Source organism: Megalops cyprinoides, chromosome 16 (assembly GCF_013368585.1).
Source record: "Megalops cyprinoides isolate fMegCyp1 chromosome 16, fMegCyp1.pri, whole genome shotgun sequence".
Classification (NCBI taxonomy): Eukaryota; Metazoa; Chordata; class Actinopteri; order Elopiformes; family Megalopidae; genus Megalops; species Megalops cyprinoides.
Window position 1 is genome coordinate 2,412,773 of NC_050598.1, and position 72,089 is coordinate 2,484,861.

Below are 72,089 nucleotides of genomic sequence, written 5' to 3' on the forward strand. Positions count from 1 at the left end.
ACAGTAGTACTGTAACATAAATTACGTATCCAGTTCAGTACTGAAAAAAAAGAAAACTAAACATCATCTCTCTGCCTAGCTGGATCTGGCCACAGGGCCTCGTCAACATCACAGGCTATATTTTCATTTGCAAGGCAACGTGGGAAGAATCTTCTGGAGTGACGAATCCACCCTTGTATTGATGCTGCATCAATTTGATCGCATGCTTCCTCCATAGCTTGAATGAGGGGCGTCTGGACATAGGGCCAGAGATCATAAACTTTCCACCACCATGCTGAGAAGAACTCCTCGATGGGGTTTAGGAAGGGGCAGTATGGTGGAAGGTATTGAACTGTAAATTGTGAGTGTTGATGAAACCAGTTTCAGACCAGAGCAAAACGATGGAAAGATACATTGACCCAGATGACAATGTATTGCATCTGGTCCCTTTGGTTTGCTGCTGTGATAATATTGTGTAATCTGTCTAAAAATGTAAGAATGAGGTCAGTGTTGTAAGGACCCAAGTTGGCATGGTGGTGGAAGACCCCATTCTGTGTAATGGCAGCACAAAGGGTAATGTTACTCCCACATTGCCCTGGTACATTGACAATAGCCCTGTGGCCAATGATGTTTCTTCCCCTTCTTCTCACTGTTGTCAGGTTAAATCCAGCCTCATCAATGTATATGAACTCATGTGGGACTTCCTCTGCATCCATTTGCAAAACTCTCTGAAACACAGCAAAAGATCACATTGTGTAGATCAATATACTGTAGGTCTGCTATACAGTAAAATTACATGTACAGTAAAAAGGTTATGTGTGCAGTACACAATACTACAGTCAGTGAACAAAACTTACCTCCACATATTCACGCCGCAGGACTTTCACCCTGTCTGAATTTCTTTCAAATGGCACTCTATACAGTTGTTTCATCAGAACTTGATGTTTTTTAAGGATACGGGCTATTGTTGACAGAGAGACCTGTTGGACATTATTGAAAATTGTGTGATCATTGACAATATGGGTTTGAATTTCTCTACGTCTGATTGCATTATTGGCCAAAACGAGGTTTATGATCTCTCTCTCTCTTGCGAGAGATTAATCTCGCAAGAGATTTCGCGATTAATCTCGAACGAGCGTTAACGCATTAACGTTGACAGCCCTACCCAAAATATATGTGGAAGGCTTTGTACTTGGCACCAATGGCATTTATACAAGTCCTTTATGCCAAAGTAACCTGCAGGTGCTGTGGGTGTGCCAACTTTCCGTGTGAGGAGATTAGAGGGGTCACGGGGCCTGTAGGATCTGTGGACACAGGAGTCAAGGGCCTTGCATTTATGATGACTGTTACTTCGGCCATGAGAGTGGTGAGTGTCTCATGAGTAAACTTTGTGGATCCTAGCTGCAGGAACATGGAGCTTAAGCTACGCCTTGCGATTCCAGTCATCCTCTCCCAGGCACCACCCATATGAGATGCGTGAGGGGGGCTGAAGGATCATGAGCAGTCCTTTTCAGAGAGGAACCTCTGCACCTGGTTTGATGTTTGAAGGAATGTTAAGTTCCTTGCATTCTCCAACAAAGTTGGTGCCTCGGTCAGAACGAATATATTTAACGGGTCCCTATGACTCTATGACTTCAATGTGGATGGCCCTGATACTCATACAGGTAAACACGACAGCCCATCTTTTCTTCCTCTGGTACAGCGTGTGAAGACAGACCAGGGACTGAACACAAGACTAACATTTGTAAAGGGAGGTTCGGTGCTAAGCCTGTCTGCTGGTAGGTTGGCCAATTTTTTATGGCTGAGGTGAGCCGGGGAGATTGCGGCAGATGACACACTCTCTTCACGTCTCACGGTGAAGAGACGTGCCTAGTGGTAGATACACTGAAGCTTACTGGGATATGTCTCCTGTTGCATGGTTCTGATAATGGACTCTTTTGCTTGGGAGAGCTCTTGGACAGAGTGTGGATTCTGGCAATAATGCCAGCCTTTACAGTTGCCTCCACCAGAGGACTGCAGTTTCCTGAAGTGCTGTGCCACATGGATCAGATGAGCAATGGCATGGATAAGGGATTTCCAACCAGAAAATCTCTCAAAGTGTTGTGACCCAAGGTGAGATGGCAAGAATATAGTTTTGAATGCAGCCACTTCAGGAAGAATTTCTGCATCCAGGGTTCTACAAGTTGGAAATCTTTCTGAGGGCTGCCATCAGCCTTGGACAGGAATGCTGACCCAGTAAGCCATGTTGTGTCACTTAGGTGAGCTGCAGGAACAGATCTTGTAGCATGGTACACTGGGTTGAGGTGAGCAGCAACGTAATGCCACTGTTCTGGCTGAGCTGATCTATGTATCTGCTAGACCCTGTTATGGACGTAGACATAGAACCTTATAGTCTCATTGTAGATGTAGCCCAGGACATTGCTGTCTGTGTAGAAATGAGTTGCATCAAGCTTGATGTCGATTTCTAAGTTGATCAAATCAGCTAACTCCACTGCAAGCACGGCAGCACATAGCTCCAGCCTAGGGATAACGTGATCAAGATGTGGTGCCAGTTTTGCCTTGCCCAGTATGAATCCTGTGTGGCATCCTCCATATTCACCTAAGATCCTTAGGTGTGCAACTGCAGCAATGGCTTTGGTGGATGCGTCACAGCTCTTTGTGCCTAGCTTGAGAGAGGGAGACAGGAATATACATCCTTGGGATGTGGAGATCTTAAAGAGGTTTAATGGAGTCTCTCCATGTCGACCACAGTTCTTCCTTTTCTGGGGGTAGTGGAATTGTCCCAGTCTCGGCAGCGAGCCCTCGTAGTAAGGCCTTGCCTTGGATAGTCACTGGTGCAACAAAGCCCAGGGGGTCATATCAGCTATTGGCCGTAGACAGAACACCTTGAGTGAAGGGCTTGTCATCATCTGTGACCCGGAGGGTAAAGGTGTCTGTCTCTATGGTCCCAGTTTAGGCCAAGACTCCGCTGCATGGGAAGTGTGTCAGTGCCGAGGTCAAGGTCGTTCAGTTCATTAGCATGGTTCTTGGAGGGGAATGCTTTCATGACTTCTTTGCTGTTTGATGCCATCTTGTGTAGCCTGAGGTTTGAATCAGCAAGCAGGTTCTCTTAAGGAGGCTGACAGCTGCTGTAGCAGTGGTAAGTGACTTCAGGCCATCATCTATGTAAAAGTCCCTCTCGACAAATTGGCAGACATGAGAGCTGAATTTTTCTTCACCTTCTTGAGCAGACCTATGGAGGCCATATATAGCTACTGCAGGAGATGGACTATTTCCAAAGACGTGGCCCTCATGCGATACTCCATAATATCCTTGGTGATGTCCTCCCTGCCTGGAGGACATCAAAGAGACTCTGTCACGCTGGGCACTGGATTCAAATACTACCTGAATCTGGTTTGGCTTGGGTGGTATACACCAAATGGGGGGAGATACTAATGCTCTTCAACTTCTTTGAGAGGGGGGCAATTTCAGCATGATTGTTCAAGAAGATGTTTTTCCATCAATGACAGGAAATGATCTCTCATTTCTGGCTTCCAATTTAAGTTGTGTCTGAGTGAGGAAAGAAGTTGGAGAGCCCGTGCTCTGTTGTTCAGTGGGCAACGCCTCTCAAGCCATTTTCGCACATGGACTCCAGACAAAGGACTGGAGAATCAGGTCCGGAAATTGGCCGGAATTGTCCTTTCACACATGTAGCACACAACAGGAGATTGTCCGTGACAGAAGTGTTCTCACATATTGGAAATATTCCGGTTGGTTTAGGCGAGGGGCAGTGCCTGAGTGGAGAGTGCAGGAGACAGAACATGACGCAAAAAGTATGCTGCAGAAATTACAGTGACTGTTTTCGAAACCGCCTACTGCATACTGTGTACTGCGTACTGCCTACTACACAAGTATATACTGTATACTGCATGCTATTTTTCAGTGTAGTACCCAGTATGCAACCATTAATGATGACATTTGTAGTATGTTACATTGTCGTGTGAAATAATTGCGAGTTTAGAAACGTCCAGATTTAGATTTCCTCGTGGTATTTTCCAGTTAGATGCCACTTGCATTCTCACGAGTGAAAAGTAATGAAGTTTTATCAGTCAGTAGTGGCAAGTGTCCTCTTTTATGTTGCGGTCTGCTGGGGAGGCAGCATGAAAAACAAGGACACTAGGTGGCTGGACACTAAGCTGGTGAATAAGGCTGAGGTTGGACTCACTGGGGACTGTGGTGGAGAGATGCACACGGAGTAAGGTGCAGGCCATCGTGGACAATAACAATCACCCCCTCCACAACATCCTGCCAAGCCGGAGAAGCAGCTGCAGTGGACGGCTCACCTTGCTGCCCTGCAGGACTGAACAGTTCAGGAGATCCTTTGTCCCCACTGCCATCAGGATGTACAACACCTTAGCCAATGGCGAATAGCCAATGTCTGTCTCTCTCTCCCTCCCTCCATACCCACCACTCTCACCTACTGGACTCTGTGCAATAATGTTTGTAATGTTTGTGCAACAATGGTTGTATTGTCTCTAATCTACCTCACGTGAGCTAATGGACACCTGAATTTCCCCAAGGGGATGAATAAAGTATCTATCTATCTATCTACAGTATCTAACTTCTGCAGTATGGGGTTGGTGCCATGAGATCATGCACATCTCCTTTGGTCTTGTGTAATGATCAGCTTATGATGACGTCATATTGGGGGGTCAGGGGGGTTGTCGTGCCCTTTCTTCTCTCTCTGCTCCCTGCACATCATGTGTTGACATGCTCTCGTGGTTATGTGCTAATGCACGAGGTTCTGACGGTTTACCCTCTTCTAATGATGGTCCCGCTAACCATGTGTAAGCCTATGGTATCCTACAGTGTAATAAACAAAGAACAGCACTATACCTTTGTGTCCGTCTGAATTATATCAACTTTCCTATGAAACTTGTGAGGATCAATAGCCAGATCCTTACAAATGGTGCCCAAACTGTGAATGAACATCCTCGGAGTGAAAAGTTTGGACACTGGACAGTGAGTAAATTTGATGTTGGAATTCCTAATGGAGTTTTAGTTAACTTGCACACAAGCTAACGGAATACTCTAGCACAATGGTTCTCAAACTGGGGGGCGTGACATGGACCTCTCAGCGGCGCAATGCAAGGGGTTGGATTACAGTTGTCCCAACAAATCACAGACATTTTCATCTTTAGTCCAACCAATGACAAATGAAAGTTAGCACTTGAAATTTCAAGAACGAACTTTAGTAGGCACCCCAAGTACATAAGAACTCGCAGATATCAAAAGAAATACCACTGTGCAATAGTATTGAGTTCGTAGTAACGTGCTTTAATCTTGTAGCTTTGCCATAGCTTTTAAAATACCTTTCAATAACAGCCTTTTTAAAGGCTATCTCCTTGCTTTGCCCTTGCTTGCAGCTCTCTAGCTCTGCAACGGCAGTTTATCTTAGAACAGTCTTTTAAAAGACTATTTCAGCTTTATTTTCTATCTTTCCATTTCTCCTAGCTAATCTTAACCATTTTTCTCTTCTTACTACCCATTACCTTTGTCTTCTTGATAGGCTACTTCTTTCTTTCGCTTCACAATCACAACCTTAACATCATTCTCTTCACAGTCATTACAATCAACACTATATCACAATAAACATAAAAATTTATTTAACGACTAGTTTGTGAACCGCTTATTTTAGCCGAGCTCCCTGCATTGTAAGGTGACCTTTGATAACCATGGAATAGCCTCTGTGGTTCGTTCAGGTAAGTTTACTGGAGATCAAACACCATGGACAAATTTGTAATTCGAGATAGGATGCCCCTACTGAAGAGCCAGTTGCAAAAAAGACGAAAGTCCGCAAATATGACAAGAGTTATTTGCAATTCGGGTTTTCTGTGACTGGCACTTTGGAATAACATAATCAATGTGTGGTTTGTGCGGAGGTGCTTGCTAATGACAGCATGAAACCGTGCAAGTTAAAAAGACACCTAGACACCAAGCATCCCGAATTAAAAGATAAGCCTGTGGATTTTTTTAAAAGAAAGCGCGATGCCCTTCATGCCCAGAAGTCCACAATGAGCAGACATACCACCGTGTCTAGTCAGTGTCTCGAGGCTTCCTATGTGGTCTCCCATAGGATTGCAAAACTCGGGAAGCCACATACGGTTGCTGAGACACTGATTTTGCCAGCAGCACAGGATATGTGCCGGATTATGCTGGGGGAAAGCGCTGCCTCTAAACCTAGTGCCATTCCACTTTCCAATGACACTGTAGCTTGCAGAATTTCTGATATGGCTAATGATGTGAAGGAGCAACTCATACACCATGTTAAGCAGAGTCCTTACTTCGCATTACAGGTAGATGAGTCTACTGATGTTGCTGGGCAGGCGCAGATGCTGACTTATGTCAGATTCCTAAAAGACCAGGCAATTGAAGAGGATGTTCTGTTTTGTCGTCCTCCTCAAACCTGCACAACTGGGGAGACAATTTTTGAACTTCTTGACACGTTTGTCAAAGAGGCTGACCTGTGCTGGTCCAAGTGTGTGGGCATCTGTACAGATGGTGTGCGATCCATGACATGCCATGAGAGTGGCTTAGTGACACGCAGGTAACTCCGCTTGCAAGATGGACTCATTGCATGATCCATCGTGAGGCACTTGCAGAAAAAAAATGCTGAAGCCCTTTGAGACAGTTCTCCATCAAGCAGTACAGACCATAATTCACATAAAATCACGTCCATTGAACTCTCGCTTATTCGGTGTTCTCTGTCAGGACATGGGTTCTGGCCACGAATAGCTGCTCTTACACACAGAGGTGCGCTGGCTTTCCAGAGGGAGAGTGTTACAGCACTTGAATGAGCTGCGAAACTCTTTTTAAATGAAAACAAATCCGAATCGGCCAAGCACCTTGATGACTCTCTGTGGCTAGCCTCCTTGTCGTATTTGGTCGACATATTTGATCGCCTGAATAGTTTAAACTTGTCTTTGCCGAGATTCGAGCGTCTTGCTCCTTGCAGACAAAGTGAATGCTTTTGTCCAAAAACCTGTCCTCTGGCATGGCTGCATCACAGATGGAAACTGTGACATGTTTCCCAGTCTGGCAGATTTCATCACGGAAGCAGGTGGAAGTGAGTTCTCCTCTCTCTTCCAATCAGCTGCAGATCACCTGTCTGCGCTAAAGCAGCAGTTCGAATCATATTTCAAAGAGGACTACCACTCATTTTCATGGGTTCGGGACCCATTTGTTTGCACTGGACACAATCTGTCACTTCAAATGCAGGAACAGCTTATTGAACTGAAGAGTGACACCAGACTGAAACACCTCTTTACCACCTGCCCTCTTGCGTCTTTCTGGGTAACACTGATGCAGGAATACCACCAGCTTTCCGATGTAGCATTACAAGTCTTCCTACCTTTCGCATCAACATATCTGTGTGAGACAGGCTTTTCAAAACTCACCACGCTCAAAACCAAATACTGCAATCACGCACAGATTTAGGATGACCTGAGGCTGTGTTTATCTAAAATTGAGCCGAGAATTCAAGAACTCTGCAAAACAAAGCAGGCTCACATCTCACACTTAAAACAGACTTGCAAGCTTTGATGATGATAACAGAAGCCACTAATAACCTAATAATAATAATAATAATAATAATAATAATAATAAGCCCTGGTACTACCACTACTAATGAATAGCCTGATGATAATCGCATAATAATAGGGCCTAATAATCATATGGCATAATAATAATAATAAACAAAAAATAGCCTACCACTAGTATTAACAAATAGCCTGATGATTGTAGGCCTAATAATAGCATACCTACCTAATAATGATGATAATTAATAATGATAGGCTTACTACTACTACTACTTACTACTACTTACTACTACTACTACTTACTACTACCACTACTTACTACTACCACTACTTACTACTACTTACTACTAGCACTACTTACTACTTACCACTACTTACTACTACCACTACTTACTACTTACCACTACTTACTACTTACCACTACTTACTACTTACCACTACTTACTACTACCACTACTTACCACTACTTACTACTACCTACTACTTACTACTACTTACCACTACCTACTACTTACTACTACTTACCACTACCTACTACTACCACTACTTACCACTACTTACTACTACCACTACTTACTACTACTTACTACTACTTACTACTACCACTACTTACTACTACTTACTACTACCACTACTTACTACTTACCACTACTTACTACTACCACTACTTACTACTTACCACTACTTACTACTACCACTACTTACTACTTACCACTACTTACTACTACCACTACTTACCACTACCTACTACTACCTACTACTTACCACTACTTACTACTACCACTACTTACTACTACTTACCACTACCTACTACTACCACTACGGCGGGGGGCTGGGGGGGGCCCTGAGTACAGTTGATCAGCGTGGAGGGGGGCTCAGCTTTCAAAAGTTTGAAAACCCCTGCTATAGCAGCCTCAAGTCTCACTCACTGTTGCAATGGCAATTATAACTTTTGATAAAAGCCCACCGTGGGATATTTTCCCCTTTTTTCGCCACAGAGTTTTTTTTATGTTTTACCAGCTACATTTTTAGAAGGGAGGTTTTCCTTCGCTGTTTTTTCTGTGTGTGACCCAAGTTCGTGTTTTTGAGCAACAAGACTGTGTTTATGACCGGATTTGCTTTGGGAAATTGTGTGCAGTGGCAACAGAGACTTGTGCATGCAAGGATAGGACTTTGGAAGGGAAAGACACACTTCTGATTGGTCAACACACCTCTGCGAGCTCTGGCTACTACAGCCCTGCATAGGAGAGGAGATGAGCTACAGGACTTTGAGACTTTTTGTGCAACTGGATTCTGCGGACAACTGAGCTAGGTCCAGCTTCGCAAGCAGAGAGAAAGGCACCTCGTGTTTGAGTGGGTGAATGGAATACTCTGAAGTATACTGTCTTACGGATGTTAATGTAACACTGTGGTAGCATTTTTTTCTCCTTTTCTTATTGATGAGGTGTTCTGAAATCAGTTGTGTAACCACATTTTCTTCTTGATTCTCACACAGCTTTTGCAGTGTGATAATCAAGAAGAAATATGCATATTGATACATTTACATATGGGGGCTGTAACCTATTTCTTCTAGTAGAGCCTAGAGAGATACCCCCACGCCAAGACTTGCACTGTTACAAATGCTTGTCTCCTGGTGTCACCACACCAGGAATTGTAGGATTGTAGAATTATAGGAACTGTAGGAAAAATAGGCAGGGTGCTAATGCTGAACCTAGTGGGGGGTAGCTGTAATTCCTAAATTGGATCAGGAGACCCTAAGCTCTTCTGGGGGCCCTTAAGGTGACTCTGGTGCTCGGCCATGTAGGTTTCGAAGAACTTGTGATGTTAAGCAGAAAACAGTCAGAGACCAGTGCACAACAGGCAGAGGGCTCTCACACAGTTAATTTTGTGCAGACCAGCACAAGGAGGTCAAAGAATACTCCACTGACATCAATGATGGTAGTCAATCAGGTTTCACTGAAGGCAACCCTTGATACAGGTGCATCCATTTCAGCAGTCCGTCTGTCCACGCTTGTTAAATGTGGGATAGAAGGTGACGTTCTCCCTTGGAATTTTTCCCCACTTGGCTGATTCAAAGCAGTGCACCCCATCTGGCATTGTGTGGCAGTCTGTTCTGCTACTGGGGCACCCATTTACTTATCGCTTTGCTATAATCCTAGACCTGTCTTGTCCCATTCTTTTGGGGATGGACATCATGGTTCAGGCCAACGTTCATATTCACCCGGCCAAAGGGAGTGTTAAATTGGGAGATAATGCCACCTCAGCACTGAACCAATGCCTGTTGGAGGGGGAGTTTGAGGATTTGGAAGGCCATGTAGCTTGCCTGACCTTTAAGGATTCCCAAACCAACCTTGGCCCAGTGGTGGGACAAGCAGCCCTGCCTCTCGCAGAAAAAAAAACTGGCATACCTGTTGGGAGACTTTGTTCATCTTCTCAGGGGAAAGCTGGGAGGTACCTCATTAGTGGAGCACACAATAGATACTGGGACTGCAAAACCAGTGTGTCTTCGTTCCTACTGTACTTTGCCTGGAAAAAGAAAGATTATTGAGGAGCAGATTTCCAAAATGTTGGAGGATGGCATTATTGAGCCTGCCTCAGGGCCCTGGACCTCCCCAATTGTTATAGTCAAAAAGCCAGGCGCAGATCCAAGATTTTGTGTAGATTTTAGGAAAGTGAACAAATCTACAGTGAGGGACTCCTACCCACTACCAAGAGTGGGTGACTCTCTGGATTTTTTATTTCCACTCTAGACCTTGCACAGGGTTACTGGCAGGTGCCAGTGGTCCCAGACTCAAGACCGAAGACAGCTTTCGTGTCACACAAAGGGCTCTATCAGTTTAACGTAATGCCTTTTACATTGTCAAATGCACCTCCGACATTTCAAAGGTTGATGAATACCATCTTGGCAGGACTCACCCACAACTGTTGCATGGTGTGTACCAATGACATTGTAGTCGCCTCACCGACCTTCGACCAGCACCCGACAGACCTCACCAGTGTGTTAGGGTGGTTGGCGGATGCTGGTCTTTCCTTGAAGCTAGCTAAATGCCATTTTTGTACGCCAAAGTTGCGCTACTTAGGTTACCTGGTGACTCGGGAAGGCATTGGCCCTGATGAGGGTAAGGTGGCTGCAATCAAACAATTTCCCACAACAAAGACTGTTAAAAACGGCTGTACGGCAGTTCCTAGGAATGACAAATTGCTACTGTAGGTTCATCTCAGGGTATGCCCGTAGAGCCAAGCCGATGATTTGCCCTCAAGAGGGAGATGCCCCATTTGAGTGGTCTACTGACTGCCAGGAGTCTTTTGATCATGTGGTTGATGACAAGGCCCTCCCCCTCAGGGCAGCTAGCTCGATGGTGCTTACGACTGCAGGACTTTGACTTTGAGGTTGTCCACAGACCTGGCTTTGCCAATTTAGTGCAGGATTCCCTCTCGCGAAACCCTGCTAACAATCCCTCTGAGCCTGTGGACCTGTTACCACCTTATGCCACAGTTGGCTTGTTGAACCTCAGACATCAGCCACTATTGGTATTGGAAGACAAGAAACAGCTTTAGTTGCTCCAGTGGGCTGACCAGATCATCTGCCAGCTGTCCAAGCCAACAAACCTGAACCCTGGAAGCTACCTAAAACCAGTGGTTGCTACTTACCTGTGAGAGTTTGCTGGCATTGATTTCATGGATCCCCTCCCCAGATCTTGCCGTGGGAATGAGTATATTTTAGTCTTCATTGACTATTTCACCAAATGGGTGGAAATCTGTCCTCTTCACAAGGCCACAGCAGTGGTTGCAGCACGCAAGTTCGTCTCTGAGGTGTTCGCAAGACACGGGGCTCCCACACACCTGGTTTTGGACAGGGGTGTCCAGTTCATGAGTGACTTCTTTGAGGCAGTAGTTGCTGCTCTCAGCTCAGACCACAGGCTGACTACAGCATATCACCCACAGTCTAATGAGACAGAACAAGTAAACTGTACAATCACGACTGAAATTTGCGCTTACGTGGGACAAAAACATAGGGACTGGCACCTCCACTTATCTTTGATCTCCTTTGTCTTGAGAACAGCTCCATTTGCCAGCGCCACAGGCGCCACAGGGTTTTGTTCCATGTTGGTGACTTGGTTAGGCTGAAGGCTCACCCTTGGTTGAATGTCTCAGCTGGGTTTTCCGCCAAGCTAGCTCCAGTCTACAAAGGCCTGTACAGGATTGCTGAAGTGATGTCAGACCTGAATTACAAGCTGACCAGAGTGGTGGATGGTGCCAAGGGTGGTGTTCACTATGTTTGTCACCTGCTTCCCTTTTTCACTTGGGACGAAGATGAGGATCTGGAGCGTGCACCCCAACATTTGGCTGAAACTGATGTACAGGACAGAGTAGTGGATATCCCAGATGAACAGAAGGAGTATGGATTTGACTTCATGTTTGGGAACCAGGACCCCATGACCAGTTCACGGCTGCTCTAGCCACGGTGGCACAGGCCCCCTCAGCTGATACGCCTGTGATCACGCCCCCTGTGAACTTTTTCTTGCCTCACACTGATGCTCAACGCACTCACCCACAGTCTGTGCACATGCAAACTCACTCATACTCCCTTCGCCCTAGACACGCAGGTGTTTCTCACCTCACTCATACACAGCCCACTCACACAGAAGCACACTCATACTTCCTCCACCCTAGGAACACACCAAGGGTTACCTGTAACTGGGGTGTGAATATGGCAGGTGCTAGACTCCGAACTACGCCACTTTGGGAATTTCACCCAAAAAAATAGTTAACACCCTTTTTAACAAGGTGTTTGTTCCATGCACAAGTCCCTCCAACTAAATGAAGCAACAGACATGTGAGTTCCGCAATAAAACAGCAAGTTTATTAAAAAAAAGTTGATAAAAAGGAGCAAATAAAAATATACAAACCACAAGTTATAAAAACAGCAGTAAAAATTACAAAATAAAACCCTGCCCGTTCGTCCTCCCGACCATCGGGGGCGTTACTGCTGTGCATGCAAGTAAGGACGCTGCGGGGAGAGAGAGGGCAACTTACCGGAACAGGAACGGGAAATAGTAGTGATGGTGCCACACACACTGCAAAAGGGTGAAGTAAGAGCAAGTGAGTACGTGTAATTTAAGATCTCCACACATTCGTGTACACACACATAGCAAGCCGTGAGGAAAAGGATCCACCTTCCGATGCCCGCAATCGCCCCCTCCTACACCAGCACGGAGTCCCAAAAACCACTGCACGGTTAAAAACAATATACCCCCAAGTAACACACAGGGATTAGCCAGTGCTAGCCGGAGGTTAGCTCACCACCAAAGCGCTAGCTACCGGCACAGCTATACGGGAATGGCACTACTTGAACAAATTTGTGTTCTTTTCGCAGTCAGCGTTAAAAGAGCTAGTGTGGTAATAGAATCGTAACCAGGCAAAACAGCAGCCAGTACTATCCTATAAAAAAGAAATAGGAAAACAGTTAAAAACCATAGCACTCTTAATACCATATTCCTTTTGAACAATCTCGCATTTGAGACACTTTCTTTCCTGATATGATCAGAAACAGAGTTACCATAAATACACAGAGTTGCAATAAATACACAAACGCCAAAACAATCCAAATGGCCTCCTTGTAATAGGTTGGGTGCATTCTGCATGCTAATACTATTTAAAATTTCTGCTTTACCTCAGAGCTCTAGATGCCGGGAGTTTCAAGTGCCACCAGTCCATCTATGGAAACCTAGCATAGACAACGTTCATCAGTTTTGCCCGAGTCCATTCAACTCAAATAGAAAACACCAGCCTACCTTCACACAACAGGAACTCAGAATGCCCAAGGGAGAACCAGAACCACAATAGGTAAGGTGTTTTCTCTTTACCTGGCTACTGGTGCCTATTTATAGGTCACCGTAATAATCGCGTTTCTTGCCAGCCAACCGGGTGGCTCCATCACATTAACATGGTGTTCATTCTGACGGTTTATTTTGCTTCTCAATTTGAGTATTTTTAAGTGATGTAGTTTTTTTTCATTCTCAGGCATTATACAGCTTTGATTTTGAAAGACTATGTCTGTGGGCCTCATGGTTTTGTTTTGGCAGTCTATTGACTTACAAGGGTTAAAATGTCTGAATGGATTAATATAACAATATGTACTGCTTTGTTCTTGAAATACTGTTAATGCCTGTGTGCCTCAAGGTTTTATTTTTGCAGTCTTCTTTAATGCGAGAATAACGGGTTCTCTAGGTGTTAATTCAGTGCAAATTGAAAAAAATGCTGTTCTGGTTGCAAAATGTTGGGCTATAGTTGCATGGAACAGGCGAATGTGAGTTGTGCAGCTGTCTTTATTTTGCTTTATGTAGCCCTACTTATCACTGCTGTTCCACAGAAACCTGTGTACTGTGAAGTTTCCTTTCTATTACGGTCTGAGGATGGCCCTTATTTTAAGTGGGGGGGATCTGTAATGATCAGCTTATGATGACGTCATATTGGGGGGTCAGGGGGGTTGTTGCGCCCTTTCTTCTCTCTCTGCTCCCTGCGCATCATGTGTTGACATGCTCTCGCAGTTATGTGCTAATTTGTGAGGTTCTGACGGTTTACCCTCTTCTAATGACGGTCCTGTTAACTATGGCATCCTACAGTGTAATAAATGAAGGACAGCACTATTCCTTTGTGTCTGGCTGAATTATATCAACTTTCCTGAAAAGCTCCATAAGCAGGTCAACTAGTTCTCTCAGTTTGGGAAAATCTGCTTGATATTTTGGGAAGAGAGTCAATTCTAGTAAAAGAGTGCACCCTCAATGACCTCAGAAGAGCCATAGCACTCCTCAAGCCTTTTCCACACCATCCTTTCTCTGGATGGTTCATGTTAACAGCTCCGATTCGCCTTACATGCTCAGAAGACTCAGTCCCAAGCCACTTTAGAAGGAGGTCCATTTGCTCCAAAGGTGACAGATCTAGCCCTTTAATGGCATGTAAGAATGAAGATCGCTAGGCCCTGAAACTCTCAGGGCAATCATTGAAGGTGAGGAGGCCTGTTGACTAGTTCACGTCATGCAAAGAACTGTCAAGCCTTGGTTGTCATGAGAATAATCTGGCCGTGCATTATTGTAACAGATGTTTGGCAAATGGCTGTTGGATGTGCTCCTAGCACTATCACCCTTGTGTCTCTCTTCTGCATACGTGGGTGCCTTGGGATAAGGGACTGACATGTTTGCAGGTTCGCATACATGACATGGGAAAGGATTATTTTGATAAGTGATGTGGAACTACTGCATCACTTGTTAGAAGTGACCCAGAGGCTATGTCCTTTACCCATTAATCAATTAAACAAAAGAGCCAGTCAAAATCCTTAAAATGACTCAGCGGAAATATTTGCAACTCATTTAGCATGGAAGGAAGTTCAGTTTACTGTTGATCAACAACTCTTATTCTTTAGAACTTGTGGTTATTGAGTAAAAGAAAAACGTTATTACTCAAGAGGTAAGAATATTCTGTTTGCTCTTTAAGAATTATACCAATATGACATCTTCAAAATTTATGTTGAGAGACATTGAAAACACAACATGCATTCTGGGCTTAATATTTTTCTAGTAGAAACTGGTGGCAATTAGTGAAGTTAAACCTTGGAAAACTCATCTTGATCACTAGCATATATGAAGGATATACAACATCATACAAAAGATTTGTTCAACAGATGGGCAGGTAATCATGATTGTGGTAGTTTTCCTTTTTCCCCTTCATCTGTGACCTTGGACATAAAAAGGCAGCAAAACTGCATTAATTAGGGGCTCCCGAGTAGTTCAGGCTTTCATTTTGAACACAAACTGAGATCTACAATTTGGGTTCAATTCTGGCTGTGCCATCAGCCGATGATGACCGCAAGCAAAATGGCCTTGTTACACTGGGGAGAGGGGAGAGTAGGTCAACCAGGGCTCTTCCTCGTTATCACACACATCACAGAATAGACTGAGGAAGAGGCCACTGTTATAGAGGTTACAATTATCAATGAGGCTTTGTAGGCACTTTAGTCTGTGTAGAATGGTACACTCTGATAGTAACTCTGAAGTGTTTAAAATGTAACTACAGACCCATTTGGATGGTAAGATGACATGGTATTGGAATGTACATAAATGCAGCTCTTGGGCCTCACCTTCTGTCAGGGCTCAGGCACAGACTCCGTCGTGGACCACGAGTGCTCAGATTCCAAGCATTTATTAACAGAATCAGACAAGGCAATAGTAAAACAGGCAGGGTCTAAACCAGGCAGGCAGTCCAAGGGCAAAACAGGGATCAAAACAGGAACAGGCAAGGTCTAACCGGGAAGGCAGACAGAGACGAAGTCAAAGAACAGGCAAGGCAACAACCAGAAAATCCAAACAGGAAAACACAGGTGGGACCGAGACAGGCAAAAACACTGTAAAGAACTGGCAAACAAGACAGAGCCAAGCAGGGCAGATATAGGGCCGGGCTGATGAGGTGATGGGAAGCAGGTGCGCAGGCAGGCAGGTGGAGACGATCAAGGTAATCAGGTGGGCGGAGAGCGGGGCAGGGCTGGAACACAAGGAAAAACAATAAACAAAAGCACATGGACCACAAAGACAGATGGGGAGAACACAAAAAAACAACAGCTAGGGGGCCGGAGTACTGACACCTTCAGTCAAGTATGTGGATTTGGTGTTCATAGTGTAGTGTAGGGAAACAACACTTGCATGCATACTATTCCTAAAACCATGTTCCGTTGGCAACAGAGGACACGTTAACATTGTGGTGACTCTTTCAATTATGAACTTTAATACACATTAGTCTGATATTGTGATGAAATGATTCCCTCAAAGCCTTTACAAAGTGAGCACTGGCCAATTGAAATGTGATGTAATGCAGCCTTCCATGTAAAGTTACACACCAGGAATAATGAAGACAATTCTTCACAGGCACTTGAAAAGACATTCATCTCAAATGGCAATGCCTACACTGAGCAATAACCTACATAACTGTTCGGAAGCCAGCAGAAAACCCCTTTAGAAGGGCATTTAAAAACCACTATAGGTGTCCCCCAGGGCTCTGTATTGGGACCCCTCCTCTTCTCCATCTACACCAACTCACTTGGTTCAGTCATTAACTCACATGGTTTCTCCTATCACTGCAATGCCGATGACACTCAACTGATCTTTTCTTTTCTTCCCTCCACCCCCCAGGTCAACGAAAAGATCTCTGCATGCCTGGCTGACATCTCCAGATGGATGGCCTCCAACCATCTCAAGCTTAACCTGGACAAGACCAATCTACTGTTCATCCCGGCCAAGCCCTCTCCTCTTCAAGAGCTCTCAGTTACTGTTGACGGCACCACAGTAACTTCCTCCACACCTGTGAAGAGCCTGGGTGTCGCCCTCGACAACAGGCTGGACTTCAAAGACTACATCTCGCAGACAACACATTCCTGCCGATTCCTCCTCTTCAACATCAGGAGGATTCGCTCTTTTTTGACCACCTACTCTACCCAGCTGCTTGTCCAGGCCACTGTGCTCTCCCGTCTGGACTACTGCAATGCCCTCCTTGCAGGCCTCTCAGCCTGCACCATTCAGCCGCTGCAGCTCATCCAAAACGCAAGCTACTCGGCTGATCTACAATCTCCCAAAGTTCTCCCACGCCACCCCTTTACTGAGATCCCTCCACTGGCTCCCAGTCGCAGCCAAGATCCACTTCAAAACCTTGACTCTCACCTTTTCTGCTGCAAAAGACTGCCCTGACCTACCTCCAGGACCTCATCCTACTCTACACACCCGCTCGACAACTTCGCTCTGCCACCTCGCTCCTCCCACCAACAGAACGAAAGGCCCACGCTCCTTGCAATGTCGCTTTTCCATCATCGCCCTCCAATGGTGGAATGAACTCCCCACTGCACTGAGACCAACTCCTTCACTCCAACCCTTCAGATGTGGGCCTACAACCCTTGGCTTGTACTTGTAGCTCTATATCTTACCTTGTATTTGTAACACGGTTTTGCCTACGTAGTATAGCGGCACTTTATTGTCCCAGTGACTGTATTCCATATATGTAACCTTAGATCAGATTAGTTCTGTCCCGCTACACCAATCTTCTGCTCAGCTTCAGCACTATCTGCATTGTATGACCTGTACACATCTTGCCCTTGTGCCTGTTTGCCCACTATATGCACTTTTGTATGTCGCTTTGGATAAAAGTGTCTGCTAAATGAATAAATGTAAATGTCTTGGTGTTTTAGGTCTCCCTGAACCATGAGTAGAAGCCAATGACATCTATGGTCACCAGAACAAATGGCTATATCATGAGTTGCCCACAGCAGTGGTGTAAAAATTCAAAACTGAATGCGCTGTGATAGAGCCATTTTCACAACCACAACCAGTCTGCTCTGCCACTGAAGCGATAACCACATGACTGGAAGTGTCTAGTTTTATATTAACATAAATATACATATTTTCAATCATAACAAAATATGAATAGTTTGTAGGTAAACATAGAGCTCCGCAGCCCTGTGTCAGTACACAGTGCCTCCTTGAGATCCTGGAAGGCACGGTTGTAGTCCAACATCCAAACCACTCTGGGAAAGAGCTCTTGGTGAGACATATAAGCACAGCTACTGTGGTGAAAGACTTAAGAATAAATTTACTATTCCACCCAATTAAATCAAGGAAAGATCTCACCTTTCTCATAGAGGTCATTGGACTACAGGACCATATCACCTCCACCTTCTCCAAGTGTGGACAGATAGCCCCATCACCAATGATGAACCCTAGGTCCCGGACCTCTCAGCAAATGTGTGTTTCTGGGAGTCGATGGTTTGGAGCATCTTTAGCTTGACGTGCTGCAGTACCTGATGTAGGTGGTGTAGATGGTCCTCCCATGTCTCACTGAAAATAAACACATTGCCCAAGTACAAATCTAAAAAGTCATTTGTGTCTTCTAACAGTGTATCTGTAAACATTTGAGATCCCAAATATGACTCTTGAACTCAGCAACTTTCTCCTCCAATTTCCAAGGGAGAGGGAGAGAGACTGGAGAAGCAATGAAAATGTAGAGACAACAAGAAGTTTAAGGATAGCTGTTCCTAGAAAACTAGGAGAATAGGCATTAACACAGTCTGTTAGTGATAACGTCTGCACTAGGGGTGGCAGTATAGCATAATGGCTAAGGTTGTCGGTTCGACTCCTCACTGGGGCACTGCTGCTGTACCCTTGGGCAAGGTACTTAATCCACAATTGCCTCAGGAAATGTCCAGCTGTATAAATGGATACCATTGTAAAAAAATGGTAATTGTAACCAATGTAAGTGGCTCTGGATAAGAACGTCTGCTAAATGCCAATAATGTAAGGTAATGTACTTGTATGGAGCAAATCAGCAGCTATTTATTTTATGACTACAGTCTGTGGAAGGTCCAGGTTCATGAGCTTGTGTTATCTTACTAAAGTGACTGTATTGTATTTCAGTACGAAGCCACCGAATTATGGAATGAAGCTACATGATGATAAAATGTCTGGTTAATTACATTATCTTTTACATTCCAAGGCATTTTTGTCTGTTCAAAGGCAAGTGCCTTTCTTGTTTAAAATATAAAGTTCCCTATATACATCATTGAAGGCATAGGATGCACTCACTTAAATGTAATGCAAAGCTGATTCTAAATAATTGCAACAAAGGAGATTATTTTGTGAACTGAACTGAGCTCATGGAGAGGATCAACAACATCACTCCTCTTGTAACTGATCTTTGCAAGTGTCTTTCATAGATCCCTGGTCAGTATCAGGTTTCATAAGCAGTCAATGACTGCCAACAAAGATAACCATTAAAGATAACCAAAAGTTGCATCATAACTGTTATGTTGCAACTACTGTTGCACCATAATAGAACACCAGTAGCCATCCCAGGAAGGAGACTGATACAGTGGCAAGAGCAGCATAGAACCAAAAATTCACACCAGACAGAAGCAGAATATGCAGAGTTTACTGAGTTGTGGTGAGAGCATGAGAGACTATTAAAAAAAACATCCAAAGACAGCTACCCCCATCACCATTACATCATTTAGCAGATCCCCTTATCCAAGGCGAATTACAATGATATCCGTTTATACAGCTGGACATTTACTGAGGCAATTGTGAGCTAAGTAACTGACAGCAGTGGCCCAACAGGGAATTGAACCAGCAACCTTTGGGTTACAACCCCAGTTCCTTAACACTACACCACACTGCAAACAAAAAAGGCCCAATATGCGAGAAGAAACAGGTAAGCAGCTTTACAGACACAGTTGGTGACTTAATGTGACTTAGTGTAGAGCAGCATCATCAACACAATGAATAATGAGGCGGAGACGAAACAGACAAAACTAAGACAAACTGGCAAGCCAGAGACAAGCAGGGTAAATATATGGCTGGGCTGACGAGGAGATGGGATGCAGGTGGGCAGGCAAGCAGGTGGAGGCGATCAGGAAATCAGCTGGGTGGGGACAGAGCAGAGAGTGGGGCAGGGCTGGAACACATAGGAACAGTAAACAAAAGCACATGGACCACATAGACAGACAGGGAGAACACCAAAACAGCTAGGGAGTCGGAGTACTGACACAGTCAATGTTTAAAAGATCAGGTTTATTGGGAAATCATCTTCTCAAGGAGAGACAATTGTAAACATGACACCACAATGCAAATGAAATACCTTCTTGTCATGATTCCAGAGATTGTGGGAATCAGTGATCTGGTGTGTGCTGGCACCTCTTATGAGAGCATTTTCACAGATTTTCACACAAAACCTTTTTGCATTCCAGTTAGTTTACTTAACAGTTGATACTTATCAGCAAGTATTTTAATTTTTCAAAAGAATTCCATTCACGTGTAGTCAGTGTTCTTGAATGGAAATCAATTGTAAAAGTATTGTAAAAAAGGCTGCATTGATCACTAAGTTATTCAGTATTGCTAGCTTGGTATTTTATATTATGGTAGCATGTTTTGAATATACCTACAGACCTGGACTGGATATATTACAATTTCTGCTTGTGTCATGATGTCCCTGCCATATCGGCCACCCAGGATGGCCAGGACACTTGTGCATCTTGTCCTGGGCATGCTCAGTGTGCAGGGCCTCTGAGAAATTCCATAAACTGCACAAATGGCTTACTGCATGAACTACTTTCTCTGCACAAACCTGGGAGCTCTGTTCTGGTGCTCTGTTCAGAGAGATGCTCAGCTGCCCCACTGCTCGCACTCAAGCCCACACGGTTCGCTTGCAATCCAAAGCGCAGGGACAGGTGTCTGGTTGAGCGATGGCCACGCTCTGGGCTACCCGGTACTGGCTCTGCGATCTGGGTCATACATAACCACTCAAGCCTCCACCTGCCATCCCTGAAGCTCTGGACATTCTGACGTTGAGCTAGGGAAATTCACTACTTTAGATTGGAAGGAACCCAATGGCTGCATCTGGGTCAGGACGACGTCAGGGCAGGTGCAGTGTTCACACACAGCCCTGTGCTCAGCCTCCAGGGTTAGGAGCCAGACCCAACCCAAAACCAGATCACAGAGCCTGGCAGGCCTAGCACCCAAAGAAAAAGTCATAAATATGTAGGACAGCCAGTCACAACCAATGAGGGAAGTGGTGGCTGTTGAAGGCAGATGCGTGCGTTTGCGTCTTTGGAAGTAGTGATGTTAAAATCTGCCTATCAAATATCTCAAATCTGACTCCATTTTATTCCAACCTGCATTTTAGTTCCCCAATTCTACTTAGCATCCCAGGAATTCTTAGTTCGCTTTGGCTTGTAGGTGATCAGGCTACATAGTCCACGACGTAGGATACCGTACCAGCACATTTAATATAACTCGCTGCCGTATTATACTCTAAGTTATAGAATATACATTAGGCGGCCCACCTAGGGACTGCAGACTCGTCAGAATAGTGCAATACTTAAGACTGACTATGAGCGTAAGTATCAGTGGGTTTCGAGCGGTACGGCAAGAACATACGGAAAAACTTCGAATCCTGCTACGTGCGTCGTTAGAAATGGCCAAATGAGAAATCACAAACAAAGGTTAAGGCTAATATTTTATTAATCCAAACTGTTCCAATTAAAAGTATTCCAATCAAGTAGAAATTCCCGCATTACAGTAAACAGTATGGCAGAGTGCAAATGATGGCAAATATACACAGCTTACCAATGCGGAGGCACGTGGCTATACGCTTGATGCGCAGGAGTCCGTGCTAACGGTGCTCCCATACGGAGTCACATAGCTATACGCTTAATGCGCAGGAGGCCGTTCTGACGGGCTCCCTGAGTGAAGAAATCTTTCCCTTTATATACCCAAACCATAAGGAGTTGGTCAGCACATGAGGTGGGGTCATGGACAGAGCCCCACTAGGTTTTGTCCTTATCCGGCTATTGATTGGTGCCGGTGTTTATTCTTGTCCCGTTATTTGGGGCATGTGCATTGGTGTTCATTCTTTCATCTTGCTGAGCAGATTTTTAGACTAAGGGTTAGGAGACCCTCTACTGTTATAGAACTATCACCCCTTTGCTACTCGCATTGTATGGATCAAAATGAGACCTTGAACCAAACAGAATATACAGTAATAATAGTTGATAGTTGCAGGTTGGGATTTCACCACTGGTCAGGAGGAAGGGTCCCTGAGAGTTTTGGGATCATCAAGATCCTGTGCCCTCTGACTCTCCCTACCCCCTGGTGACCCATCCTGTTGTATAGTTCCTTGGTGTGGAGGAGCAGGGACACATTCCTTGTCTTTTATGGCCCAAGAATGCTTACTTGAGCAACAGTCCCTTATTTTAGTGTGCCACAGTCCGTATGTTTTCAGGCGTCTCCCATTCCCACCTTACAAATACTATGTAGACTATGCACCCCCATAGAGCCAGCTTGGAGCCCGGCATGGCAGATTTAGATCTAGGAGAGTAGGTGTTGGAACTGGGCCAAAAATAACCAGCCTACTGACCATATACTGCAACATATTTCCATATTTTCATCTAGTGTATAGAGATGCTTTGCCTTTGAGGGCAATGCGTTCAACTTTTCCATTTATCTTTAAGCTTGTCATGGCCTGAGTCTCATTCCAACTAAAACGGCTGAGGTCCACCATGACCTGGAAAGATGGCTAACATGCACGCATTCCAAGGCAGCATGTTGCCAGGATCGGACTTACTTTGTGAAGGATCTGCACTGCCTTGGGCTCCAACTCAACACAAAGCAAAGCAATTTTCTTCCAAATCAGTGAGTGTATTCTCCTCTCTGCCCATCTCTGTGTCTGACTCCAGCAAAGCATAACTCTGAAGATCCTACTTTCCCCACTTACAGGAGTGTCACCAAGATGTCCCTCTGCCTCTTTGGTTTTAAAGCCATTAGGACTCCTATTCATATATCTATTCCAGCATTATGGGGTGCCTTTAGTGTCACCTAATTGTCGCCTAAGCCTGACCATGTCCCTGTTCATCCAGACTAATGACTGAAGCTGTAGGATGCCCAAACTTTTGCACTGCACAAGACAGACATGACAGTTACACCCAAGGCAGCCAAATATGCTGCTGTTGTGAAATGCTGAGCACATGGTGAAGTCAGCTTTCCAATACTGAGCGCTCCTGGACAGCTGCCCATTATTTTTGATATTGTTTGTTGACATCTAAAAAAACACACACCTACACTTGATTTGTCACGTCCAGCATTTGATATAAAAAGGGGCTGCAAAAGTATACCTCTCATTCCCTTCTTGCTACTGACCTCCTGGGGTCCATCAGAACACATCATCTCCTCTTGCAGTGCGGTAAAATCATTTTTAATTTTACCTCTGTTTTATTACTTTTCTGGTTTAATGTTGCTTTTCTATACACTCAAAACTATACAGTATTCTTGAAAATTGTTTCTTTTCTAATGTCAGTATGGTTGATTTCAAAATTGGATTTTTTTTTTAAATTAAACTGTTCTTGCGTTTGGAGATCATAACTATATGTCATCATGAATTGTAATGAATAATATAAATTTGTTAAAAATTGTTGGTATCATGCATATGGTGCTTTTTATTTCTGTTTTTCATTAGCTAGTGCTCAGTGACCTAATCTTAATTAGCGATTTTAAAATATATCCTAGCACATTTTGCTGTACCACACAGAGAGAATGTACAGAAGCAATACAAATTGCATACCTCCTTTGTCAGAACTTACACTCAAAAATTACAAAAATCAACAAAGAAGATACACATTGAATTGCTCTGAATAACTGGCCTGAACAGACAGCAGGGAAAGTTGATGGGTCATTAGTCCTGGTTCTAGTTCAGGCTTCAACAGTGCATATAAAGGGCTGTAGTTCCCAAGGCCTGGTGGACAACAAAGCTCTATTTAGAGAGCCAGTTGTCATCCAAGTTTCACCTTTGTCTTTGTTGTCTTTTTACTTGCACAGGAAGAAATTCAAAGTTTGTTTTATTCAAAGTGTGTTTTGTGTGTTGTGTTACCCTTGTTACTGTTCAAAAATAAGATGTACCCTTCTTTTCTTCTCTCTAAGTTATAATGTGTGCATAATAACTGAAATATTTGCCAGGTGTCCTAATTTGTGTTTTAGTCAAGTACTAAAATCATTTTAACTAAAAATAAAAGGTAACTCAGATTTTTCTTAATCACAGTTCAAAATATCATCTTGACACTCACTCCTCTGCTACACATTATTTAATATGTACTTTAATAATATCTTAGTGAAATTAGCTCAGATTGCACACCTGCTTCATTATACAACACCTAGGTTACACAAAATGTAGTTTTTGTCAAAAATCAACAACGTACAAACAACTTATAACTAAAGCAGCCAAAACATTTCCTGTTTGGCTGGCTTTGAACATGAGAGTAAAGGGAAAAAATGTGATACCTTCATTTAATTAGATTAGATCGCCAAAATGAGCATGTAGTCTTACTGTTCACACTCTTGTATTTCTGTCATACCATACAATTACCTTGGTACTCTAACCCCCTGATTTACCTATTTACTGTACTTCATTGTTTATACTTCATAGTGGAAATAATTCCAACTTAATTAGCACACAATTCACTAAAACGAAGTCCTTGTGGTCTTTTGCTGCTGACAAAATGATGGTTATTGAATAAGAGAAGGTCTTTTACTCAGCAAGCTTTTTTTCAATACTATAACTGAGTCATTTGATAGAAAGTAAAATTATTCTATCACAAAATTCATCATGTGTAACTACCATATATAAAAAAGGTATTGAAAATAGAATAAATTCCAATTCAATATTTCCTGAAATGAATATGCCAAACATGAAAAAGTCATCTTGATTATGATGATTAAGAGTATAATCTTGATTGTTACACAATATATATGAAAGATTTATGGGGAAGAGGCAGCTGTGATGCTGAGGCTATATGTATTATATATACTATATAAACTGTATGCTGTATTGGCTTCAGTCTCAAGCAGCCCTTTAGCAAAGTGAAAATCAGCAAGCAGTTGAGCATTTGTTTGGAAATCTTTTGTTAACAGTGTTGTAACTGGCAAGGGAAGAAAAAGAATGGACCTCTTTGTCTTGCAGAATCGCCATGGTGATATATAAAGTAGAAGTGACTACAGGAAACATCATGCATGCCACCACAATGAACAACGTCTTCATAAAGCTGGTCGGCACTGAGGGAGAGAGCGATCGCACTATGCTCAGAAACTTCAGGGGAGGCTTCTATCAGGGCTCGGTACGTGAGTGAAATATCAGTTATCTTGCCACCCAACATCTAGGCACCACTAGCTAGTGCACTGCATCCATGCAAAGTTTCTGTTCATGAGCGTGAACCTCCAATACACCTTCTGCTCACCACAACACACTCCATCAGTCTGTCAAACAATCACTGCAAACAGAAAATTCCCAGATTTGTAGAGGTGTTTAAGAACTAGGGAAAATAACATACAGGCAAAAGGCACACAGCCATTGCAAAATGAGAAGGATCAAACTGGCATCCTTTGAAGTTTCAAGGACAAACTTTGAGTTGGCTTGAAAAAAATCTAGCATGGCAACTAGTTGTTACCAAGGTTGCCAACTTTGGTCAGCTGGTTGGAGTGAGATTTGAGACCATCTCGCACTGACAAGCACATGACTTTTGTGGATAGGTCCACAAGTTTGTTCATTTTGAGCCAGTTAGCTTGTTAGCTAGTGTGGCATCCCCTAGAGCAGTGTTTCTCAGTCCTACTCCTGGAGGCCCACTGTCCTGCATATCTTCTGTCTACTTAACCATTAATCAAATCCTCTTTACAAATCAGAAATTTTAGGTAGGCCTATTTTATCTTGAATGCAGTAACTTACGGGCCAGTACTATATTTACCCAGTGCAATGCAGTTATCGTTATATTACAAGTTAAATGAGCTGTCAAAAAGTCGTTCATCTCAATGTTTTCTGAAATTACACATTTACGCCTATTTGTTCTCTTGGTTATAACTCGTGTACAATAATTTTCCTCAAAATACGATAATTTTAAGCCTCTGGTACGATACTTTAACATTTCCGGCATCTGGCATCTGGCAACACTGTTGCATGGCCATGAGTTAGTAACGGGCATGCTTCATGTGTGATAATAGCCCTACGGAGCTCGCCTGGTGTTGTCAGTAAACAACAGATTCTGTATCTTGTGGCCACGCATTATTAAGACGTGTTATTGATCTTGTGGCCACGCATTGCTAACTCATGGCCACGCAATAATATTTTTCCCGCCAATGTCACCAGGGGGGCTCCGTAGTAGTAAACAGATCTGTCGTGAGATTTTGTAAAGGAACATGGGAGCATGCGACTGAGGCTGAAAGCGTGAATGTCAGACACCTTTGAGACAGGTGAGGGAGACACATAGATGCACTCTCTCTTACACTATTTTTAATTAAACTTCTCCACATTTAAGCAATGGAAGGATGAAGAAAAAATACAAATTGTTCTGGGAGAGGGAAACACTGCACCTTTAGCAGCACAGCCTGAGGCACAACGGGCAGGAAGCATCTGCGTAGTAGCCCAACTGTAAATAAATACATGTATGTGTGTGCACATATTTTTTGTTTAATTATCGTTTAACATTCTATCCATGTTAGTCAATGGGAAATTTTAAATATGGAATAAATATTTCATGCATTGACACAAAAGGCACAAGCTACACATTAAAACTATATTGTTCATCTACTTACTAGATGAAGGTATAAGCCAAGCAGGAGAGCAAGAGCAGTCACCCCACCCGGCCTCAAACTCGGGTCCACAGGATACCAAACATGCGACTTTGACCACAACACCAAAGAGCCAGGCTCATCAGTATGGCAGTCAGAGTGCATACTCAACTGTAGTGACAGCACTCTGTCACACTGCCCTCCCCTGTTACGGACAGAAAATGGAATAAGAACTAAATAAGCTTTTTCAAGCCAACTTAATGAAATTGCTGTTTTATTCACACATCTCCTGGAATTTGGTGGAAGATTAAGTCAGTTTAACAGCACTATGTTGTAAAATCGTAAATGTGAAAGGTATTCTTGCTGCTCAGCTGGGTGGAGGCATACTGAGGAGTCTTTGAAAACAGCTTCAGATGGAGTTTTTGGACTCTGTAACAGACAATTGTAATCAAAGAAATGAAAAAGATACAGCAACAAACCAAACCAAAGACCCTGACAGTAAAGGATGAGCCTTTGCATACATTTTCCTTGCTACTTTCAATCACAAACTCTTTCCTCTCTCTTTCTCTTGTCCTCAATCAAGATGCTGTATCAAAACTACCAACTTCTTACCAAGTGCATTCTGGGAGATGAACATTGAGTTTTACATCTTATTCATACTCTAAACTGGCACAGCCAATTTAATAACTGTATCTATTAGGGGAAGACAATCAGTTGGGAATGAATACGAACTGTGTGCCACAGTGATGACCTTATCAGAACAATCATGAACATGCATTTGCTGCCATTCTATGCTGCAGTGTAAACTGATTCTCTGTGTTCCTACAGGCACACAGATTCAACGTGAGCTGCCCCACCTCTCTGGGCTCCCTCGTGCTAATTCATCTGGACAAGCAGCCACTCCTACTATTCCCACAAGATGATTGGTTCTGCGCCAAGGTTGTTGTGACAACACCGGAGGGAGAAACGGCCCACTTCCCGTGGTACTGCTGGCTGTCGGACAGAGAGGTGGTGGCCGTCAGGGAGGGCACAGGTCAGCGCTCTCACATTGTATGAGGGCTCAGAGGGCTAAGATTCGTGATAGCCAGGTCACTGAATTTACTTGGTGTGAAATATCCAGTTGAGCCACAACTCTTGAGCTCAATCACAATACTGCAGTGCATACATACTTCTGTTTTGAAAACAGTTGGGCTAGAAGCTAAATTTTCCTCAATGAAAGCCCTGCCTTTAAACTCAGAGCATTAGCCATTGTGAAGGTGGCAGTTATTACAATTTGATGTGCTAAAAATGCATCCAAAGTAGGTCTGTGGTTAAGGTACTCACCTTGACGGCAAGATGTGCTCTACATCCCAGGATCAATCCCAACTGTGTCATCAGTCAATGACCAGGAACCCACACCAGTGGAACAAACTTGTAAGGGTTGACAGGGAAAGGACCTAGGCGCAGACAAAACAGGCAGTAAAAGGAGATCCTTTAATTACAGATTCAAACGCACAGGGAAAGTCGTAATGAAAAACCAGTCCAAAGTCAGTAACCAAAAAATCCACAGGAAAAAACACAGTATCAAAAACAGCAGGCAAAAAGGGAGAATCAGGAACAGGCAGAGTCAAAAACCAAACAGATCAGAGCTCCACAGCACAGCAGATTGGATCATTGGATCATTTTGGTTCCCTGCCATTTTCACAATCCAATGCAGTGTTAATCTGGATTTACTGTTATTCTTTCCTTTAGGTAAGAAGGTGTATGATGAAGTGCACCCCCTGGCCGTGCACCACCGGAAGAAGGAGCTGCAGCTTCGGAAACAGGAGTACAGGTAGGTTTAGATTGCTGCATCTCTCCATCCTGCAGTAGTCTGGCCAGTGCAGATACTAAAGGCCGCTGATTAGCCACCATCACTGTTTACAGCCTCTGGCGTTGAGCTCCTCTGTGTCTACTAATGGTCCATACTGGAGCTGGACATGGTCATGAACCAGTAGAGAAGGTCCATGCTAATGTGGGTTGGGGACTGTCAGACAGGCAATTTAGTATTGATGGTTTTGTACAGATCATTGTTCAGGTTTTGAGTTGACTGGCTGTTGGTATCTGACCAGGACTTTAAATAGCATATACATGGAATTATATTCAAATAGTGACATGACACTGTGTGTGTGTGTGTGTGTGTGTGTGTGTGTGTGTGTGGGCGAGAGCATGCTCACCTGCTCACGTGGGTGTATGTCCATACGTGTATGTACAGAGTGACCTTACTAGTGTCATGCAAGGCTGCTGTCTTTTCCTGTGTCCCCCTGCAGATGGAAGACTTACCTGGAGGGTATCCCACACTGCATGGAGGCGGACAGTCCTCAGTGTCTGCCTGCTGAGGTCTGCTTCTCCTTCACCAAGAATGCCGAGTTCCTCATGACTGGCGCGTGTGGGTGAGGTCATTTGTTTCTAAATGTGTAACGTGTCCTTAGAACCCTGGCCCACAGACTGGATATCTGGGTTGTCTTTCCCGTGGCAATGCAGTCTATCAGTAGTATTGTGTTTAAGAGTGAAACCAAAGATGACACATTTATATAACCTGATAGCACTAGATGAAGGGAGCAAATCAGAGCTGCTGGCTCCCTGACACATTTACTCTTAATTGTTTCACAGTTATTCTGTAGGTGTCCCAGTTGTTCATCCGTGTTGATATGGATCCAAAGAAATCAGGGGCAAAAAGAATATCTAATAATAAGAAGAATGTATTGGGCCAAATATATGGCAGACATCCCCCCCCCCCCCCCCCCCCCAAATATACAGATCAGAATGGCTAATGATAATGCTTGGAACCATTGTCCACGTAATGCCTGTGTAGAGTGTGCAGGTAGCAGAAACTATGTTTAGCCATCTTAACATTATGAATGAAATAACCCACAGAGAAATTCTGTTCTTTTTACAGAACAATAAAACAAGCTAACTGGAAACTTACATGGTTCTGTGAACTCCAAAGCAATCAAAGTCTCATTCAAATCTTTAGATGCATTTTGCGTTTTTTCTTTACCCAGTACAATGCAGGCCAATATCTACAAATACAAAGGCTTCTTCTCTAAAAACATACTTGGTTTAATTTGGATTAACCACTTTGTTTCATCTCACTGAGATTTGAAATTTGATTATCTGTAACTGTTAACCATCTACCCACCTCATGCTTGGCAGTATTAGCAGCATTTGTAAGAAACAGAAGAACAAAATTCTCCTGTGTAACTGAATATTACATGAAAAATAATATATAATATATAAACAAAGTAGTTAGCCAGCTAGGTGCCTTGAAGTTCCACCTGCTCAAAGAATACCACTGATCTCCATTTGTTTCAGGTATGACACAGACATACAGACACAGACATGACACAACACATAATGAATTATGTGTTGTGAAACCTGGTTAACCTTTACAACATCATTGTCCTTGATATTTTTTGTACCATTTCAAAGTCATTCAAAATCTGCATTGCACACCACAAACCTCTTACTATTCCCCCGGCCTCCCTAGGGGGGAGTTGACCCCACAGGTGGACCACTCTTTTAGAGTATTTATCCACTTCCTTTCACACAGACTGGCAGAGCTGAAACTCAAGGGCCTATCTGACTGCAAGGAGTCCTGGAGCAACCTGGAGGACATAGATCGTGTCTTTTCCAACAAAAGGACTGATATATCAGGTATGGTGGAGAATTCATAATTTAACTAAAATGTTCATATTGGATCAAGTCAGACTCAAATTATTGATAAGGTGTTTGTGTCTGGCCTAATCCAGCCTCAGCATTTAGAGGCAAAATATATGCATGTCAAACAAGCATGCATATAGAACATTTACATTTACCATTGATTCATTTAGCAGACACTTTTATCCAAAATGACTTACTTACAAGTGAGGTACAATACACCACAAGGGAAAAACCATACGGAGTCAACAATATTAGAAGCACTGCATGACCAGGTTTCAGTGGTTGGCCAGGCAAGGTACAAACTAGCAGGTAAAGCTAACATGCATAGACTTTATAACTATTTTTTGGGACACTTTGGTAACTCCCTAACAATACAGAAGCATTTACATTCACTATTTACTATAATAATCAAAATGTTATGATAAATTATGAAAAAGAGCTAGCCAAGGAGAATTATACTTTCCTGGCTTTATAGACAAAAAACCCTTAGGAGCATTAGGTTTTAGAGGCTTTAAGGCTGTAAAGCCTTGAGAAACACAGAAAAGTCCCCAGAAAAGGTAAAAGCAGGTACAAACAACAGATTTGACCAGCCTGAAACAGAACTATACACAGAACACTGGCATCTACAGGGTGCACTCTACACTGTAGAATGAAGCCTCCATACCACATAACTGACCTGAATTCAGCGGCTCAGTGGACAGTATGGCCGGTGTCTCTCTACAGAGTATGTGCAGGATCACTGGAAGGAGGATGATTTTTTCGGATACCAGCTCCTGAATGGTGCCAACCCCATGATGATCCGCCGCTGCTCCAAGCTGCCACAAAACTTCCCTGTCACCGATGACATGGTGCAGCCATTCCTGGAGAGAGGGAGCAGCCTGGCAACAGAAATGCAGGCATGGTAACACAGGGTGGCAAAAGCCTGAAAAGGGCTGCCTGCTGTCTCTTGCTATCTGTCTTTGGATTCTTATCAAACAATACATACTGTAACTGCTGATATGCAGTTGGTAATTCCACCATAAAAAGAGTATATTTTAATGTGATTCAAAAGAAAAACATGAGAACAGCACAGCTGCATGCCATATGGCCAACAGGATCAGCTGCCATTCCACCTTCTGCACAAAGCTAAGCACAGTCTGGCCTGCTCATCTCTTGGATGGGTTTTCCTCTGCCGCTCTCTCATAAAGAGCAGTGGTATGATGTAGGGATCCTATTGTCATTTTGCCTTCTGTCCATATAGCCTCATTGGCTTTACAATAATTGTGTTTTAATTTAACTGTGTGAGAAACTAAAGTGAAGATTATGTATGACAGTAACCACTCTACCCTTTTCTTGTTTGTCCCTCATAACAGAAAGGTAACATCTTCCTGTGTGACTATAAGATCTTGGAGGGTGTACCCACTAATGTCGTCAATGGCAAACAACAGTACCAGGCAGTTCCACTCTGTCTGCTGTACAAGAACTTTGAGGACAAAATGCTGCCCATCGCCATCCAGGTACACATCACCCCGAGCAACGCAGCAGATCAGTGGAAAAGGATGAAATGAAAGGATACAAGAGGAATTAACTATAGCTGACATTGACCTATTTCTGAGGGGATGCATACAAGCACATGTGCACAAATGTACACACAGGCACATGCACACACATGCATGCATGCACACACAATTTGCTTGTAAATTTTATTATTATGATTCACCACAGCTGAAGCAGCAGCCTGGAAAGCAGAACCCCATCTTCCTGCCCAGCGACTCAGAGCACGACTGGCTGCTTGCCAAGATCTTTGTGCGGAACGCCGAGTTCAGTGAGCACCAGCTCAACTCCCACCTGCTCCGAACACACATACTGGCTGAGGTCTTTACCATGGCAACACTGCGTAACCTACCCATGGTGCATCCTCTGTACAAGGTAGATAACCAGCTACCTATTGCTATTGCAACAAAACTGGATATGTAAATACTACGGTAATTGCAGCTTTTACACTAGAAGTTGATTCTCTTATCTTGTCATTACAATGTTGGCAAGAGTGTAACTACAACACTGATGCAGCAGTTTAATTAATCTTCACTGTGCTCAGAAAGTTAAAGAATTCCTTCCCAAGGCATCATTCAGACAGTTGATGATGTCATCACTGACACCACATGAAATGGGGTTAAAACTCACCTTTGTTCAGATCATTTGGAGTCACACTCATATTTGCTGCTCTGTCATCACAGTTGCTGATCCCTCACACCCGCTACACCCTGCAGATTAACAGCATGGCTCGGCTCTCTCTCATTGGGGAATCTGGGTTAATTACTCAGGTATGGGCTTGCTGATTAAGAGTTAGCTCAAAACTCTGTGTAAGTGGCTTATGCTCTCTTATCTCTAAATATTTTAAAATTCCAAATATTGTTCTGACAATGATCAAATAGTATGAGGTCAAGCTACTTTCCATTTCATGTGTTTTTAAAACAGCCATGCCTTTGGTTTTTCTTAGTTTTCTGCCACTGGAGGAGAAGCTGTAGAAATGATCCTGAAGAGGGCCACCTCTTCACTTACCTACAGCTCCCTCTGTCTGCCGGATGACATCGCTGCACGTGGCCTGGAGTCAGTGCCCAACTTCTATTACAGAGATGATGGGATCACGCTGTGGGACATCATCAACAGGTGGCACTGTTGTTCAGCAGATCTGTGTGTTTAAAACAGGACCACTGGAATGTAGACTGGTAGAGAGCTCAGGGCTGATGTTGAGGTGTGCTCTGTGGCTGTGTGCAGGTTTGTCCAGGGGATTTTGAGGTACTATTACCACAGTGATGCTGAGGTGCAGCAGGACTCAGAGCTGCAGAGCTGGATCGGGGAAATCTTCACTCACGGCTTCCTGGAGCAGAGCAGCTCAGGTCGGACATGGGTGATGGGATCAGCCTCTCGGCCCCAAAGCACAGAATAGTGTGGACTGGTTCTAACACACAGCTTTGGATTCAGCTCCACAGACCTTTCCCCCACAGCTTTATTAGAAATCTACCTGTGTAAAGGGGTTTTAATACTGAAATTCATATATATGACATCTGTCAAATACATTTGTCATTAACAGCATAGATTGAGTCTTTTGTGCAGTGGGGTTTCATTACCAGCTAATGGATAGGAAGTGAACTGCATTTCCTTCAAATCAAAAGTACTGCAGCAGGGGTCAGGATCCTGTCAGGTTGAATGCTGCTCCATAGCAGTGTCACAAATCTCAGGCCATCACATGGAATTTTTTGCATGGAAAGTGTTAGGCTCAAAGCTCCCCAGCAGAGATGAGTGAAGATTATGAGTCACAGCAGAGCTTACAGAACACAAATGTGTCTTCCTCTCTTTCCCCAGGCATCCCTCACCATTTCAGTACAGTGGAGGAGGTCATCAAATTCATCACCATGGTGATCTTCACAGTGTCAGCCCAGCACTCTGCTGTCAACAGTGGACAGGTACATCCAAACGCAATACATTCCATGTCAGAAACATCAGAACACACAACTGGTTTGAACAGCGTTTACATTCTCCACCAATCGAAATATGGTCCAATACTCAAAATATTGCATTCAATTGTGTATTTAAAAGACTTTATTATTTACAGTACATTTTCATTATTCATATATTTCCTCCCTCCCAGTATGACTTTGGTGGCTGGATGCCAAACAACCCCTTCTCCCTGCAACAGCCTCCTCCCACCACTAAGGGGAGCTCTGATGAGAGTACCATCCTGCAGACGCTGCCTGATGTCAACATCACAGTCCAGGGCATGTCCACTTCCTGGTTGCTCAGCAGGAGGTCCACAGACTATGTAAGCTTTTGGCAGAGAATCCATATTGACAACATGCTGAGAATGTAACACACATAGCCTTGTGTTAAGTATAAAATTGCATTAAATCACACCGTATGTGCATAAATGAGGTCTTTATCTCCTATTTGATGAAGAGTCATCACATACTCTCTCTACCCTGGCCCCCTAGGGGTGGAATGAGCTTTCAGTAATTGCAAGGATAGCAGTGTCACTGTCCATCTTCTAGCACTGATCAGACCCACCGAATTCAAACTACATCCTTGTTTCCTGAACTTTGACCCCTCCCCCGCAGCATTGTGGTGATAGCTTATTCGTAAAAAGTGATGGTGATTTATGCATTCAAGGCAAGAGTCCAGTGGCAGTTGGGGCCAGGTGGAACTTTTACAGTAGTATACAAATTTTCCAATAAGCTTGGTACATGGAGGTAGTAGTATTATGTTTGTGCATCTTATGACAGCCCTTAGGCCCCGTATGGCAATGTTTCCCACAATGGCGCCATGAGGATGGCACTCTGATTCAGTATCTGTGGAGCTACTTGACCTACCTTAATGTGTGCCCTTTTTGTAAGATGTTCTGGATAGGTGCATCTGCCAAATGAATATATATTCATGTAAATGAATCTCTCCCTCTACCTTAAGGTCGCTCTCGGAGTTTACCCAGAGGAGCGCTTCAGTGAGGCTGTCCCCTGCGGACTGATCCAGAAATACCAAGCAGAGCTGAAAGATCTGAGTGAGAGCATCAAGATGAGGAACAAACAGCTGAAGCTGCCGTACCCTTACCTGTGCCCTGAGGACGTGGAGAACAGTGTGGCCATCTGAACATGTCCCATTGCTTACGTTTTTTCATGTAACACGGCCCTGTAGTTTTCCACCTCATCAGATGAAGTGCATATGCTACCTGTCCTAAAATAGTAATAAAGACCAACCCTTTTATTACAGCGACAACCAGACATATGTGTGCCACTTTTTTATATTTTGAAGTTTGAAGTATGTCAAATGCTACACCTTCTACACACCTGTGTCATGTACCAGAAATAACCACTGTCATAAACACAACACACCTAACATACCCAGGTCTGCAGGGCCACAGTCCCTGCCAAATAATAACAATTATCCAAGTGAATAAATAGAATCACCTACATACATCATTTGTTATAAAGTTGGAAGTCTTTGTAATCCAAGTGTTCCCGTTCTCTTTGACTTGTAATTGACTGAGATGTTGCTCTTGGTTGAGTATGACACAGTTTAGCCTGTCTATATGTGGGAGAACAAAGATGAAATGTATTCCTAGACAGGCTGAAGGATTTTATGATGATGGGGAGGAAAATTAAGATGAAGAAGGAGGTGAGTGCCACCTGGGTCAGCAGTTCCAGCTCTCCAGTTGGAACTCTAGGAAATGAGATCATCAGTCCCCTTCAGGATTTCTTCCAATACTCAAAAGTCATCATTGTAAACTGAAAGTGATGAAAGGCATAAAACAAGCAGTAACATTGGTTCTCTACAATGCCCATTTCCAGTACCCCTAGCAGAGATCAAGGACACTGAAAACATTTCCTTTCTTGTTCATCTACACAAGGAATCAGATGGGCGTCAAATAGAACTTTCACCCAGATCCACCTTTCATGGTAAAGCATAGGCAGGTATGGTCCATGCACAGTGGTTTACTGGATAGCATTTTTCTCATTATATTCAGATCTATTGGTCTTGTATTTAATAGGTACAGCCTCCCTTAAGAAAGTCTGAGTCCCTGCTGTTGTTTAGGCTTGTTTATACAAAAGCATCCCGTGTCTTACCAATCAATAATGAAATCAAATGCTTACAATCAAGCAGACCAACTGGAAAATATCCAGTATCGTCAGAGTTCTCTAGTCTCATATACCCCTCTGCTCTGTGATGTGAGTGTTGAAGATAACAATGGGTTAAACACAGAGATGAATTCCATGACTGAATTGTTTACACAGATCAGGAGTCTGAAGCCACTGAGGTTCCCTTTGGGACTGAGGGAGAAGCGTCCTGATACCAGAGCAATTATAAGTGGAGTCAATGCTCAGGCTTTAAAAATTACATAACATTACTGTCATTTAGCAGACACTGTTATCCACAGCAATTTATATGGATTACAATTGCATCCATTTATACAGCTGGATATTTACTGAGGCAATTGTGGGTTAAGTAACTTGCCCAAGGGTACAACAGCAGAGAATCAAACTCGCAACCTTACACACCCTGCTCCTTACCACTACACCACACTGATGCACAGTTTTGTTTCTTTTTTTTTTTCAAAATAAATTCTGAATATGACAATATTGACAATACAATGAGGACAATATATGAGGACATTTTAGTTGGATTAAAAACTTGGAGGTTTACACTAAAATGGGTGTGATTCTGTTTGATAATACAGTACACTTGAGAGTGACAATTCAATGAGAGGGACATTCATCCAGGATAAGCAGTGTATTCCTAAAAGCAGGTTTCCAAACAAATGGGTAAAACTGGTGTTTTAAACAACATTTTTTGTCTTAACTATCTGAGAAATGTCCTTAGCTAGGTTTCTTAAACACGGAACAAAGTCTGGTTGAATTGCTCAATATTTTTTATACAATCTTTTAGTAAATAAAATGAAAATATAACATCAATCAATCAATCAATGTCATCAATTTGTCACTATGCAAAACTGACTACTGTTTAAGCTACAATATTTTAATGCAGTCAATGTGTAAATTAAAACATACAAGTCGACTTGATACTCTATAATATTTATTGTATTTGATTTGTTCTTTGTGTATGCACTTTTGTAAGTGGCACTGGATAAGTATGTCTGCTAAGTGTCTAAATGTAATGTTTTATAAATTATGCAATGGGATACTTGGGATTGTTGCTGTGTGTTTCTTTTCATGTTACGATGTCTCATTAGTTCTTTATAGCATCTTAAACAGTCCAGGTAATGGAATCCCCAGTCTCCCTGCTGTATCTGACAGCAGTTTTCTACCATTAAAATTACTTTGGAGGACTTTTCTCCCTTTATACACCCCTCTTTTGGAATCACCAGTTGGACACTCTCCCACTGTAACTTCCACTGGACTCATGCAGAATTGCGGGGTGTTGTAAATGAAATCTTCCAATACACCCACATGCCAGTACAACTATTTCTAACACCCAACACACTGTAATACAGTGAACTGAATCTAAATTATCACCAAAGTGACCTTTGACAAATTCCAGATCTGGTAAGGACAATTTGCGCTGCCATAAGAGAAGAAAAGAGCACCTACACTCCCCTTGGTTTTTGAGGCAGCTGCTTTAGCATTTGAAATAGCTGAGTTTGAATGCGGCAGAATGGAGCTCAGTGCTTCTATGGGTTCAAGTGTCTTCTGACAAACAGGAGTCCAAAAGGAACTGAAAGGTTGATATAACCTCAGTGAAACCACTTGCCTTGGCTCCATTTTCACTCCTATCGTGAGCCATATTGGCTGCCAATGCAATTTTCCAAGGCATGTAGTGGCACAGGAGAGCACTCACAGACTGCACATCAACAGCCCATCCTGTAGGACAGAGCTTTATGAAGTTCACTTGATGTGGTACTATGCTTTCTGATCTGTGGCTACATTGCTTTCAGCCTGCTTGGAAGCACTTTCATGCTTGGCAGATGCAGCGATATCTTCTGTATACTCAATTGCATCACTTGCAAGAGGCACTGATCGAATTGCTTGCTGTAGTGCTAGATTCAAAGAATGAGCTGCACAGAGCACAAAAAGTGCTTTAGACTACTCTGCTAAGATTTGTGCGTGGGCACAATTGACATTGCTGGCCATTTTCACATATCCCCCTCGAGGTTTGCCAAACTGACTCTGGCGGAAGCAAATCAGTGTACATTTGATCATCTACAATGCTTTTGGAGTCTTTTGCAAAGCTCTCATAGAATCCAGGGAAATCTTGCATAGTAAAATTGTAAGATAGATTACATGCCAGACTGCAACTGAATTCTGCAGTTTTTTTTCAATACATCTTTGGTGCTGTCAACAATAATACTAAAGAACTGATTCTTATGTCTCCAGACAGCATCCTCAGGACCACTGTATCCATTATACTTAACAGCTCATTCTGGACTGCATGGAAGCCATGTACCTTGCGACTCTTCAGCCACTGGACTGGATCCTAGTCTCAGTTTAAGTAACTTGAAGTATAAGTTTGAGTCATCAAAGCCTAAAAGGCAAACCCTGCTCTGCCAAGAACAGCACAGTTTGAGCAAACCTTCACATGCTGCGGCTTGGTCTTTCAGTTTTGATGAAATGAACTTTTAACTGATATACTTTTATACACTCTGAAATATAATGTAACCACTTCTATGTACAGTGGTCTCCAAAAGTCTGTTATTGTTAGAGTGGAATTTGATATTTTTGTTACTTTAGGCATTTGCATTTGAGATCAAAAAATGACTATGAGACCAAAGTAGAGACTAGCTTTTAGCTGTTATATCATGCTATTTACATGCACATACGTTTTTATAATTTTGGGGGCGACAGTGGCTCAGGAGGTAGAGCAGTCGACTGAGGATTGGAAGGTCCCTGGTTTGAATCTGGCTCATCCTGGCAGAGTGTCGAAGTGTCCTTGAGCAAGACACTGAACCCCCAACAGCTCCCAGTGGCCAGTTGGTAAGCCTGTATAGCAGCCTCTGCCACTGGTAGGTAGATGTGAGGCATATTGTCAGTACTCCCGCCTCCTAGCCCTGCGCTTTTGGTTTTTTTTCCTTTTTCCCTTGTTTCTGCCCGGCCCCTTTCTCCGCCCCGTCTCCGCCTGATTACCTGCGCACCTGCATCTCATCCCCTCGTCGGTCTGTCCCTTTATATGCCCTGCTCGCTGTTTAGTCTTTGCTAGTTCGTCTCAGTGTTTTTTGCCTGTTTCGTCCCCGCGTTTTCTTTGCTTGCTAGTTTTGTGATTTTCGACCTGCCTGTTTCTGACTCCGTTTTTGCCTGCCGCTTTGCTTTGTTTGCCTGATCGTGCCTTCCCGTTTTCCGACCCTGCCTGTTCTGACTTTCCCGTTTTGGATTTGCCCTCGGACTGCCTCTCTGGTTTTGACCCTGCCTGCATACTCGTTTTTGATTCTGCCGTGCGTTTCTCTGCCCTCGCGTTTTTTGGGTCTGCGACTGTGTCCTAACCTGTGCTGCCTGACAGTACGAACTAGCCAGTATGGACCCAGCAGACCTACCTCACCTGAAGGCTGCACTGGAGCTGCAAGGTGCGTTGTTGGGGGGGCATCAGAACCAGTTGGACGCCATCGGTCGATCCCTGGAAAGCTTCGCGACCAACCTAGCTGGCGTCACTGCACAGCTGCAGCAGCTGCAGCTCAACCTGGGTAGCCGCTCCTCTTCCCCTCCGTCCGCAGCAGCCGCCCCGCCTGTCCTGCCCGCGCCTCCGAGCCGGGAGCCCCGATTGCCACCTCCGGAGTCGTACGCAGGTGATCCGGGAACCTGTCGATCGTTTCTGTCTCAGTGCTCCTTGGTCTTCGAGCTCCAGCCCTCCACGTTCCCTACAGACCGAGCGAGGATCGCGTACGTCATCACCTTGTTGACGGGCCGAGCCAGGGAGTGGGGCACTGCGGTCTGGGACGCCGATGCCCCCTTCTGCCACGTCTACACCGCCTTCGCCGAGGAGATGAAGAAGGTGTTCGACCGCTCCAGGCACGGGCGCGAGGCCGCCAGGGAGATGCTGCTGATCCGCCAGGGGCGCCGGTCGGTGTCGGACTATGCCATCGATTTCCGCACCCTGGCTGCCACCAGCGGTTGGAACACCGAGGCTCAATACGACGCCTTCCTCCACGGTCTTGCTGAGACCATCAAGGATGAGCTGGCCACCCGGGAGCTACCCCCCAGCTTCGACGCTTTGGTGGAACTGGCCGTTCGTGTGGACCAGCGCCTGACGCAGCGACGAAAGGAGAGAGCTGTCGGTGGACTGCCTGGTCCCTCTCGAGCCCTTCCGTTAGCGCTCGCAGCACCGAGCCCCACGCCTCCGCTTCCTGCCTCACCGGAGCCGATGCAGGTCGACCGCACTCGTCTGTCCCCAGCCGAACGTCAGAGGAGGCTCAGCACCAGGTCGTGCCTGTACTGCGGGCAGGCTGGTCACTTTGTGGCGACCTGTCCGGTAAAAGCCGGCGCTCACCCGTAGCGAGGGGATTACAGGTGAGCGTTACCCCTATCTGCCAGTCCCCTGAAATCCGCCCCCTGTTCTCTGCCTCCCTGCTCGTCGGGGATCAGCCTCATGCGGTCTCTGTTTTGATCGATTCAGGGGCCGATGGGAGCTTCATTGACGCCGACCTGGCGGCCCGCCTGCGTCTCCCCCGCATCCCGCTGCATTCACCTCTGGAGGCCCACGCCATCACCGGAGCCCCGCTGATTCGCATCACCCACGCCACTCCCCCGGTGAATTTCCTCATTTCTGGCAACCACCGCGAGGCGATCGTGCTGCACATCATTGACTCCCCTCAAGCTCCCGTGGTTCTGGGTTACCCATGGCTGGCCCAGCACAACCCCCACATCGACTGGGAGGGAAACAAGATCCTGGGCTGGAGTCAATTCTGCCACTCCAACTGCCTTCGCGACGCTCTGGTCCCTGTATCGCCGGTTGCCCCAGCCCCTGAGGAGTTCCCGGACCTGTCGGCTGTGCCGCCGGAATACATGGATCTCAAACCGGTCTTCAGCAAGTTACGCGCTACCTCGTTGCCCCCACATCGCCCTTACGACTGCGCCATTAACCTCCTGCCCGGTTCGTCACCTCCTAGGGGCCGCCTGTATTCCCTGTCTGCACCGGAAACCGAGGCGATGAATAAATACATCCGGGAATCCCTCGCCGCCGGCATTATTCGTCCGTCCTCCTCACCCGCCGGGGCCGGGTTTTTCTTTGTGGGCAAGAAAGACGGCTCCCTCCGTCCCTGCATTGATTATCGGGGCCTCAACGCCATTACGGAGAGGAACCGCTATCCCCTGCCGCTTTTGACTTCTGCATTTGAATCGTTGCAGGGGGCTACCGTTTTTACGAAGCTGGATCTACGCAGCGCCCACCATCTGGTTAGGATCCGAGAGGGGGATGAGTGGAAAACGGCCTTCAACACTCCATCCGGGCACTATGAATATCTCGTTATGCCATTCGGTTTAACTAATGCCCCTGCCGTGTTCCAGTCCCTGGTGAACGACGTCCTTCGCGACATGCTCAACAGGTTCGTGTTCGTTTACCTGGACGACATCCTCGTTTTTTCCCGCTCCCTGTCAGAACATGTCCAGCATGTCCGTCGTGTTCTCCAGCGCCTGTTGGAGAACCACCTGTACGTCAAGGCGGAGAAGTGCGAATTCGCCCGTAGCACTATCTCCTTCCTGGGTTTCATCGTCACGGAAGGGAGCATGCGGATGGACCGGCAGAAGGTCCAGGCTGTGGAGGAGTGGCCTCGCCCCGCCTCCCGTCGGGAGCTGCAACGCTTTCTGGGATTCGCGAACTTTTATCGACGCTTTATTCGCGACTACAGCACGGTGGCAGCTCCCCTCACGGCTCTAACATCTGTCAACAGAGCGTTCGCCTGGTCCCCGGAAGCTGAAAGGGCGTTTCGTAATCTAAAGACCCGTTTTACCTCGGCGCCCATCCTGACTCAGCCTGACCCTGCCCGGCAGTTTTTGGTGGAGGTGGACGCTTCGGATGTGGGTGTGGGAGCAGTCTTGTCGCAACGCTCATCGGCTGACAACAAGCTCCACCCCTGCGCCTACTACTCCCACCGCCTTTCGCCCACGGAGCGTAATTACGACATCGGCGACCGGGAGTTGTTGGCTATCAAGCTGGCGCTGGAGGAGTGGAGGCACTGGCTAGAGGGGGCGAACCTGCCGTTCCTGGTGTGGACGGATCACAAAAACCTTGAGTACATCAGGACGGCTAAGCGCCTTAACCCTCGACAAGCCCGCTGGTCACTGTTTTTCTCCCGATTCCACTTCACCCTGTCTTACCGCCCGGGAGCCAAGAACCGTAAGCCAGACGCTCTTTCCCGTCATTTCACCCCTGCAGATGAGACTCAGGAGCCCGGCACCATCCTGCCCGCCCGATGTATCGTCGGGGCGGCGCATTGGGACATAGAGACCACCGTGCGCACCGCTCTCCAGACCGAACCGGGTCCCAGCTCCTGTCCCCCTAACTGTCTTTTTGTTCCCCAGCCAGTTCGTTCTCAGGTCCTGCAGTGGGGGCACTCCTCGAGACTCGCCTGCCATCCCGGTGCTCGTCGCACCGCGGCATTCATCAGTCAACGATTCTGGTGGCCCACCATGGCTAAAGACATCCGGGACTTCGTAGCCGCCTGCTCGGTCTGTGCCCGGAATAAGACTACCACCCGACCACCCGCCGGCCTGCTGCAACCCCTGCCTGTACCCAGACGACCCTGGTCTCACATCGCCCTCGACTTCGTTACCGGTTTGCCCCTGTCTGACGGTAACACCACCATCCTCACAGTCGTCGACCGTTTTTCCAAGGCTGTTCACCTTATTCCGCTGCCCAAACTACCCTCCGCCAAGGAGACGGCCCAGCTAATGGTGAACCATGTATTCCGTTTACACGGTCTGCCCACCGACGTCGTGTCTGACCGGGGTCCCCAGTTTACTTCTCATTTCTGGAGGGCGTTTTGCAGGCTACTGGGCGCCACTGTCAGCCTGTCGTCCGGCTTCCACCCCCAGTCTAACGGCCAGACCGAGCGGGCAAATCAACAAATGGAGACGGTGCTGCGTTGTCTGACATCCCAGGAGCCCACGACGTGGAGCCAACACCTTTCTTGGGTGGAGTACGCCATAAACTCCCTACCCTCTGCATCCACGGGTCTGTCCCCCTTTCAGTGCTGTGTTGGCTACCAGCCGCCCCTGTTTCCGGCCCAGGAGGAGGAGGTCGGCGTACCCTCGGCGGCGGCGCTGATACGACGCTGCCGCCGTACCTGGAGACGCGCTCGGCTCGCGCTGCTCCGTTCCACAGCCCGGATTAAGCGGTTTGCCGATCGTCACCGCTCCAAAGCCCCTCGCTATCGCCAGGGCCAACAAGTGTGGCTCTCCACACGGGACCTTCCCTTGAAGGTGGACTCCCGAAAGCTGGCTCCTCGTTTTATCGGCCCCTTCCCTATCGCCAAGGTTATTGGTCCTGCAGCGGTCCGGCTCAGGCTCCCGCTCTCGCTCCGTCGCATCCATCCCACGTTCCACGTCTCCAAGATCAAGCCCGTCATCCGCAGTCCTCTCTGCCCTGCTCCCCGGGCTCCGCCGCCACCTCGCCTGATCGACGGAGCGGAGGCGTACACTGTGCGCCGTCTGCTTAAGGTTCGGCGCCGGGGACGTGGATTCCAATACCTGGTGGACTGGGAGGGCTACGGCCCCGAAGAGAGATGTTGGGTCCCCGCCAGAGACATCCTGGACCCTGCCCTCATCCAGGACTTCCACCGCCGACACCCTGGTGCTCCTGCTGTTACGCCTGGTGGCGTTCGTAGGGGGGGGGGTACTGTCAGTACTCCCGCCTCCTAGCCCTGCGCTTTTGGTTTTTTTTCCTTTTTCCCTTGTTTCTGCCCGGCCCCTTTCTCCGCCCCGTCTCCGCCTGATTACCTGCGCACCTGCATCTCATCCCCTCGTCGGTCGGTCCCTTTATATGCCCTGCTCGCTGTTTAGTCTTTGCTAGTTCGTCTCAGTGTTTTTTGCCTGTTTCGTCCCCGCGTTTTCTTTGCTTGCTAGTTTTGTGATTTTCGACCTGCCTGTTTCTGACTCCGTTTTTGCCTGCCGCTTTGCTTTGTTTGCCTGATCGTGCCTTCCCGTTTTCCGACCCTGCCTGTTCTGACTTTCCCGTTTTGGATTTGCCCTCGGACTGCCTCTCTGGTTTTGACCCTGCCTGCATACTCGTTTTTGATTCTGCCGTGCGTTTCTCTGCCCTCGCGTTTTTTGGGTCTGCGACTGTGTCCTAACCTGTGCTGCCTGACACATATAACTGTAAAGTGCTTTGAGTACTCAAATGAGTAGAAAAGCGCTATATAAATGCAGTCCATTTACCATTTATAATTTTATAGAGAGCTATTTTAATGTTGAGTTCCCTTTTTTCAGCTGTGCAAGTTAGTTAACAGATGAATTTCAAAACAAATCAAAGTGATAAAGTCTAATGTTTGGCTGCATAGCCCTTTGATGCAATGACTGCATCAAGTCTATGACCCATTGACATTACCAAATGTGTGGTATCGTCTTTGGAAATGCTTTTCCAGGCCTTTGCTGCAACTGCTTTCAGCTCATGTTTGTTACGGGGGCTCTCTGTCTTCAATCTCCTCTTCAGCAAGTAAAATGCATGCTCAATTGAATCTAGATCTGGTGACTGACTTGGCCAGACTACAACCTTCCACTTTTGTCATTGATAAAAGCTTTGTTTGCATGGGCAGTGTGTTTGGGGTCATTGTCTTGTTGCAGAATGAATTTCCGGCCAATGAGATTGGAGGAATTGCTTTGTACATAGCCAGACAAAATTCGCCTGTACACTTCTGAATTCTGCCATCATCTGTTACACCATCAGTGAAAGATGAGTGAGCCAGTTCCAGAAGCAGCCATACATGCCCAGGCCATGACATTACCTCCTCCATGTTTCACAGATGAGGTGGAATGGTTTTGATCATGGGTAGTTCCTATCTTCCTCCACACTTTTGGCTTTCCATGACTTTGGTGAAGGTTTATTTTGGTCTCATCTGTCCATAAACCTTTGCTCTAGAACTCTTCTGGCTTGTCTCTATTTTTTTGGCGAATTCTAATGTAGCCTTGTGTAGCAGAGCTGAAGTGAAGAGCTCGTGCGAGTCCTGTGTAAAAGCCTTGGTAGCGGGTAGCAGGTAGCCGAGCGGTTGCAGCAGCTACGTCACACCCCGAAACCTGGTTAAGCAGCATTGTTGCCGGCAGGCTAGGGGCAATTTGCCTTTAGCTTATCTGGCAACGACACTGGCTGTAATGGGCTGGCAGTGAGCAGTGAGACCCTCGCTCGCTGACCCATATAACATCAAATTAAACACAACGCAAGATCCAACCCGTTGCACTTGTGACCTGAGCAACAAGTTACACCAGTCAGTCATTCGTTAACTTTAGCACACCTGACAATGGGGGCACTCAACATAAAAACAGCCATTTCTCTAAAATGGTAAAATGTATGTGCATGTGAAGACCATTAAATAAAAGTTGATAGTTTCTACTTTTCTTTCACATTCATCTTTTCATTTCAAATCCAAACTGTAACGGCTCAGGCAAGGACTCAGTCACAGACCAAGAGAGCTTCAGATTCCAGGCAGGTTTATTAATACCGACAGGCAAGTTGCGAAGCAAAAAGCAGGCAGGGTCAAAAACCGGAAGGCAGTCCGTGGACAAAAACAGGGTCGGGAACCGGAGCAGGCAGGGTCAGGAACCGGGCAGGCAATTGATCAGGCAACGGGACAAAACGGCAGGCAGAGTCACAGAGAAATCAGAAATCCAGAAAAAACTGCGGGAACGAAAAAAGGAACAAAAACGCTGAGACGAACTGGCAAACAAGACAGGAACAAGCAGGGTAGAAATAGGGCTGGGCTGATGAGGAGATGGGATGCAGGTGGGCAGGCAGACAGGTGAAGGTAATGGGGCAATCAGGTGGGCGGGGACCAGGCGGGGAGCGGGGCGGGGCTGGAACACAAGGAAAACAAAAAGCACATGGACAGGGAAAAAACAAAAACACCACAGCTAGGGGGGCGGAGCCCTGACACAAACACCTTAAGTTAATGGCAACAATTACACATTCCATTCTAAGGTTAACATACTTTTGAAGGGCACTGTATGTTCTCTATGACAATGAGAATCCTTGTGCAATCAAAAGCAAGCAGGTAGAGGACTGTTTTGCATGCTGGCTGATATAGGGGGTTTCCTCCTACTCTCTGCAGACACTTCTGGGACCATGTAATAGTAAATGTAGTGTGCTCTCCCTGGTTTTGAACTTCATTAACGACATGGGTTTGCACTCCAGGGTGTGCACCAGACTGTGGACTAAGGGTCTGCAGGGGTCCTGACCACTGGATGGCAGCAATACATTACACAGCATTTTAGACTGCCATCAAGACCTGTATCGAATCTCCCTTTCTTTGCAAAATCATGGAGAAGGTCATAGCTACGACGCTGGCCCTATATGGCAAGCCATTTTAACATTTAATAGCTAGGCTGGATATGTGTTACAAATATCCGTATTTTCAATATATTCAATTCTTCCTAGTCAAAATGAACATTCCAGAATGACATTCTTCCTATCCACAGTTGTCATTTCATATAGGCACAACGTCATTCTTCCTAGGACAAATGACGCCACTTTTGCCATTCATTTGTATTGGGCTTTCAATTTCAGATGTCCACATCGTCATTCTTCCTATCCAGAATGAACATTCTTGATGTCTGCAGTAGAATTCTTACTAGGAAAAACTCCCATTTCAGATATCTACAATCCAATTGTTGCTATTCATAATTTGAATTTCAGACATGAAAAAACGTTTTGAATATCCAAAAATACATTTTGACTAGTAAAAATGTCATTACGGATATGTACGAATAAACTTGCAAACATAAAGCTATATTCAGAAAATTATTAATTTATTGTATGACTGTAAACAGTGAGTGAGTGAGTGAACGAGTGAGCGATTTCGGACGCAGCCTTCGTCTTCCCAACGCTTCTGCTAAGTAAGTTTGCGGGTTTTTAAAATGGCGCTTGTATCGTTTCACTGCAACTCTGCATCGAGATTTAGGGAATTATTAACCTGTATTTCACACTATTTTGGTTAAACTTTGCAATTAATCCGCGGTCCACATGCGTACCGAACCGTGGGGGGGGGGGGGACGGGGGGGGGGGGCTACGGATCAAGGATCAACTACGGTCCGTTACACCAGTTATGACTAGTAATAATTGGATTGTAGATATCTGAAATTACACAACGCAGCAACATACCACTCGTTACAATGTGCATGGACTTTACAAACGATTATATAATTCTGATTATACGTCACGTAGCAAGTTTTATGTTATCACGTTTAATGCAGCTAGCTAGCTAGGTACAACTTGGGCATCAGCAGTCCTTAAATTCCCTTTAAACCGCTAGGTAGCCAGCTACCTTGATAACGGCACACAGCTGTGAGAAAGTTTATTTAGCGTTACTTAAAAAAATAAAAAACAGCGGTGACAATGCGATATTTTACTTAGGATAGATGACCGCGTTGTTGGTAAGATTACGCAACTAAGCTCTGTTTGAACTAATCGTGACTTGACTTTGTCGGTGTCAAAGTAAATGATTACATACGAACGTGTGTTATTGAAAATTGCTGTGCAACATGCCTTAACAGTGAATGCATTCATGAAATTATGGTACCTTGTTACTGAAATAAACGTTCATTTCTCAATTGAACCATTTAATCAAATGATGGGCACAAAGAGAGGGCCGGTAAAAAAAAAAAAACATTTGTCCCGGTATGCCCGATGGCCAGTACACCACTGGCAAGAGAATGGATTCAAGCCATGAAGAGCTGTTTAACGTCTGTGATGACACAGTTGTTTGTAGCATGCACTTTCGCAGTGACGACCTGTTTACAACAACTACTGGTCTAAACAGAATTAAAAAGATGTGGTGCCTTGTATTTTTCCATGCGTCTTTGACAGAACCCCAGCCAGGAAGTCAAGTTTATGACAGATCGACAAAGACTGGGTTTGATGTCCAGTCAAACCTTGCTGTGGTCGAGAAAACGTTGATGTTGCTAGCCAAAGCATCTCCTTCAACAGACTGATGCGAACAATAATTTACTTAGCGCTCTTGCTCCTTTTGCCCCTTAATGTTATCTTCACTACACCTCCAGTTTGTGTGGCTCCTCATTCTTTTTAAATGACCTGTAGCACCGTGCTCGTATTACGACACTACCGTCTACTACGTCGGACACTATACCAAAGAGAACATGCACGTAAGAAACATGAATGAATATTAAACTATCATGACATGTGTTATGACAATGAACCATTGTATAATTTCATTATACAGCTTTATTGATGTGTATTTACAAGCTGCTAGGTGGCTTGATCTAACGTTAGCAATCTCTCCGTAGCTAGCTGACATTATCTTCATAATTAAAGATAAACTGCTTATGGAACAGTTTATATCCACGATCCAGTTTGGATCGTTTTGTTTTGCAATATCCACTGCTTCAGCAACCTTTGAGAGCCGGAATTTTAGTAGATATGCCAAAGATCTGGAGAAACACACCTTCATTGAAGGTAGGCATTGTTGACCGGAAGTAATTTTACCCCCTGTTGCTTTCCAATAAGGCCCCTGCGTAAAGCCTTAGGTAGCGGGTAGCAGGTAGCGTCACTCCCCCGAGAGCTAGTTAAGTAGCGTTGTTGCCGACAGGCTAAGGGCAATTTGCCTTTAGCTCAACTGGCAATGACGCTGTCCGTAAGGGGTTCGCGGCGAGCAGTGAGAACCTTGGCTCGCTCGGAGACCCACGTAACATCTAATACACAACGCAGCAACCAGAGCCATGTCTCTACATGGTTCTGGCAGCAACATACCACCCGTTACACAGATAGCCGGTTTGCTATCGTAAAGAGGTAAGAAATTATAGCTACACTCTGCAGAGTAGGGCTAGCCATGATCTAAGTAGTAACTTAGGCTGGTAGTTGATTTTAAGGTACAGTTATGATAATGGGAATTTTTAATTAAGATTGAGATTGGACTAAAATGTGGTTAATTGGATGCTTAGATGTAACCATAGTCTTATTTTTGCAATTCAGTGTAAATTGGCTGAGAAATAGAGGTTGAAAAGTAATTGGGGTTAAAGTGACATTACCATTTTGTTGCATATAACTAACAGGACAACAAATAAGTGACGCAACAAAGCCCCTAAAATATATGTAAGCTTGAGTAACAAACAAAAATGCACTTACTATATGTTAAATAAGGATTGTTGTTGAGAAATTATGTTTTTGAACAAAAACAACCTTGCAATAATTGCAGGGAACATTGCATTGTTTAAGTTGGCAATATTGGCGGGCACCAAAATTATTTTTCTTTTTCAAGTCCATTTCTGCTTGATAATATTTTGTGCAGGCATATCTTGTGTTTTCAGTCAGACAGGAAAAGAACATATTGTTTGACTTTGGTGGATCTGTCACAACTCAGGCAGGGACTCAAGCGCAGACAGCGGAATGGGGTGCACCAAGCGAAGTATAATGAACCGATACGGGGAATCCAGAAAACGAAGTCAAAAACAGGCGAAGTCGGAAAACCAGAAAAACACGGCTAACAGTACCAAACAGATCCAAAAACACGGTCGAGGGAAACAGGCAAGATCGGGAAAACAGGCTGGCAGGCAGAACAGGAAAAATAGCTTGTAGCGAAACAGATAACTGAGACGAACTAGCAACGAGACAAGAAACAAACGGGGAATATATAGGGCAAGGCAGATGACAAGATGGGATGCAGGTGTGCAGGCAGGCAGGTAGAGACAATCAGGTGGGCGGAGAACGGGGCAGGGCTAGAACACAAGGAAAAACAAAAGCACATGGACAGGGAAAAGAAAACAACCGGCTAAGACGCCGCAGTCATGACAGGATCAGAGAGGTCTGTAGAAGTTAGTCATACCTGATATGTCAAAGTGTGTGTTTTTTTTTTTTTTTTTTTTTTGTTTTTTGTAAATTTCCTTCCATAAATAAACTATGCAAGTTATACGTCACACACAAATGCTATCTTATCTCCTTGGTGCTTGAGCTTCATTTTCAGAAAATATTTTGGATATTCAACACTTATAGACCCAGATTATTTATTCATGAAAACAGTGACCCAAGTCTGTGTATGTGTGTGTGAGAGAAAGAAATTGAGCTGCAGTTCCGAGAGAGAGACACTGGCTATTCATAGTATGTTAAAGAATTCTTGTGAAGTAATCCTAGTGGACCACACTATCTCTATCTGCCACATTGAATAACTCCGGGTTAAGTGAATTATCACTTCTACCTCTAATCAGCAATAGGATTCATTCATGCTCCTTAGATGCCAGGTTAGGGTTACACACTAATTTTCTGTCATTGACCGGTCTATGGACCTAGCTAGCTAATATGCTACACAATACGGTCCGTGAACTAACAATGCTGTTTGTCCAACACAAAAATAAATGGCAAACTACACAACCATCGTTAACAATACATTTAACCATGCAAACAGGTTCACCGAACTTACAGGACAAATCTTTTCCCAGGTTCGCTGAATGGAAGTTTTCTTGTACGTGACGACTCTTCGCACCATGTGTCTTTCATTACTTACAACTAGCTCGAATGTGCAGATGGCATGAAGACCGCATAACCAGTGAAACTAGCCCATTAGAGGGCGCCATAACCCCGAGAAACGCAGTCCATAACACCTCCTCTCTAAAATGTTTCTCAAGCCCGCTGTCTCATCTCCACTGCTATCAGTGGCCAATTCTCGTCAGGTCTCGCCAAATCTTGCGCGAGTTGGAGGCGTGTCCGGGCGTGTCACAGATTATCATAGAAGAGGAAGAGCTACAGGTTCCACCGAATTGCTACAAATCAAATGTTTGGCAACGATTTTTCAAGCGAGAGGGACAGTAATTGAGATGCTTACTGAGTTGCAATACTAGAGAAACAAATATGTGAAGTAAAATGGCACTTTTTTAGTTAATTTATAATTTGCTGTCTGCTTAAGAAGAACCAAAAAATAAAATCAAACTATCTGTACCATATTGAATTGCATAGCATCGTATTCTTTTGCATTGTATCGTATGGCGTTGTATCGCATTGTGTTAAATCAAATCGTATCGAATTGCACTGCATCGCAACAGGGGTGAATCATATCCTATCGCATTAGTAGTTGCTTCGTATGTGTCTTTAATGTATTGGATCGTTGGCAATGCATCAAGATGTGTATCGCATCGGCCTCAGTGATGGAGATGCACATCCCTAATACATATGCACTAGGCCTATATAGTGAACAGGGAGTGATTTTGGACACAGCAGAAAATAACAGAACAAGCGCGCATATCGCACTTTAATTTAACAATTGAGTATTTTATTTTAAGATTTTATTTAAACATTGGACATCTTGAATGTTGTTTTCATGTAAGAATATGGGCAAAAGTTCCTTGCTTTAACTGTTCTTTAAGTTCTTTAAGTAATAAATGGAAAACAAAGTTATATTTGTCTCCCTTTTTTTGCTGATCCAAAAAATGATCTGATCCAAACAGTGAGTTTTGATCCGTTGCACCCCTAATTATTATTAACTTCAGTTCAGGTGACTGCCACAGGGTGGTTAATTTCTCCTATATCAGTGCTCAGATAAAACCTCAGCATAGCTCTGCTGCCACTGTGGGGAGGAGCTCTGCTAGTGTTGCGTGGCCTCATCACCAGACGAGGGATGTTGGGTGTGTTGGGGCGGTGGGTGGTTAAGCACAGCTGTGTACATGAGGAGGGGTACGGATTAACCTCATGGATGATGTGAGGTGGCATGGTAGCAGTGTGGAGATAACCACACACAAGTTAGGGTCTTCCTGTGCTGCCTTGTCAACAACTTTCCAAGCTGCATTTGTAGTTTTGTCGTGCAAGGTGTATAGGCCAATGGTGCCAGTGTGCAAAACAATGCAGTGGGGACACCCAAGTTTAACTTTGTTCAGTAGCTCAATAGCTCATCCTTTGTTGTTGCAGCAGATAAACTGTACCTCCTCACCAGGAAACAGTCTCCTCAGCTCCAGGTATTTCCCATGGGAGCCCATAAGCAGGACCACTCCCGTGGTGTTGGAGGATTCAGTCTCTCCTTCTTGCTCTTCCTGGGCAACAGAGTTGCTCTTTCTCCACTTCTTTTGCAAGGAGTGCAAAGTAAATGGAGTCTCTCCCTTTCTATCTCTGTCACTTTCTCTCTGTCTCTTTTCCTCTCTCTCAGTGGGTGTGTTTACATGGAGCCTAATATTCCATTAATAATCAGATTCAAGCTCAATCGGAATGAAAATGCCTCATGTAAACACCTCAATCAGAATGAAATTTAATTTTCAACTCTCTTGGCTCAGTTATCGAATCACACGGCTTCCTGACAACATCCAACTCTTTTTCTTTTTCCCTCCCTCTACTCCCCAGGTCAACGAAAGAATTTCCACCTGCCTGGCTGACATCTCCAAATATCCCACCATCTGAAGCTGGACCTCTAGAAAATAGAACTGCTCTTTACACTGGAAAATCCTTCAGCACAGCTTTGATGGTGTTGAAACTGCTGGACACCCATCTTATTGTAAACACTTTTCTGATTTTCAGAATCTGCATGTTCAGTTCTGCAGCTGCTTCCTCTAACTCCCTTGTGTTTTTCGAGGACTGGTGGTAAAGAGAGAGCACAGAGTTTCGAGAGGAAAAACTCTAAATGACTACAGCCTGCCACCACCTTCAAGGAGTCATTCACCGCTAATTCTAAACGATGGGTGAGATAATGAACTGTCTGAAGTCAAGGGAAATCCTGTTTCAGTCTAGCTACGAGTCCAGTCTGTCTCCCGGTTAGAACGGCAGCCCCATCTGTGGCTATGCTAATTAGGTTTTTTCAAAGAAACTAGTCGTCCATTCCCACTGCCTGAAGGCTGTTTTTCAGTGCATTACACAGCGACTCTGAATCTGTGCCCTGGTCTAGTTCAACAATGTCAAAAAGCACATTGTCCACATCTCCATTCCCAGTGACAATGAATTGTGCTTTGCTAATATGTGCATGTAAACGTAGCTAGTATCTCTGTTTGCTTGATGTTAGAGTGAAGTGATCCTATATGCTGCATGGTATCATGAAACCTCCATATTGAATTCTGCGGGGATCACACATATGCGCACACACACACACACACACACACACACACACACATTCACTCTTTGCATCTGATTTAATTGTTGCACCACTTTCAAATGGAAAAATAACTGAGCAGAAGCTGATGACGTTTGGCACAATTTTAGATTTAGAACAAATCAATTTTTGTGCAAAATATGTAATGCACAGTACTGAAACGTTGGTCATAATGAAGATTTAACAGACCATGCAAGCGGGATAAGATCAATACATGGAATAGGTTGCCAGGTCATGTAGTTGAGGCAGAGACCCTTGCTGTGTTCAAGTCTAGACTTGATGCAGTTTCGGATACTCTTTTATTAAGAAATGGCGAGCTTAGTTGGGCCAAATGGCCTGTTCTTGTCATAATATGTTCTTATGTTCTTATGTAAGATCAAAGCACTGCACACCACAGCCACAGTGTGTCCCACAGGAAGACACATACATTGCTGGCTGGATGACCCCTTCACCTCTACTGAAACTAGAAAAAAATGCTAGGAGGGAGATTTTGACTAAATCCAACATAAATCATAGTAGGTGCTCTGATCATCTTTGCAGCAGACCAAATTAGACATTCAATTAAATCATACATTTTTTGAACACTGGTAATATATCTGTATTATTTTCAAGAGCAATGGCTGACATACACAGAACTGAGAGTGGTCATTTTGCATAAATGTAGCATTTTTAAAATAAATGTACTTACTGTCAGTGCTCCGCCACCTTAGCTGTGGTGTTTTTGTTTTTCCCTGTCCATGTGCTTTTGTTTTCCTTGTGTTCTAGCCCTGCCCCGCTCCCCGCCTGGTCTCTGCCCACCTGATTGCCTCATCACCGTCACCTGCCTGCCTGCCCACCTGCATCCCATCTCCTTGTCACCCCAGCCCTATATCTTCCCTGCGTGTCTCTGTCTTGTTGCTAGTTCATTGCAGTGTGTTCCTATCTGTTTCGGCCCCGCCATTGCTTCTGCCTGTTTGTTTTTCCTGTTTTTCGACCTCGCCTGTTCATCGTCCTGATTCCAGCCTGCCGCTTTGCCCTGATTGCCTGTAATCCTGCCTGCCTGGTGCTCGACCCTGCCTGTTATCGTTTGCGATCTTGCCTAGCGTTTCAATAAATCCGTCTGGAACCTGAAGCTCCCGTGGTCTGCTACTGAGTCCTTGCCTGAGTCATGACACTTACATTATTACAATTATACTGACACTGAAGCTGTCCTCCAAAGACAATTATGTAACCAAAATTTTTTTGACACACTGTGGGAGCTATTTAAAGATTGATGTTTATTTTTTTCATTATGACTGCATAATTATGGCCAGTTCTTAACTGTTCATGTGTTTGTATCTCTGGGATACAGCAGTGGCTGTAGTTGTGGCAGCAGTTTTGTGAGGTGAAGGTGTTAACTAAGAGAGGTTGCAGTGATATCCAATGTTTGTAGCTGTTGTAGTAGTGTTGGAAGCAAAGGAAGGAATAAGTCCCCTACAAACAAATAAATAAAAACACCCACAGATCACCACAGAAAAACACAACCAGCTTTCAAAATCTTCAAACTCTGCCTTTCTCTCTCACTCTCTGTCTATGCCTCTGAATCTGTACTGGCAAGGTTGTGCTTACTGAGTCTGTATTGGCCAGCCTGTGCTCACTGAATCTGTACTGGCCAGCCTATGCTCACTGATTCTCTACTGGCCGGACTATGCTCACTGAATCTGTAGTGGCTGTGCTCACTGAGTCTGTACTGGCCAGCTTGTGCTCACTGAGTCTGTACTGGTTAGGTTCTACTCACTGAGTATGTACTGTTCAGCCTGTGCTCACTGGTTGTGTGCTGGCTGTGCTCACTGAGTCTGTACTGACCAGGCTGTGCTCACTGAGTATGTGCTGGTTAGGCTATGCTCATTGAATCTGTGTTCACTCAGGTGGAGGGCTTTTTATATGCTCGCTATACTGAAACAGGAATTGCAGTGGGGAATCATGCACAGGACCTACAAACTACAAACCAGCATCTGCAAGGGAGGGGTGTGAATGTTGCGGTCTGCCGAAAGATGCTCTTCATGAGGACCCTTTTTCTTTTCTTAACCTTGGTTACACTCAGGCAAAAGTAGTAATCCAGATGACCTGTACAAACAAAATCTGAGGTGATGGTGGGGGGAGGGGGATGGGGGGGGGGTCATTATACCCAGAGCCTGTGTTTAAGGGTTTCATCTCTGCACCTAAGAGTTGAATATGCACACCTCCACTGAGTCAACAATGTAAGAACTTTCCAAAGGGTATGGTGTAGTGTGGATGCAACTTCTGTTGCAACTTCTGTTGCTGCTGATGAGGGACTGATGATGAGATGGCCATGATCTCTGGGGCAATTCTTTGCTGAATGTCAGTCCCCTTCCTCTCCCCCTCCTGTCTCTGTCTTTCTTCCTTCACTGTGCCTCATTGCCCTCCTGTCACCTGAGTTAGGATCAATTACAGACTCATTTGTCATACACAGGAGCACTCAGCAAGCATATCAACACAAACATACTAACGCATCAAGACACACACACACACACACAAACACTAGCATTCCCTTACATCAACACACACACACACACACACACACAAATATTACATTCCCTTACATCAATTAACACACACACACACACACACAGATTCATACTCCCTTGCATTAATACACACACACCTCCTACTTCCACTAGTCCTGGTGGTAGTTCTACAATTCTATTACTCTAATAATGGGACAGGAAAAGCTGTCTGATTGTTTGTTTGTACCTTCTCTTCATCTCCCCTAGAATACAGAATTGGCCTCTTCTGGTCTACATTACTGGGTTGGTGTATAATTTCAGAGTGAGTGCTCTGTACAAGGCAGTAGTGGGAGAAAGTGACTAACTTGTTTTATAGCACTCTCTAGTGTTTGTTCTGTATACAACATAGAGGATCATGGAATACTAGCCTTATTGTTGGGGTTTCCATATTGCATGCAGGCTATTCTCTCATCTATTCAATCCTCTCTGACTACAATACTTTCTGTTTCTTCCACTAATAACGAGTTCTTTCCTTTCCCCTTCTCATTCCAGAACACCTGCCAGAGCTTCAGAGTAAAGGAAAGATGGAGCACCCTGGCTCCCCCCATCTGGCTTCAGACGCCTCACCTGCTCTCCTGCCTGACTGTGCCAAACCACCTGCCCATTCAGCCAGTCCCACTGACCTCATCATCCCCTCTTCCTCAGACATCTCCTCCCTAACCAATGGATTCATCTAATGTACTCCTCCACCAGCCTGAACCTGACTGGGATGCCTGTTGCCAGCCAGAGGCAGATGGGTTCCCCTTGGACGGGTTCTTCTCAAGGTTTTTTCTTAGTAAGGGTGTTTCCTTTCTACTCTTGCTGTAGGTTTGCTCTTGATGGTCCAGGCCCAGGATGTCTGTAAAGCTACTTTGTGACTAATTCCTTTTGTAAAAAGTGGCATACAGATAAAATTGAACTGAACTGACTTGAACATGGGAAAACAGGCCTTCATCATCAATCTCATAATGTTGCATAAAATATTTTGGTGGATTCTTGTGAATTCATTTAAGTTTTCAACTGATAAATACTGGTGAACATGGGCTGGTTTGAGAAGCTAAAATTAATGGAAATAATTTTACTCAAGTTTACTGCCAATTTACAGTTTTAATGAAGTGTCCTTGGGCTGAATGGTCACGGAGGTAAAATTATCTTGGGAGATGTAAATGTATAATACATTCTCATGTAATATAGACTGTATGCTATCTGCATAATGGTTGAGCAGGAGGGACACAGACGCAGAGATCATACAAAACACAGAGGGGTTTCAAAAGACAACAAACCATTACTAGAAACAAGCAAACCTGAGAACAGGAAAGCACACAAGGCAAGGTAGCTCAAGAATGAGTAGGGAACCAAGCCACACGCAGGGTTTAAATAGAACAGCAAAACACACAGAAACTAATTACAAACGGGTGAAAATAATTTAACTAGATTAGGCACACAGTTCAGGCACAAACAGGAAGCTAGTCCCTCTGGTGGAAGTTCGGGAAGCAGCAAGCAACCACACCAGACAGGCTGTCATGAGGATGCCTGCTGGTTGTTGCGAGAAGCAGTCTGCAACCCTGCATCTCTGCAATTTAAATGATCTCAGAAATGAACATGTGATGCAACTGGCAAATACATTTAATGGCAAAAACTAGGTTATAAATATAAAATATTTTTTTTCCTATACATTGTTGTACTTGCAATGCAGGGCTTTTAACTGCAGCCAGCATCATCACAGCTAGTAAACAACATGAAGTTAATGACCTATATGTTCTGAAAGGATTACTAAGTAGTTTAGGTACAATTGTTTAATGTCAGATAACATTAAATATATATTTTCTTATTAGCAACTTGCTCAGATGGCATATAGCCCTCTACCTAACTGACATATGGGATAGCCAGCAAGATAGCAAGTCATTATTACAGTTCTAAATGATCTGTATTTTTTTAAAGGAATGCATGAATGAGGGAAAAAAAAAGACAGACCACCTTGTGAGCTGAAGAGAAGTAATCACACACAGGCATCAGTAACTGATGGGTTTTGTCTACTGAAATACATGTTTAATTAACCAGATACTTTACCAGATTATTTACATTATCAGTGCCTTTTTATGCTACCCTACATTGCAGTAACCTCAAGCAGTTTTCTGCTATCCACCAAAACACAAAGATGCTGTAGTTGAGGTGAAGTGAGGACATGCTGCTGCAGTGTGTGGTGTGCTGCTGTAATGGTATCAGTTTCCATTCAGAATCAGTCAGTCTTGATATGGCTTGAAGTGTGTTTTTCTTTTCAGTTAGTTACAAATGGTGCATATTTTGTTATACACTCTGATACAAAGTCAGCTGTGATGCTTTAAAACCTCAACAGAAAAACTCTTAGCATTTGGCAAAAAAAACCTTGGGCCACATGTATCAACTGTGGGTACGCACTAAAAATGTGCTGAGCACTTTTCTACACATAAAACTACTTATGAAAAGATACATCCCGGGAAAATATGCGTAGCTCTGCGCATAGTTTCGAGGTGGCATACGCATAAAATTTGTAACTTGCGACAGCAAGAGGAACTAACAGTGATGCAAGTAAACGGGTCTGAGGGGGGCAGTTAAAAATGGCGAGGGGGTAAATCTTTTTATATAGTAAAACAGAAGATTTTACCTCCTTATACAAATCGTGAGATGCGTACGCATGGTCCAACGGCAAGTTGTACACAAAAGATTGATACATATGGCTCATGTACAAACACAAAGCCATAGTGGCATGGCTTTGTGGCATAGGTGGTATAGGCGAATGCTAGGGGCGCACCAAATGAGAAAAAAAAAGCAGCTTTTACTAACCATTTTGATACTCTTATTTCGAAGTATTACAAAAAAAGCCCACAACATCGTAGCTACATAGCCCATTTTCTGGATTTCCCGCAGCATCACCCCAGCGCACGTAGTATTGTTTACAGACGCAGTGGCTGACAGGCTTGTAGTTGGAGTGTAATAAGCAAGATAAGTGAAATGAGCGACACCGAAGAAAAAGCAGTGTCCATGACCAGCTCGAAGGATGAAGACATCGTCGACAAGAAAGGTCACTCAACTTCAGTAGTTTGGAGACATTTTGGCCATTTACAAAAAAAACAGAGCAGCGTGCATTGCAAACTGTGCCGAAGACACGTGCTAAAGAAAGGCAACACCACAAACCTGTTACATCATTTGAAACAATATCACCCGTTAGAGCACGCAGAAACTAAGAAATTACAGTTCCAAACGAGTGTTTAATGGACCCTCGACAAGCACCAGGCCAGTACCCAGTGAGACTACCCAGCAGCAAACGATCGTATCAGCATTTTCCAGCACCGTGCCTTTGTAACGACTCAGATAAGGACTCAGGCGCAGACCACGGGAGCTTCAGGTTCCAGGCGAGTTTATTGAAAACGGAAGACACAAGCGAAATCAAAAACGGGCAGGGTCGACACCAGGAAGGCAGTCCGGGGGCAGAGAACAGGAACAGGCAGGGTCAGGAACCAGGCAGGCAGGCGATCAGGCAACAGGACAAAGTGGCAGGCAGAAACGAAGTCGAGGCGCAGGCAAGGTCGAATACGGGAACTATCAGATAGAGCGAAACCGCCAGGGACGAAACAGGAGAAAACACACTGAGACAAACTAGCAAACAAGACAGAAACAAGCAGGGTAGATATAGGGCTGGGCTGATGAGGGGACTGGAAACAGGTGTGCGGGCAGGCAGGTGGAACTGATCAGGAGGGCGGAGAGCGGGGCAGGGCTGGAACACAAGGGGGAACAAACAAAAGCACATGGACAGGGGAAAAACACCACAGCTAGGGAGGCGGAGTACTGACAGCCTTACGACCAAAAAAAAAAAAAAAAAAGAAAAGACACGAAGACATAACAAATGCAATTGCATATTGCACTGCAAATGACATGATTCTCATGAGCACTGTCGAAAATGAGGGATTCAAGAAGCTTATCAGCTGTCACAGGGCAGCTTTAAAACTTGAGTCTGTAGACTCAAGTCTGTACCCTACTGTAACTTGTAGGGTAATGGCTTTGCTGGTTTAAAACTTGTACAGAAGATACTGACCACAGTTGAGATTTTTCTGTCGTCTATTTATTTTGTTTACATTGTCAGTATCGACTGGGCTACACCGGCTAAAATTGCCTGTGTTCTGCTAGTGTCAAGCGTGCCAGAAGAGACGGGCTTCTCTCTGCAGAGTCGAATGAAGATGGCGCTGCGAAATCGTCGGGAGGACGAGAGAGTAACGCGGTTTATGCGCATCGCAAGCTGCAGCATGTTTGATTTCAAGTCGGCAGCAGAGCACTTTGCCGCATTAAAAAAGGGAGAAAAATAACATGTTACCTGGTAGCCTATAGGCTATATTTGATGCCATGTAGGCCTAGCCTTTTTTTAAACAGGTTACAGATGTTACAGATTAGAGATGTTTCGTAGGCCTAATAGTCTACATTTTAGCGGATAATGTTGAGGTTTTGCTTTATCCTTACTGTTCATTAAATAGTCAAACTGATTTGAGGTCGTTGTCATTCTTTCGTAAACCTAGGTGTACATTATATTTGCGTTTGTAACATACTGTTATTGAGAAGTGACTGGTAAGTTTCAAATATGCCCGGTAGGCCTAAAATAAATTCTTTCTGGACACCGGACCAACAAGAAAAAAAAATCCTATCGGAAACCCTGATGTGGGGGGAGAAAAAGTAATGTAGATACTTACACAGGGTATCCATATCAAGCCTTTGGCCCAATGCTAGCATTAGCATTAGCTAACATTGGCTTATCAAACGTAATTTAGCTAACTTACTTTCCTTTCTTTACACTTTTTAACACTAGTAGTGGCTAATGTTAACCTTGCTGATTTAATGTGGAGGTAAGATAACGTTAGCTTAAACATGGTGCCTGCTACTGTCAGGAGCCACGAACGCCAACGTTGGCCCCCGCCTCCCAGCACACCCCCCCCCCAATAGATCCGCCCGCCACAGACAACAAGTACAGGTACAATGACTTTATTAAAAATACTTTAATAAAAACACAGTTCATGCTGGGACGGCTCACACTCGGCTAACCTATCCTAACTTTCCTCCCCCCTTAACCACGGCAGCCCTTCCCTCGTCCCGCTCTCCCCACAAGAGCCCGGCGCCAGGAGCGAGACTCCTCATGCAGCTCCGGGGCAGGAACTCTGGCCGCACTATTATTATATTCGCAAAAAAAGAAAAACCGGCTGAAAACGTACAACAAAATAGAAACCGAAAATAACCAAAAAGCAACAAAGAAGGAAAATAAACCAAACTGAAAAGAACTTCTCCAGTAGAAGAGAACTTCTCCAGTAGAAGAGCCTTCCTTTCCCGAGCCGTCCGTCACGCCGACTGCCTAAATCGTCGCGTTTTTATACCTGTACTCCTGGTAACAATGACAATTCAGAACAGCCGCGAGCTCCGCCAGCTTGGCGGCGGCGACCATTCAACAACCCCGGCTCAAAAACGCACCCACGGTACCCAATTCATTTCCCTGATGAGGAGCTCAACAACGGCGGCAACTGTCAGCTTACCTTCTGACACTAACATTAAGATAACTATTTATAAATGGATCGTTCCAAACATTGTGTGAAAAGCCTCTAATCTCTAAAAGTCTAATCTGGGATCATCAATTCAGATTTGTGAATGTGGCAATAAAAAAAAAAATCTCACAATGCTGCAAACAACAGAACCAAGGCCCCTTTGATGATGCCCTCAAAACTAACCCTAATCTATGTGAAGGTAGACATTGAAAGGACATTTTCAGCTGTCTGTTGGTAAACATAGCAATTTTGCTGATTGTATTAGTGTTCAGATACTTACCTGATAAAAATCAGGCTCAAGTTAAATTTCACATCCCTACATGCTGCTTTGACTGTTTTACTGTATTAATTCTGGATGGTGAATTTGGGGTAATAGAAAAAAAAAAAACGTTAAAGTAATGTTCCCTGACATCAGCATGCAAGATGTGAGACGCATCATAAGAAAAAAATGCAACAACGAAAGCTATGCCAAGCAAGCCACTGTAAAGAAGACCACATGAAAAGAAAATTTGTCTCCATTTAGTTGAACATTTTTTGGTTGGATTTGTGGTTTCTCTGTCTCAGGATGGCCATTTAACAGGGCAGAAATTGTAGAGAAGTACAATCTGTTTGTGGGCAGCTAGGGACTGATTTGAGAGAGGCTGCATGACACAAATTCTAATATCAACCTTCCCTAAAGACTGTGTTCATACTGTGTGTTTGTTGTGTTTTGTTTTGAACTGGAATGTCGATTTGAGTTATGTTCTTTGGCATCCAATACAATATTTGTTTGAAATTTTTGATTTATACAGAAAAAATATGTTCTTAATCCTGAGTATGTCTTGTAAATTTTTATATGTGTAGTCCACTGGTAGTGTTCATATTAAGCCGTTTTCACATATGAACACCGGACAAGGTCCGGAACTTGGCCGGAATTGCCCTTTCACACATGTAGCACACAACAGGAGATTGTCCGTGACAGACGCGTTCTCACCTACAGGAAATACTCCGGTTTGATTTAGGTGAGGGGCGGTGCCTGGGGAGAGTGTGCAGGAGGCAGGACATGACGCAAAAAGTACTTGGCAGAAATCGCAGTGGCTGTATTCGAAACCTCATACTGTGTACTGCATACTACACAAGTATATACTGTATACTACATGCTATTTTTCAGTGTAGTACCCAGTATGTGACCATTAATAATAACATTTGTAATATGTTACATTGTCACTTGAAATCATTGCGAGTTTAGAAACGTCCAGATTTCCAGTTAGATGCCACTTGCATTTTCACGAGTGAAAAATGTTGACGAGTTCACGAAAAGTATTCGCGAGTTGAAGTGTTTTTGTTTTCAATATCTTACCTTTCGGTGATACGGGCACATAATGTGGCACAGAGGAGGAGAAGGCGAACATAGCTATTGTACTTTTGGGTAGCCTATAAAAAATCAAATATAGCCATCCAAATGGTGCTACCGGTGCACATAATTTATTATTAATTATACATTTATTACAGCAGGAAGGTAAGTTTTTGTTGTTCGCTATGTAATGTTAGGTCACCAGTTCACCTATCTCACTATACCTATCACTATTACTTAGCTACAGCTTAGCTAGCTACTAACCAGATAATAAACTAGCCTACCAATCAACGTTATTGGTCATCGTAAGAGACAAGTTTTGGCAGTATAGCTATAGCTATCTCTTTAATGATCATTGGACTCAAAATAGCATGTATTTGGACGTATCCACAATGTCAACGAAACAGTGGAAAGCAATATACAGGCACGCAGAAAAGACTGAGGCATATGTTTGTATTCTTCCGGGTTCGCGCCAGTCACATGACAGAAACGTCATCAACACACCCACTCGCTCACGGTGGATTCTCCAGAATGTTGCCTGCTCTGTTCACACATGGGCTCACTCCGACATGAGGCAGACTTTTTACTAGGGAGCTGGCAGAACGAAGTCCGTCACATGTCCAGTCCGACTGATTTGGACATTTGCGTTTTCACATACAGCTCCTCCGGCTAAGGGCCAGATATGTTCCGGCATCCAGTGCATGTGTGAAAGGGGCTTTAGTTAACTTCAAGTCTACTTAAAGTACGGTTAAAAGGTATATTTCAAATATAATACCTAAAATAAATAAAAAATACCTAAATAGAAACCTAGTAGTATACTTTAAAGTGCAAAAATAATACATAAGTAGTAAACTGTAAGTAATGATGTTCACTTAAATAAAACTTGCAGTATAAAAACTATTAAACTAGTAGTTTACTGAGAGTATACTTAAAAGTGTACTTAAAAATAAACTAAAAAATAAGATAGAAGCATATAACAAGCACTGGGACTGGCCTCCCCGCGCTGGGATGAGCGCACCAGGGACTCGATATCCCATGATGCAGCAGCTATCAAACAGCGAGCAGGCAATATGGTGCTGGGCTCAGGCGCCTCCTCGAGTGAGGAGGAGGATTGACAAGAGAGGGCATCAGGTTTGCCATTCTTGGATCCTGGGCGATAAGAGAGGACGAAGTCAAAGCGGGCAAAGAACAGAGACCAGCGAGCCTGACGGGGGTTAAGGCGTTTAACTGTGCGGAGGTACTCCAGGTTTTTGTGGTCCGTCCACACCAGAAATGGGATACTAGCTCCCTCCAGCCAGTGCCTCCACTCCTCCAATGCCAACTTCACGGCTAGCAGCTGTCAATTACCGATGTCGTAGTTCCGCTCCGATGCAGAGAGCTGCCGGGAAAAGAAGGCACATGGGTGCAGCTTGTTGTCCTGCTCCGACACTTGAGAGAGCACGGCCCCCACGCCCAACTCAGAGGCGTCCACTTCCACCACGAACTGCCGGGCAGGGTCGGGTTGAATGAGAACAGGCGCGGTGGTGAAACGTCTCTTAAGTTCCCGGAATGCTTCTGCGGTGGCCGGGGTCCAGGAGAAGCGTCGGATGGGGGAAGTCAGAGAGGTGAGTGGACGGAGCTGTAGTTGCGGATGAACCGCCGGTAGAAATTGGCAAAGCCGAGGAACCGCTGGAGCTCACGATGGGAAGTCGGTTGTGGCCACTCCTCAACCACCTGTACCTTGCACCGATCCATCTGGACCCCCTCGGTAGAGACAACACAGCCCAAAAAGGCAACCGAGTCCCGATGGAATTCACATTTCTCCACTTTGACGAACAAATGGTTTTCCAGCAGCCTCTGCAGCACCTGGCGGACATGGCGTGAATGTTCAGCAGGCGACCGGGAGAAGATGAGGATGTCATCTAAGTAAACGAACACGAACCGGCCAAGCATGTCACGGAGTATGTCGTTGACCAGGGCCTGGAAGACAGATGGAGCATTAGTTAAACTGAAGGGCATAACCAGGTATTCATAGTGCCCAGTAGGGGTGTTGAAGGTGGTCTTCCACTCGTCCCCCTCTCTGATGCGGACCAGGTGATAGGCGTTGCGGAGGTCTAGCTTTGTGAAGATCCTGGCCCCCTGCAGCGCCTCAAAAGCAGCAGACATCAGAGGAAGGGGGTAGCGGTTCTTTACTGTAATGCTGTTCAGACCACGGTAGTCAATGCAGGGATGGAGCAAACCGTCCTTCTTGCCCACGAAGAAGAAGCCCGCCCCAGCCGGCGACGATGAGGGGCGAATGATGCCGGCGGCCAGCGACTCCCAGATATACTTGTTCATGGCCTCCGTCTCCGGTGGCGACAGTGAATACAGGCGGCCCCGGGGTGGCGTAGTGCCGGGCAGGAGGTTGATGGCGCAGTCGTAGGGTCGATGAGGAGGCAAGGAGGCGGCGCGGGACTTGCTAAACACCCCTTTCAGGTCCAGATACTCTGGGGGCACCCCAGACAGGTCGGGAAACTCCTCTGTGGTGGCAGGGACAGAAGAAACCGGAACAGGCGCATCTTTGAGACAGTGGGAAGCGCAGAACGAACTCCATTCCAATACCTTGTTCTCCACCCAGTTTATCCAGGGGTTGTGCTTGCAGAGCCAGGGGTGTCCCAGGACCAGCGGTGCTGCTGTCAGGCGCGTGCGGTCGACCTGCATCGGTTCCACCGATGAACCTTGGGTGGCAGGGACTGAGGGCATCGCTGCAGCGAATGCGGCAGGCTTGCGTATCTCCTCAGCTGGTCTCCGGAACTCTGCTCGCTCCCTGCGACGACCAAGGAGTCGAAATCGGCTGGCAGATCCCAAGTGACAAGCTCATCCTTGATCTCGTCAGACAGTCCGTGGAGGAACGCGTCGTACAGGGCTTCAGGATTCCAGCCACTGGTGGCGGCAAGTGTCCGGAAATCGATGGCGTAATCCGATACAGATCCCCCTCTCTGCCGGATCTGCAGCAATTCCCGGGCTGCCTCACGACCGTGTTTGGAACGGTCAAACACCCGCTTCATCTCCTCACAGAAGGTGGCGTAGGAGGAGCACACAGGCAAGCGGACCTCCCACACTGCCGTTCCCCATTCTCTGGCACGCCCGGTCAACAGGGTGATGACATAGGCAATCCTCACCCGATCAGTGGGGAAGGTTGACAGCTGAAGCTCGAACACCAACGAGCACTGGGACAAAAAAGAGCGACATGTTCCAGGCTCACCGGCGTACGGCTCTGGAGGCGGCAAACGGGGCTCCCGTACAGGCTGGGAGGGAGGAGGCAGCTGAGCAGGTGCAGGGGGGTCTGCTTGGGGGTCCCATGCAAGCTGGAGTTGTTGTAGTTGCACAGAGAGGTTGTTCATACTTGCCGCGAAGCTCTCCAGGGTGTTGATGACCGACTCGAGCTGATTCTGATGTTGGCCGAGGAGAGCTCCCTGTTGGTCCAACACAGCTCGTAGCTGGCTGCTGTCTGCTGTCTGCTGAGTCCATACTGGCAAGTTCGTACTGTCATGGATGCTCAGGCAGGGACTCAGGCGCAGACAGGAAGGCACGATGAACAAGGTGAGTTTAATGAATCCAAATCGAAATCCGAAAACAAGGTCAGAACAGGCAAAGTCAAAAAAACAGGGAAATCACGGTGAACAAACCAAAAAACAGATCCAAAAACGAGGTCAGAGAAACAGGCAAAAATTCAACAAGAACAGGCAGGCAAAACAGGACAAGCAGCTTGTAGCACAACAGAAGAACTGAGACAAACTAGCAAAGAACACTCAACAAACAGGGAATATATGGGGCGAGTCTGATGAGGGAATGAGATACAGGTGTGCAGGTAGGCGGGTGATGAAGCACAAGTGGGCGGAGACAGGGCGGAGAACAGGGCAGGGCTGGAACACAGGGGAAAACAGTAAACAAGAGCACATGGACTGCGAAAACAAAGCCAGCTAAGAAGCCACCGTACTGACAATAACTAGTAAACTAACGGTATACCTATGAGTTCACTTTTAGTATAGTTCACAGTATAGTTGCAGTACAAAATAAAACTTAGATGTAAACTAGTTGTGTATTCAAAGTTTAATACTCTTACACTTAAAGTATACCTAAAAGTATACTTTTATAAACTAAAAAGTGGGCTAATTTAGTCCCAAGAAGTATTGAAATAATACACTTCCAAGTATACTACTAGTACATTGATATTAGTATGCTTACTACATAGAGTATACTTGGAAAATATACTTGAACTTTACTTAAGTTTACTTAATAAAATGAACTTTAAGTATACTTTTTTTTGTAAGGGAGTGGACGGCCAGAAACTTGATCGGGTAGACTGATAGAGTCTAAAGAAGTGATTCTCAGGGAAGAGAACCACTCAATTTTGAGTTTACAGTGTAAGTCCAGGAAGTGTGATCCGGAAGACTCCCAGAGTCCAAAAAAGCAAATCCCAGGTTTGAAAACAACACAGTGATGAGTTTGCAGTGGAAGTCAAAAATGCGATCTGGAAGACTCTAAGAGCCCAAAAAAGCGATTCTCAGGGTTGACCACATCTCAGCAATGAGTTTCCAGTAGAATGCCAGAAACGCGATCCGGAAGACTCCCAGGGTCCAAAAAAGTGGTTCCCAGGTTTGAAAATGACTTGGTGATGAGTTTTCAGTGGACGGCCAAAAACTTGATCTGGAAGACTCTGTAAGGAAAAACAAGGTGCAATTCCAATCTTCGTGGAAAAGACTTCTTTATTTACAGGAACGGCAGTTGTCAGACATACATGAAACGCACTCTGGGTTCAGCGGAGTCAAATTGAACCCCGAGCACTCAGTGAAAGCATTCTTTATACCAGGGGCGGCAACCTTTTTGACATGAAGTGCCAGTCTGAAATGTTCTTGTTAATTAGTGTGCCACATCAACATTAAGTTTAACATTAGGCCTGCACAATATGACGGAAAATCTGCGATGTGCGATAACATTATTCAATATTGCGATGACGATATCTAGTTCCTATGTCTTTCTGCTTTAATAGGTACACTGCTAACATAGACCCCAAACATTGAATAGTCTATGCCCACTGAATAAAGAAATGAAATAAATCATTTCAAACATGCCTTTATTGAACAAATTGCACATGAATGCCCAACCAATTAAACAGAACATTAATTTAAATTAGACATTATAACCATTAAAGTTTAATTTCCCCTGCTCCCTTTAAAATATTTTCTTCTAAACCCTAACCCTAACCCAAACCCAAACCCAAAACCAAAACCAAAACCAACAATTTCCTATTAGGGATATCCTAAATATCCTATGAAGGGCCAAAAATTAATCTGAATGGAGGGCCGCAGGCCAAAAATAAGTGTTGATGTTATGTGAAATTACATTAAAATGTAATATATTTTATAGACAATTAGCATTCTAAATCTAAAATAAAATTTCAAAATAATAAAAACACTACTCTTTAATCTGCTTAACAGTAATTTTATTAATTTGTAGCGATGATTGTCAAAAACATGAAACATCCATATGCTTCTTTTTGGGAGCATGAACATATTTAAAAGGAAGGACAGAAAGTGCGTGCAACTCAAGGTGCTTTAGAAAATTAAGTTGAAAACAGCTGTATTGATTTGGTTATTTCGTTTTATAGCAACATTGGCTAACTGGTAACACCAACAACAGCTTATTGGTCAGAAACCCAACAGAATCCACTACCCGGGCTGCCAGGTTTGGCATAATTATTTTGTCTAATTGGACTTGTGTGACTGAAATAGCAATAGTTTGGTTTCCTTACTGAGATTGGGTCAAACTAAACAAAATAAAACATGCATTTTATCCATCAATTTCAACACTTGTTCCTGCACAGAAATAGCCACGGTGTGCTTCCACGGTTAGCAGTTTATTGTAAGTAAACACTTGGCAGTGTTGTTTTAGTGCTTTTTCCAAAGCGAAAGGGAATCGGTTTTGATAGCGTGTAACACGATTTAAGCTTTTTATGTGACGTCACTTGAAATCTGTCGAAAAGACTGAGTGTGGTTATCACAAATACGTGCTTCTTTAGTACATTTTATTTCCTATTCAACCAGTGCTGGCTACGCCCCTGCCCCTTTCCGCTCATTGATGGAACATCAGTTTTAAGGGGCGCGTCATCTTATCCGGAAGAACGTGGCGGCGGGAGCTGAACCTTAATAATGCTAATGAAAACAATGAACCATGTAATATAACACGCACGCCACATAGCATGAAAAATAAGTTACTTGCAAAAGTGGGGTGGAAAATTTTTCACTAAGTGTATATCCCATATGTAAATTCTAAGCATTGCCAGTATGTGTTAGTTTTTGACTTTAACTAGTTTATTTTTACCATGCGCAGATAATTTAATATGTTAGCCTTAAATAAACAACATATCCTATTATGCTTTGTACGCATGTGAGTAAAAACTAAAAGGAAGGGTCAGAAGAGTACAGAAAACTGCGGGAGGGGTAAGCAGTTGTGAGATACCTGTATGCCAAGTAAGGCTTGTTATTGGGGCCTGGCTAGACGCTGTCTGAGCACTGCTCGGAAGATGAACCTTGAGTGTAAGATAAAGAGTTGGACTCTGTAAAGGGGGGGGTGCTGAACAGGGATTCTTCATGGGATATAGTGTGGTAGAAAAATTATGTTATCCTAGCAACACTGTATTAACTTGAGTTCAAGGTTGTATTAAGTTCACCATGCTTGCTTAAGGTCATTGCAGGACAGGTGTAATGGACCCAGGAAGCCTGGGTGACTGCCAGTCTAAATTTTGGGAGAGCGCCACTTATTTTGAAAAATATAGCTTGGCTTGGCGTGAAAATATTGGAAGAAAAACCCAAGAAAAATTAAGATGATTGAGAGTAATAAATAAATAATTGTGTAAAAGCATAATTAAACCAAAAAGAGAAAAAGAGGGTGGACCATGAGAGTGGGAGCTGGCGGGTGAGCTCAGCAATGGGAAGGGTTAGGAAAAAGGTATAAAAGAAGGGGAATTTGAGGTGCATCTTCAGACCTGGGTCTCAAGAGAGGGTGTGACTGTTTTGCTCCACGTGGACCAGCCCGGTTTACTGTATATGATTTCTGATCCATATACAATAAACCTATTTGCATCAGACTTTGAGGTATAATTTGTATTGATTTTTGGAGATTGTTATTTCTGTATCTGATACAGCATATTGAAGGCACAAGAACGGAAAGGATCCTCTGGCCTGACCGGTAGAGGCGGGGAGTGGTGAAGTCACCACAATAGCCAAGGCAGAACGGGTCAAGAAGGGATAGTTATTTTTATACATAGATTAGGTATGTGTGGCCTCTGTAATATTAGAGGGCAGCCGAAGCAGGATTGATATTCTTTAATTATTTTTTATATACTAGATATGTGCGTCCTTGGAGATAATAGTGTTCAGCCAAGGTGAGGTAATTATTTTTATAATTAAACAGGTGTGAGCTTGACAACAATCGGGTACAGGAAAGGCGAAATATGGAATGAGAATGATGCCAGAATGAAAGACAATGGTGTACAGAAAATGTGTTATGAAACTGAAGGAGGGGGCAAGAGCATAAATGAAAATGTATTTTGGGGGATTTTGGGACTGTTTAGGGGGACTGCTTGGGGTTATGACTGATGACGCTACTGCTCCGCGTGGACCAGCTTGGTTTACTGTATGTGATTGATCACCATATGCAATAAACCTAATTACATCAGACTCTTGAGAATGATATTTGTTCTTTATTGGGCACTGGAATTCACCCTCTGTAATTATTGAAAAGGTATGTATAAATTATATATATTTTTACAGTACAAGTGTGGAGGAAGCCTCCAGTCTGATTGGCCTAGACAGGGAGAGGTTCTCCGCCACAAAAGGGTTTAAAAAAAATAATTTAAAATCTTCTCTCACGCGCTTATCGCCAGCGTGTCAACAATTACGCTGCCACGTGCCAATGGTGGCACGCGTCCCTAAGGTTGCCGTCCCCTGTTTTATACTGATACAGAGCTTTGGTCACTACTGTATTGCACTTACTCTTTGAATATATAACTGCTGAATAATATGTACTTTTGTTTACTTGCAGTGTATTTATGTTATTTATGTTATTATCTTTACATACCGTTGTCAGTTTTTATAGCTGACAATTATCTGAATGTTCACTCCATGCTAACTTACTAGCACTTGGACGGTACTTATATTTTCTATGTGATAAGTTAATCATTGTGCCAGTGCTTTTTAAGCCATCTGTAATGAAAGAATAATACTTTCAAGCACAGTAAATAAATATTTGTAATAATTTGACTTATATGTAGTCCCCTTCTTCATCTTGTTAGTCATTGTTGGAAATACCTTTTATAAATGAGATCCCCAATATTCCCCCCTCAATATTTGTGTGGGCTATTTTTTGATAAAGTGTATACCCCATATGTGCTTGACGTGGTACGATTAAGCTTGTTACATGGTGGAAATAAGTTATTGCCAGCAAACATCATAAGCATTGCCAACAGATGTTAGCTTTTGATTTTAACCACAGTTATTGGCATATTAACTGAAGTTATTGATATATTACATTAGCTATTTACTTTATCTTTACTGTACATGTGGAGGTCTGGAAATGTATAAGGAAACCAGACAATCTAATATGTTAGCCTTAAATAATATGTATTCTATTATACTTTGTATAGTGGAAAATATTGTATGCATTAAGCACTACTACTGAAAAGTAATATGCTGTGATTCTATGCCTAAGTAATGCTGGGGGGTTACCCTAGGTCATAAACATTGCATGTAGGCCATTGTAAGACACTGCTAGGGGGGTAATCTTGGGGGCTACTACAGGACAGTGGGTGACCTTGGAGAAGGAACACTGCCTTCAGCATTGGCCCTCCCTGGAAGTCACCCCAGAACCTTCGTGCACTATGTTGCTGTTCCATAGTCATGCCACCTTCTCCTATTGGTTCATGGTCTACGCTTATTGTATCTTTTCTCCCTTCACTTCTCCTATTAGTTCATAGTCTACGCTTATTGTATCTTGTCTCCCCTCACTTCTCCTATTCGTTCATGGTCTACGCTTATTGTATCTTCTCTCCCTTCACTTCTTCTATTGGTTTACAGTCCTCGCTTATTGTATCTTCTCTCCCTTCACTTCTCCTATTGGTTTACGGTCTACGCTTATTGTATCCTTTGCTCTGGTTTCATAGTCATGCCACTTTCTCCTATTGTTTTACAGTCACGCTTATTGTATCTTCTTCCACTGACTCATAGTCATGGCACCTTCGCTTATTGTACCTTCTCCCCCTGACATGCCCCTACAGCGTGTCAGCATGTTTTTGCCTCCTTTTAACATATGCATCCCATTTTAGTTTTATATTTTCTTTTAGGAGTCATTCAGCTAGAAAATAAGAGCTGATTGCCTGCATTGGCCTAGCTGACATCTACTGGAAAATGCTTGCAAACTGTATGTGGATGTCAGGGCTCAGGCAGGGACTCAAGCGCAGACAGCGGAATGGGGTGCACAACGCGAAGTTTAATAAAGGCAAGACGGGGAATCCAGAAGACGTAGTCAAAACAGGCGAAGTCAGCAAACCAGAGAAACATGGCAACAGTACCAAAAGTCAGATCCAAAAACGTAG

At 44.5% G+C, this 72,089-nt stretch overlaps 1 protein-coding gene across 1 annotated transcript; it reads left to right on the top strand.

Moving 5' to 3' along the window:
• Window positions 1–25,101: 25,101 nt before the first annotated feature.
• Window positions 25,102–34,993, top strand: LOC118791057 (hydroperoxide isomerase ALOXE3-like). The gene is made up of 14 exons (XM_036548292.1): window positions 25,102–25,256; window positions 27,529–27,725; window positions 28,424–28,505; window positions 28,981–29,103; window positions 30,264–30,367; window positions 31,097–31,269; window positions 31,726–31,869; window positions 32,078–32,281; window positions 32,590–32,676; window positions 32,853–33,022; window positions 33,131–33,252; window positions 33,719–33,819; window positions 34,005–34,175; window positions 34,814–34,993. Exons 1-14 carry the CDS (start codon window positions 25,102–25,104, stop codon window positions 34,991–34,993), a joined length of 2,013 nt encoding a protein of 670 aa, XP_036404185.1.
• Window positions 34,994–72,089: the final 37,096 nt, after the last annotated feature.

Bases quoted from the DNA above. Each gene is read 5' to 3' on its own strand.
- LOC118791057 (XM_036548292.1), top strand. From the start codon at position 25,102: ATGGTGATATATAAAGTAGAAGTGACTACAGGAAACATCATGCATGCC. The intron at 31,870-32,077 runs GTACACATCACC...GATTCACCACAG, and splicing joins TGCTGCCCATCGCCATCCAG to CTGAAGCAGCAGCCTGGAAA. The intron at 33,253-33,718 runs GTCGGACATGGG...CTCTTTCCCCAG, and splicing joins CCTGGAGCAGAGCAGCTCAG to GCATCCCTCACCATTTCAGT.